General features: G+C 34.9%; 6 protein-coding genes across 7 annotated transcripts in view; 5 read left to right on the forward strand and 1 right to left on the reverse strand.

Moving 5' to 3' along the window:
• The first annotated feature begins 13,676 nt into the window (after positions 1–13,676).
• LOC131636147 (protein MAIN-LIKE 1-like) lies at positions 13,677–15,293 on the forward strand. The gene is made up of 4 exons (XM_058906805.1): positions 13,677–13,725; positions 13,835–14,031; positions 14,109–14,786; positions 14,898–15,293. The coding sequence occupies exons 1-4, from the start codon at positions 13,677–13,679 to the stop codon at positions 15,291–15,293; spliced, it is 1,320 nt and encodes a 439-aa protein (XP_058762788.1).
• Positions 15,294–15,306: 13 nt separating this feature from the next.
• On the reverse strand, positions 15,307–16,482 carry LOC131636148 (uncharacterized). Its single transcript, XM_058906806.1, has one exon. It carries the CDS (start codon positions 16,480–16,482, stop codon positions 15,307–15,309), a length of 1,176 nt encoding a protein of 391 aa, XP_058762789.1.
• A 16,884-nt stretch (positions 16,483–33,366) lies between these two features.
• Positions 33,367–38,836, forward strand: LOC131636140 (2-succinylbenzoate--CoA ligase, chloroplastic/peroxisomal-like). The gene is made up of 10 exons (XM_058906795.1): positions 33,367–33,675; positions 33,766–33,838; positions 33,924–34,092; positions 35,419–35,517; positions 35,748–35,845; positions 36,051–36,244; positions 36,456–36,583; positions 36,935–37,326; positions 37,553–37,755; positions 37,960–38,836. The coding sequence occupies exons 1-10, from the start codon at positions 33,491–33,493 to the stop codon at positions 38,087–38,089; spliced, it is 1,671 nt and encodes a 556-aa protein (XP_058762778.1). The 5' UTR covers positions 33,367–33,490; the 3' UTR covers positions 38,090–38,836.
• A 4,372-nt stretch (positions 38,837–43,208) lies between these two features.
• LOC131636143 (WPP domain-associated protein-like) lies at positions 43,209–49,011 on the forward strand. Of its 2 annotated transcripts, none has more exons than XM_058906799.1 (6): positions 43,209–43,497; positions 43,633–45,927; positions 46,518–46,644; positions 47,467–47,568; positions 48,534–48,613; positions 48,708–49,011. In XM_058906799.1, exons 2-5 carry the CDS (start codon positions 43,643–43,645, stop codon positions 48,594–48,596), a joined length of 2,577 nt encoding a protein of 858 aa, XP_058762782.1. In that variant the 5' UTR covers positions 43,209–43,497; positions 43,633–43,642; the 3' UTR covers positions 48,597–48,613; positions 48,708–49,011. The 2 variants fall into 2 exon arrangements, with proteins under 2 accessions (XP_058762782.1, XP_058762783.1); XM_058906800.1 differs by having other exon boundaries at positions 43,638–45,927.
• A 3,267-nt stretch (positions 49,012–52,278) lies between these two features.
• Positions 52,279–55,540, forward strand: LOC131636133 (probable receptor-like protein kinase At1g30570). Its single transcript, XM_058906786.1, has one exon. It carries the CDS (start codon positions 52,794–52,796, stop codon positions 55,287–55,289), a length of 2,496 nt encoding a protein of 831 aa, XP_058762769.1. The 5' UTR covers positions 52,279–52,793; the 3' UTR covers positions 55,290–55,540.
• Positions 55,541–69,268: 13,728 nt separating this feature from the next.
• The window catches only part of LOC131636137 (obg-like ATPase 1), a 6,234-nt gene continuing 3,413 nt past the window's right edge, over positions 69,269–72,089 (forward strand). The window contains exons 1-7 of the mRNA XM_058906792.1: positions 69,269–69,475; positions 69,710–69,877; positions 70,028–70,151; positions 70,263–70,354; positions 70,666–70,764; positions 71,308–71,421; positions 72,010–72,074. Coding sequence (XP_058762775.1) covers positions 69,389–69,475; positions 69,710–69,877; positions 70,028–70,151; positions 70,263–70,354; positions 70,666–70,764; positions 71,308–71,421; positions 72,010–72,074 — 749 coding nt within the window. The 5' untranslated portion in view covers positions 69,269–69,388. The remainder of the gene's footprint in view (positions 69,476–69,709; positions 69,878–70,027; positions 70,152–70,262; positions 70,355–70,665; positions 70,765–71,307; positions 71,422–72,009; positions 72,075–72,089) is intronic.

The raw sequence follows: 72,089 nt of genomic DNA on the forward strand, positions 1-72,089 counted from the left end.
AGATCCAATCATTTGCTTATTAGACTTGATTTTATGCATGGAAGGAGTAACAATATTGATAAAGTTAGCCATAAGAAATTGATCCTAAGATCAAAGAGAAGGTGCTATATTTCTGGACTAAAGCTAAAGCCAACATTACCAACAAGATTGAAGATACTCTTTAGAATCTTTGGGATTGGGACAAGACTACTGTAGGGTCCATAAAAAACAACATCAACAATTGTCACAAGGAGCTTATAAAGCTTAAAGCTAACAACAACCAGAATATCAACAAGAACCATGAGAATCATATAAAGGAAGACCTGAATGAGCTTATGAAAAGGGAGGAAAGTTGGTGGGTCCAAAGATCTAAGGATCAATGGCTCAAGAAGGGGGGTGGAAATAGTAAATACTTTCATCAAAAGGCCAATAAGAGGAAAAGCACCAACATGATAAAGGTCATAATAAAAAGGATGGGGAAAATATCTATAATTAGGTGGATATTTAACAGATCTTTATGGACCATTTTAAAAATTAGTTCACATCTAACTACAATAATACAAACAAAACAAACATGGGAATCATAAATAGGATAAATGATAACATTTTCTCTTATACACCCCCTTCAGCAAAGAGGAAATTTACATGGCTATTCAACAAATGACGCCTAATAGTGCTCCGTGTCCAGATGGGATCCCTGCAAACTTTTATAATACACTATGGGACATTATTGGTTTGGACATCTATATTTTTGTTCTCAACATCCTCAATCAGGAGAAGGACCCTGAAGAGATCAATAAGACACTCATATATGTCTTATTCCTAAGACTAAATGCCCCAAAACTCCTGTGGAATTTAGACATATACCTCTTTTAATATCATAATGAAATTTCTCACTTAAACTATTGCTAACAAGATAAAGAAATTCATCCCTCATATTATTAGTGACAACCAGAGTGTTTTTGAGGAAAAAAGACTCATTAAATACAATACTATGGTGGCCTATGAGATCTTCAATCATATCAAGACTAATAAGAATAAGGAGAAAAGTTATGTTGGCATTAAGATGGACATGGAGAAAGCCTATGATAGTTTTGAATGGAAATTTATCCAAAATACTATTCTTAATATGGGGTTCCCTAATAAGATGGTTAACACTATTATGAGATGTATCTCTACTTTTTCTCTATCCATGTTTATTAGTGGTCAACCCAATGAGTTTTTTAGCCCTACTTGGGGAATTAGATAGAGAATTCCCTTATCCTCTTATCTCTTTATTATTTGTGCTGATTTTTTTTCCAACCTCATTCAAGAGGCCATCACTAACAAAGGCTTAAGTGGCATTGTTATAGCAAAAAATGTCCCTATCATTTCTCATATGTTTTTTTTGCAGATGATGGCCTTATCTTTTGCAGAAATGAAGAGAAGGAAGCTAAGAAGCTGCTAACAGTTATAAATGACTACCAAGATGCATCAGGATAAAAAAATCAAATTTTCAAAATCTGAGATGATGTTTACTTAAAATACTATCATTTCTTAAAAGTAAGCTTTTACTAAATGGATATCCATTCCTATAACTGACGAGGGCGAGCGATGAAAGAAGGTGAATCTGAAGCTCCTCGGCTGAAGGATGTTGTCTAGAAAGAGATAATTTGGGACGAGAATTAATGGCTTGGCTTTCTTGTAATTATCTTGGCTCCTGGTGGCCTTTTGTTATATTTCATTGCCACTTTAGGGATTTTTTGTAATTGGAAAAATAGCGGCGCCCTTTAGGGTGCCTTTTACGTTAATCGCCTTTACTGTTATTCTCTTTCATAGTCATTTATGTATGATTATTCTTCTAGCTCTTGGTTAGGGTATTTGTTAATATCACCCCTTGCAATTATTTGACTATTTATAAGGACTGCAAGGGCTCCTATTGGGGACCCAATGTTTCATCCATCTTTGACTGTGACAAAAATCCTACTTAGAGATCCATCATTTTGATCGCCTCTGAGGGTATCAAGGATACTACTTAGAGGTCCATTATTTTCATCACCTCATGGGGCGACAAGGATCCTATTTAGGGATCAACGTTTTGATCACCTCATAGGGTGCCTAGGATCCAACTCAGGGATCCCACATTTTGATCACCTTACAGGGCATCAAGTATCTCATTTGGGGATCCAACATTTTGATCACCTCATTAGGCGTCAAGGATCCCACTATGAGATTTAGCGTTTTGATAATAAGAGGGGTCATCAACAACTAAATACTTGACCTTTATCTCTTTGGACCGGTCTTTCTCTCCAAAGGTGGTATTTAGCGTGATGTATCCATTTACTTGTACATACTCCTTATATAATCCAACTAGCGAGCCCTTGAAGGCCTTTAAGTCCTCTAGGTTGAGGCGAAGTATTTCAAACGACTCCTTATATAGAATGTCTGTAGAAATAAAAAATTTCAAAAATAAAAATTTTCATTTTCGGGGACCGTGCTGAGCACCAAAATACCGCACTAAGCACGCCCTCTAGTGGAAATTATTTTTCAAAGCGCGCTGAGCGGGCTCTAAAATTCTGTAGAAAATTTTTGCGCGACCTACATCATACCAGACCCAAATCTTTGCCCAAAAATGATTTTAATCAATAATTTTCTGCGATTTATGGTCTATTGACCTAGTTCTAACATGGTTCAATCGTTCTAATCACAAAAACACACATATTCATCATACCTCCATCATTCTTCATCAAACCCTAGACTTTCAAATCCTCAACAATGGCGGATTAGAGTTTAAATTATGTTATTAATCACAAATACAATAATCAATGATATCATACATCATATTAATCATGCAATCCAAACAATTCATCATGGTACTTCATTAATATCATCGAATTCATCATAAAATCCCAAAAACCCAAAAAACATACAATTATCAATCCTTAAGGAAAATATAATAATTAAGATAACCCATTTACCTTAGATTATCATCTTGGTCGATTATCTTCCCAAATTCTACGGTCGTTCTTCTTCTCCTCTCTTGCCATAACTCTCTCTTCTCTTCATGTTTTCTCCAATTCTATGACTAATGAATTTCTCTCCCTTTTCTCTTTTTACCTAGTTAGCCTTAGGACCCTTTTTATGAACTTCCTCATTTTCCCTTACTAACTTATCTCACAATATCTCTTATTTTATTTAATTAATTAATAATGCTAATTAGAAATTATATTATTCTAATATTCTAACTAACACCTTAATTCTACTATCCCACACACATCAACATAGAATCACACGTCACATAATCACATCAAAAACATCAAATAATTATTAAATAATTAAATCTAATTATCGGGATGTTACATGCAGCAGGGTAAAGCACCCGTCTAAAGGCAGAACAATTCATATTCTAAACTCACTAGAGACACATGTTATAATTGTAAATGAAAAGGTTACAGATCAAATGTTTGTCCAACAAGGAGAGTTGTTGCTGTTGCGGAAAAAATGAAGAGAAAAATGAAAGAGAAGGACAAGCAGTTGAGAATGGTGAATATGCAAGGGATGAGTTTGCAGAGGAAACATCTGATGATAGGGTATATTTTGTGTTGTAATGATTTTTAATAGCATCCAAAGATGAAGGGAAGCATAAGAATTTGTTTAAAATACATTGTTCTATCAAGAACAATGTGTGTAATCTGATTATGAATAGTGGCACCACGGAGAATATGGTGTCACAGAAATTGGTAGATTAATTGAAGTTGTCCATAGAACCCCGTGAGAATCCATAAACTATTGGTTAGGTAAGTAATGACTCCCAAGTTTGAGTAACACTAGCTTGTAGAGTTCATATCTCGATCGATTTTTTTATGTTTAAAAGTTTCTTTGTGAATGTTTGTCTTATTTTACTTGGTAGACCTTGGCAGTTCGACAATGATATCATTTATTGAGGACAGGATATCGTGATGATGTTTTCATGGGGCACACATAAAATTGTTATGGCTTCTGTTTTTCACTTTGATAATAATCCTAGAGGAAAGAAGTCAAGTTTCTTGGTGATGACGCAAAGTGAAAAGGAGTTTTATGAAACTGTTAAAAAAACTGCATTTTCCTTTCAAGTGGTGAGTAAAGGGGTGATGCGTGTTGTAAAGTAGGAAACAAAAATTCTAGAAGAAGTGATAGGGATCCTAGAGAATTTCAAGGATTTGACTACATATGAGCTACCAAACGATTGACCTCCTATGCGAGAGAAATGCCAAAAAGTTAAAAAAATTTAATTTTGGGAGACGATGTGATGGTGTTTCTATGTAAGGAGGGGTTATCGTACTTACAGCAAGCTGCAACCACGCAAGTATAAGCCGTTCACAGTGACCCGAAAGATCAATGATAATGCTTATGCAGTAGCTCTCCCGAATTTCATGAAAATATCAAATACTTTCAATGTTGCTGACATTCATGAATATCAAGCAGTTGAGGCTCTTTATCAAGAAGAGAGCTCGAGGTTGAGTTCTTTAGAGGTGGAAGAGACTGGTGTTAGAAGATTTTTTAAGCCATTCGAGTTTGTTTCAGACAAAAAAACATTTTAATATTTTCCCAATTTTCTATTTTATTTCTGTTTTGAATTAAAAGTCCATTAATGTATTTTTCCTATTTTATTCTTGTTTCGGATTAAAAGGCCATTATGGTTTATTTGCTTATGTATTTAAACACTTTTTGCGTGAGTCAAAGATCATATTTTGATATAATAAATTTTGGTATTTTCTTTCTTCGATAGTTTTCAAAATTTATCTGACAAGTTTGAAATTGCAATCTTATGTTCTCATTCTAAATTTAGCGTTTACTAATCTATAGTGTTTCCGACTACGTCAGTAATTCTAATTTTCATTAAAATATTAACTTTGCAATTATAATTTTCATTAAAATATCAAGTATATTTCTAACTATCATTTAATAATAGGTTAAATATGTTTAAAGTCTCTCTAAAACTAGGCATTTTTACTTTTTGTCCCTAAAAAAATTTTGTTAAAAAATCGTCTCTCTAAAGTTAGGAATTTTAGCTTTTGCTCCGTCCTGCAACTTTGCAATGATTTTTACAATTTAGCGACTGAATTAGCGACGATTTTAGCAGTAGGACAAAAAGTTAAAATTCTTAACTTTAGAGACAATTTTTTAACGAAATTTTTTAAAGAGACAAAAAAATAATAATATTTAACTTTAAAGAGACTGTAAATATATTTAACCCTTTAATAATTCAATTTGTTATTTAAAAAATGATGGTTGTATCACAAAATATTTTACATCCTATTATAATCTCGACATACTTGAGCAAAATTATTCCGTATTCATGTCCTTGTTCCAAAATAACATATCTTATCTTTAAATGACATTTGAATAAATCTAACAACAACACCATGACACCCAAGCCAAACATATATGCAACTATATTTTTTTCTTAAAAATGTTACTGACTTAAAACTAATGATCTATCTAGTAGGTGAACCACAAGAATACTTCCCTAATCTTCTCATTCCTCAAAAATTGTTATTCACTTAAAACTAATGCTAACTAATGATTCAGTAGGTGAATAACAATAAAATTACCCTAATTTTCTCATTCCTCAAAAAAAAAAAAAAAATTACTCACTTAAAACTAATGATTCAGTAGGTGAATCACAAAAAAAACTACCATAATTTTCTCATTACCACCCCAAAATTCAACTTACATATTTATGACTTTCTTTTCAAAGTTAAACAAACTCAGTGAATAGGTTCATCCTTACTAAAATTTCATAACTAGTGTCCAAAAATTGTAATAAAGACATCCTTATATTTCCATCCTCTATGTTACTCAACTATAGTTTTTTATAATAATAAATAGACAATGTATATTGTTATTGCCAAGTTAAAATTATATTATTTTTTCTTATTTCAGTTTATATCCGTCCGTCTGTCAAATTTTCATACACATACCCAGAAGTATAAGTATATGCCAAAGCTTGCACAACGATTTTGCTATAATTCCTGGATATGCAACTTTTATTTTACTTACATTAAAATTTCTAAATCCCCTTCAAAATTTAGAACAGAATTAGTATGATATATATAACCTACAATAGTTTCAATACTTGACAACAACGTTAATTTATAAATAATTAATTTATATTTATAAATAATCATTTAAAAAAACAATAATTTTTTATATTAACAATAATTAATGGATATTAGTATAAATAAATAATTTATATTAATAAATTAATATTTAAAACAAACAATAATTTTAATATCTTTACTTTATTAAAAAAACAATAATCTCAATACCCCTATTCGTAATTTCAGTACCTTTATCCTATTTAAAGTAATTTTAGCAAACTTCAAAATGCATTTGAGTCGACAATGATTATGTAAATAAAATTAAAAAATATCAAGAAAACTATCAAGGTTGAAGCCATGGTCATGTGTCAACTCATTCCTCTAAAATTCTTAAATATTCCTCATAATATTTAACTGAAACTATAATATTCATTTTTAGAATTTCATTATTAATTAGTGATGAATTTCAATTCTCTCACTAAATTAGAGATATTTGACATCCTTCCCTCATAAGTGACGATCAAATCTCCCACAATTTTTTATATATATATATATATATATATATATATATATATATATATATATATATATATATATATATATATATATATATATATATATATATATATATATTAAAAAAATATATTGATATTTTAAAACATAACTAACACATAAATTGATTTTTTTTTTAAAACTACATAAAAAAATATATATATTCACAAATTATAATTTCATTCATTTAAACAAAATGAGTTAATCGATACTAAAAATTTGACCATTATGAAAATTCTTCCATTAATCATTTGACCTAGAAATACAAAAATAAAGAAGATATCAAGCCTACTAAAATTATCCATCCCAAACAAAAATGAAAATGACATCCAAATGCTTATCTCATAATTGCACCACTAACATCACATGCAGCAAGGAACAGTAAACTAAGAGAAACAACTGTTACGACAGCTAGAAAAATAAATAATAATTCTCTAAAACCCCTTCGGAAAAATAAAAAACAATTCTCTAATAACCTAAGCTGACAAACATTTTGTTTTGCACAATCTGAGCATCATTAGCAAACCGAGTAACATTGCATAGTCCAGGAGGGAGTCAATGAGCCATAAATTTTTTACTATTTACTCTCTATGTAATCACACCATTTGTGGCTTTTTTAAAACTTGTTCATATATACTCTTTATGTAATATTAACGCCTTCTCTGAAGGATTTTTTGTATTTACTTATATTTTATTATTTTTATTATTATTATTATTACTATTATTATTATTATTATTATTATTATTATTATTATTATTATTATTATTATTATTATTATCTTTGTATGATTTGTTTGGGGATGATCTTTGACAATGTCTTGTCTTTGGTGTTATTGTGGGAAACAAGGATTCTTGCCTGAGGAGGTTAAATATTGCTCTAAGGAAGCAAATAATTCCTATGTTAGGATCTAACATGTGTGTCGAGGGATGACAAAGATTCCTTTGTAAGGATTTAACGTATGTGATCGCCTCGAGGGGAGGCAAAGATTTCTGCATGAGGATCCAACTTATATGATTGGTTCATGGGAGGTTTTGATGATATTTCTTTCGCTCCATAGTTTCCTTCCAATAACACAACATCAATCCCCATTCATATAATAATGTGAGGGGCCTCCTTAAAAACCCATGTGTGTCACGTTAGTCACGAATGGGAAAAGAGTGATCCCCACATCTAGTATCCATAGTGGTTTAAGGTCCAAATATTGTATACCCCATTATCACCATGAGAATAACTTATGACTCTTGCGTAACATTCTATGTAGTATTGTCATGGCAGATAAATCCTATATAAATATTACTTCTAATATTTATACATATGAAAAGACTTGATAACTCTTTATCCATGATTTGTATTATGTGGTCATCGGTCTATCCACTTAATATACTCAATTTCTAATGCTATCACTCTTCACAATAAATCTTGAGTACATATATTTTAAGAGTAATTTGCTTATTATTTTATTTTAAAACCAGAATTATGTGTTAACTGATGGTAAGGAATCATGAATAAGTTGTCTTGATCTCTGATACGGAGGCGTGGGGTGGATCTGCAAGGTTAGCGCTCCAACATCCAAGTCAGTTCAAGATTCAAGATGAGTGTAGTGAAAGTGGATATCAGGAAATGTATCTTGTATATCGGTTGAGATGACTTTTATACCTTGGGTCACTTGGAGAAGATTGGTATTAATTTGGCCCTTAGCTTTTTTAGGCCTTTGGCCAGTCCATAACAGTTGCCCCCAAGGCTTGTCGAGTGTTACAAAGCCTGAGAAGTCTCTTAGTGGTAGTGGTCGGCCTCTAAGAATGTTGTTTGCTTTAAACTAGAAGTGGAAACACTTAAAGTCTGTTGAAAAAGTAGTGGTAAACAAGCGCATTAAATTCATTTCCATCATTGAAATATTTTGTTGCTTCATGAATGGATTGAAGTGACTAGTTAGGGAAAGGCGGTGCTTATAGTGCACTCGAGTTTGTTAACGTTTTCAAGGGATAATCCAGTCGTTGTAACTTCTCTTTACCAGTGATCTGGTTCGTTTGCTCATATTAGCCTATATATGGGTTGTTAAGTGTAGAGGAAGCTATTCTTAATCCTTGAAATCAATTTTTCCTTCACAAGCGTTTCTTATTAGCAAGTTTCTTCCTTCTAAAAGTATTAGTTGCTGCTATTTGCTTAAAGCTTCTACATTTCTCCATTACATTTTCTAAACCAACCTCGCCTTACCAGGTACACTTCTTACCTCAAACTTTAACCTTTAGAATTTTTATTATTTGGTCAAGATGAGTAATACTCCTATTCGCCTAGCTAATGATTATGATATTGATGTAACTTCTATCGCGAGTATGTGAGTGTCTCCTAACTCACATTTATCTCCCATTTACCCATGATCACATGGATCATGAATTTATATCCTTAACCGATGATTCTGATTTGTAAAGGGTATCTAGGAACTCCCCTAATGAGAGATTTTTCCCTAGATATTATTTCCATGACTTCTTGTAGATGAGGACATTGAGAAGGGTCATGCGGTTGTTCTTATTTCCTCTTCTATTTTGTCTACTTTTGAAATGAAGATTGCTGAGTTGAAAAGAGAACGCATTGGATATTTCATACATATTTACCATAGAACTTACAATTATGACCCCAACGTGCTGAAATCAAGACCCTCATGGAACACAGAGGTAGACCAGACGTAGTTTCTTAGCTCAAACTTAGAGAGCATTTTAAAGTTTATGAGTTGTTTCTGAAAGGGGTGAAATTGGTGGAGCCGACCGACACAAGTAAGTATAGTCAGGTGGCTGCCAAAGTGGTGGGGACCCTATCTATTTTAAATATTGAAACAACCATAGCCACATACGACATCATGGTTGGTGAACCGTCGGATTGGTCGGTCCTTCTTGTGGACTTCGTAAAAAGGATATGCATCCTTTTGTATGATTGTTTAGTTCCCTTCTATGATTGCATGTTTAATAGGGTAGGTATGCGACTCCCTTTGTGTGAATTTGAGGTGGTCGCTCTGATACACTTGAAAGTTCCCCCTCTCAAATTCATTCTAGTTTCTAGGCATGCGTGAAGGTGTTCTAATTTAAGGATGAGCACCGGTATCAGAAGCCTTCTCTCCTATTATTCTTCGAATTATTCTACATCGTGTGTACTTCCTTGAATGACATTCATGACCAGGGACCTATCAGATAAGTTAAATTAAATGTAAAATATGAATGGTCCAGTAGATAATTGTGAAGATTTTGTATTAGAAAGCAAGAAATTGGGGGAAAAAATTGAGATTGATTTGTTCTTCATGTGTATGTTGCTCACCTGTTCAAATGTCAACAAGGTAAAGTTCATCATTATGTGAATCATAACTTGGAAGGCGAGTGAAAATCATCGTCTTTTTGTTAGCTGCAATTTCAACGCTCAATAAAGAATAAGATGTCAAGAGAAACAAAGGAAATTATTTTATGAAATAAATTGACTACGACGAAACAGCTGAATAATTTCGACTAAAACATGGGAAAAAGTTGGTTGTACTGGCGAGCATGCGTCATTCTGGGACTTGGAAAGTTTTTGAAGCAATTCGGACTTGGAGTTCAAGACGGATGAATTTGAAATTGGCAAGTAAATGTATTTTGGCCTTATCCGTTCCTCAAGAGGGACGCGTGGAGACTTGCGAAAGACAAAGTGCATGCAGACGAGAACGTGTCATTTTTTGGAGAAAGGACCGTTATAGTCGAATTAGTATAAATAGAGGTCTTAACCATTAGATTTGGGGTGCTCATTATTGTACCATACTCAAATTGCTCAAAGTATCTAAGCATATTGAAAAAAGAGTTTCTGAAAAATGTACGTATGAAACACCATTTTTATTCATTCAATCAATTTACTTGCATTCAGCGTCATTTTTATTTTCTTTACATTGCAGTCGAATCCTTTTACATTTCAGTTGAAACTTTCTTTTTTGCCCTTTTATCTTTATAAACAAGTGTTTACTTTATCCTTGTATTGTCTTTAAATTTACCATATCAAGCAACTTAATATCCAAAAACCTAAAACAACAACAACAATTATACACATATATCCTGGGATCAATCTAGTTGATCCAGCGAGTAACCAAAGTAAAGACTTTTTAGGACTAGCGGTTGTTTACCAAATCAAGGGTAAATAAATTGGCACGTACAATGGGACCCTTTTCTAGTTAGCTTTTATAGATTTTTGAAACATAGTTTTTAGTTCTGCATATATCTTCCTCTCAAACTTCATTGCATGAGATTGAGAAATGGTATGGTAGCCAGAAATAACGAACCTTTACCAAAAAGGAAGTACGTTAGAAGGATGATCAATCCACCAAATAACAATGTAGAACAAACTCCCTATTCGACATGGGAAAATACACCCGCAATGACTGTGAGTGAAGCAATCCCTTCTACAGCCCAATAGTTCGCACCCAATATGGTCAAAGTCAACCAGGGCCAACAGTTCGAATCTCGTAGGGTTGAACAAGAAATACCTAGGGAGAAAGAAGTCCCAAGGTTATTTATTGTCAATCGAAACCAAAATGATGATGAAGTCATCTAGCGACTTCGATAAGACAAAATGTAGGGGAGAATAACTTGGCAACCATGGTCGAAAGTATTATGGCTCAAAATGGAGTAAATATAGGCCTTCGTAGGCCAAACTATACATCTCTTTTTTCTGAATATATAGCCAAGTATTTGACTAAGGCTGGGGATATTGCGAGAAATGAGTATTTAATAATGAGGTATTTCCCTAGTACCCTTACTAAGAATGCCTTTACGTGGTTCACCATACTCCTAGAGAACTTCATCCATGATTGGGCTCATTTGGAGAGATTGTTCCATGAGAAGTTTTACATGGGGTAGTCGAAGATTAGTTTGAAAGAATTGGTTAGCATCAAACGCAAGTTTAGTGAGCCAGTAGATGATTATCTCAATAGGTTCTGTTTATTGAAAGCAAGGTGTTTCATACAAGTGCCTGAATATGAATTAGTCGAAATGGTTGCGGGTGGTTTAGATTATTCCATTAGGAAAAAACTAGACAATCAATACCTAAGAGATATAGTCGAACTAGCTGACAGAGTTCGACAGGTGGAATGTCTGAAAGCTGAAAATGCCAGGGCAAGTAAAAAACATAGAAGAGAAAGGGTAGCCTATGTCGAGATGGATGAGGATGATCAAGAAATATTTAGTGATCCTATAGGTTTTGAAGAAAGAGAAATTGATTTGGCTGAATTAAAACAAGGCCACCTTATTCTTACAAAGTTCTTGCACCTTCAACCGGGAAAAATCCTGTCGAATTCGAGAAAAATGATAAGTTCCCCAAGAGAACTTACACCATCGACGTGGCGAAGTGTGATGAGATCTTCGACTTACTAGTCAAAGATGGCCAAATGATAGTGCCACCTGGTGATAAAATACCACAGTTAGAACAACAGAAGAAAAGAGATTTTTGTGAATATCATAACTTTTTGGACCATAAAACCTCATAGTGTTTTCTTTTCAGGGATCTTGTGCAGAATGCCATCAAGGATGGAAGACTGGAGTACGGTGAGAAGGAGAAGTCACAGATGCGCATCGCCTCGGACCCTTTGCAGATAGCAGATGCTGTATATACATAGCCAACTGAAATCATCATGGTCGAGGCTAGTGAGGGCCTCAGGGTTAGATTACAGAAGATGAGGATCATTATTGGTCCTACTAAGGAGGTTAACATGGTTTCGTTAAGCGAGGAAGCTGAGGAATCCATTCAGCAAAATGAGGACCAGGTAAAATTTGCTTATCCTAAGAAGGATAAGAACTTGGTGGAGTTCCTACACCGCTGTTAGAAAAAGAAACCAAAGGTGATGTTGTGCCCCAGGTGCAACTCTGTCTTTGATAAGGAAGCTGCAGAAAATATTGAAAGAGTTCAAATTGTCTTTCGGAAGGGAAACTAGAGGGATGCAAGGAATCCTTATGTCTTCGACAAGATGGGAGTCCCTCGAAGGCAGCAGCAGGGAGTCCGGAGCCTCCGCCTAAACAAGCTAGCATCATTCAAACCTATTACTGAAGCCCCTAGGAATAAATGGGTGAGGCTGTAATACCCTATTTTGCCCCTTCATTAATAATATTTCATTCATTATTACTAATCTTTTGATTTAAACTTTAATTTCTAATTCAATTTAAATTTCAGATTGAATTTTCTATTAAAATTTAAAATCAAACTTGTTTTTATCATCTTTTATTTTTTATTTTTTATTTCTTATAAGGTGCAAATAACAAGTCAAGTGCAAGAGAGGTCCATTTGGTTCAATTCAATTGAAGGCCCATTTCATTTTTTATTCAAGGTCCAAGAACCATTTGGTCCAAGCCAAGATGAAGTCTTTAAGCCTTGATGATCCAATTTTCAAGCCATATTCAATTGTAAAAGTCCTATATAATAATAAATGATAACATCAACTAATAAAAATCATCATAAAATACTAGAAACAAATTAAAGTTGCATGACATAAAATTGTATTAGCATTAAAATAACCAAAAAGTGAAACATTTAAAATTAGTTAATGTCATGGTTCACTAAAATAGCAAATGTTTAGAGACTAAAATTACAACTTCTAAGTTAATATTCATCAAAATTATTAAAATTGTAATAATAACTATTTAATTAGTGTATCAATGGATCTTTTGGGTTTGGGTTGGGTTTTACCCAAAACCCAATTTTTTTAATGGATTTTTTAGTTCTAAAACACGAAAATTATACCCTGTACCCCTACGTTTATCCCAATACCCCTACAAAAAAACAATTCGGACAAATTTACCCCTGTATAAATAGTAAAAATTACAAAAATTTTCACTTTTTCACTCATTTTCACGGTTACACAGCGTTTGAGAAGAGGGAATTTTTTTGAGCCAAAACCGGATAACCCAGCCTCGTCAGTTCCGGTTCACATTTCATTTTAAAAAGTAAGTTTTTCAAAAAAAATTCTCAGCCGGATAACCCAGCTATGGGGTTTCCGGTTCTGTTCGTTTTCTTCCGTTACCAGCCGGATAACCCAATGATGGGGTTTCCGGTTCCTTTTTTCTCAGCCGGATAACCCAACAATGGGGTTTCCGGTTCTTCTTGCCCTCAGCCAGATAACCCACCATTGGGGTATCCGGTTCCTTTTTTTTTTTAGTTATTTTTTTTTGTTTTTAATATCATATATTATTTTTAATAACATTTTATTTAATTGTTAACTATTTTATTTTTTATTTTTTAGTGGTTCGAAGAAGAGGAGGTGCGATCGACGGAATGCGTCAAAGAGGAAGACAACGTCGAGAGGCTGATGGCGAGGGACAGCAGGGAGCTGCTCCTGAGGTTGGTCCGCAGCATCCGGCATTTCCCGGAGGACCTACTGATACATCTTTATTGGTTAGATATCAGAGGCACGTTGCCTGTCATTTATGGTTGGGCGAGGTACGTAAATATTTTCTTAAATATTTTTTTAAATTACATGTACTTATATATTAACATATATTACAAATTATTTTCAGGAGAGACGACCAAAGCCGACCTTAAAGGTTGCTGCACATGGAAGCAAATTAATAGGATGGGTTCTGGCAATGCTCCCAAGGCAGATGGAAAATTGGTTAGTTGCATCTGGCCTGTCATCTTTGCAGCATACTAGTTTGGCCAGGGTAGATACGCATCTATTATCTGCTTTTGTTGAGAGATGGCATCCTGAAACATCGTCATTTCATATGCCGTTCGGCGAGATGACCATCACGCTAAACGATGTTTCTTGTCTTCTTCATGTACCGATTAGGGGCCAGCTGGTTGACCCCGATGTTGTTGTCACCGATTATGATGCTATCCATCTAGCTGTTGAGTTGTTTGGTGTTTCGCTGAGTGATGCAACTACAGAGGCTTCTGCTGTAAGGGGTCCTTACTATAAATTGGATTGGTTGAAGCAAGTTTTTGAGCAACAAAGAGCTGCGAATAACTTTACAGGCGCTATGAGAGCATACATGATGTTGCTATTAGGTTGTACCATTCTTGCCGACAAGACTTTTACTCTTGTCGAGGCAAAATATCTTCCACTTTTGAGAGATTTGGATACTTGTGGAAGCTATTGCTGGGGGGCAGCTGCACTGGTTACTCTGTACAGATACTTAGGGGATGCCTCATTTTATTCATGCAAGCAGCTTGGCGGTTATGCCTCTCTTCTTCAGGTTTAAAATTTTACTTATTATTTAATTATACTTAATATCTAATATTTTAGTTTAATTTAGTTTATTATAATTTAGTTTAATTTATAATAGTAACTTTTACTTTTGTTTCAGTGTTGGATTCACGAGTACTTTCCAACTGTTGGAAAGAGAGGTACTTCTGGGTTATGTGGCATTGATAGTCCGATGGCTAGGGCGATGAAATGGGAATATAGGCAGGGGACGCAAAAAGTGGCTGACATCCGAGCTGTGTTAGATCAGTTGACTCCTCACGATATTGTCTGGCGCCCTTTTGAGGATCATCGGGTGCACCGTCCTTTTGATGATATCTGTTTGTATCGGGGTGGTTTGAAGTGGTTTGGTACTGTAGTTCTATATTTACCTGACAGATGCTTGCGTCAGTTTGGATACAGACAGTACATACCGACTGCTCCTCCTACTGTAGTTCCATTCATTTGTGACAGGTGGAAACGGGAATCCTTCATTCATGTTTACCTGCACATAAAATAAATATCAGAAAAAGTCAAATAGTGATTGAATGTACCAAAATTGTGTTACTAATTACCTGAACCCAATGATTTCCATTGACAAATCCGATGCAGTAAATGGATGCATTAGGTGAATGTGCACTCGTCATAGGAAAGTAACTCAAACTAGGGTGACCTAAAGAGACGAGAACAATGTTATACCGATTAGCTATTACATAGCCTAACTCAGGTAACGTCATCCATTTATTTGGTGGTTGTTGTCCTAAAGTTTCTATCACCAACGATGATCTCACTGTTGGAAGGCGTTCACCAAATAAATCCTCATACAACTTGCTTCTAGGACCTATAATTTCTTTCTCCAAATCCCGACGAACCATTAACCATCCATCTGTGCCATAACCATGCAAAGATGCAATGGCTCTAAACTCACAATTTCCATCATCTCTTACATCAACAATGTCATCAATAAATGGTCTGATGTAATCTGGAAATTGTACAATGTATTTATCAAATTCTCTATTTTTTGAGGTTTGGGATAGTTGTGAATATAACCTCTTTGAAGATTTTTGAGAACTCAAATGTGCTTGATCAACATACTCATATCCTGAAGGATCATGATAAACATCATATCCCACAGGTCTCTTCCCTTTTTTCTTAACCCCTCCTTTGGTTTTAATTTTTTCAGGCGGTGGACACATCTTTGTTGTAGTTGGATAAGCAATCTCACACACTCTGCTTTTTAATGCTCTTTTTCCGACAACATCTAATGACCTCCACATTTTCCAAATTTCATCGATTGCATTTGTCATGTCTATTTCTGATCCATCATCTGCATCTATATCTTGATTTCCTTCCATACTTAGTTTCCTCCAATGAATATGAATAGCCTCAATTGGTATCGCATCACCACTCAATGTATATCTCCCTAACTCACAAGCACATGGTAACCCATATACTTTTCTATGAGTACATCCGCACTTTTGCGTATCGGTACCCACCATGTCAATCCTCAACCACTCTTCAGCAATCTGCCTCAATGCAGCTCTTGATACTGAACCACGCAAATTTGAATAAAAAGGACTAGTATGTGCATGCTCAACTTCATAAAAACTCTTCTGAAATGAAGCTCTAATGTTGCCCACTTGTATCTTGATATTGTCATTCATAGCCTCCCAACATTTGCATAAATCACCTAAGCTATTCTCTAACATTTGCTTAAGTTTTCAATGCGCAGACTCCGCCCTTTAAATAAAACAAAACAACTAATTATCTGTAATATTAATATAAAGAAACAATGTCGATAAAATCACATAAACATACCTATTTGTTGTGGTGTTGCCCAAATGTAACACTTGATTGATCCATGCTTCGACAAATCGATGTCTGTGCGGTGTCAACCATGTGTCATTCACATAATCAATAAAACCTTTGGAGTCAACACATGCATCCTCAAGTTGTTTCAACCGTTGATGGTACTCCATATCATCACTAGCCTTTATCAGTTCAAACCACATTTTCTCCACTGTTTCTCGCATATCATCCACAACATGTTCCTTACACTTTAATTTCACGTTTTTGTTGATGTGAAATCGACAAAGCAAATTAGTTGTCTTTGGAAATACTGTTTCAATGGCTTTCATTAAGGCAAGATCTCTATCAGTCAAGATTACTTGAGGACAATTATCCTGCTTGATAAACAACTGTTTCAACTTATCCAATACCCAACAAAAAGTCCTTGTCTGCTCAGATTCCATATAGGCAAATGCAACAGCAAATGTTAATTTAGTTGATGTCATACCAACTATTTCAAACAACGGTTGCCTGTACTTGTTTGTCTTGTATGTGCAGTCCATAATCAATACAATAGGAAACATATTCAACAACTTCACTGATTCTGGATGTGCCCAAAAAATATCTCTCACAACTTCTGACTCATCCTTTTTCCTACTCCAGTAAACATAACCTGATTCTTCAACCAACTTGAGCAATTTGTGCATTTCTGTTCTAGGACCCCTTATGTCTTTTTGTATCTTACTCTTATGTTTGTATATTTGCGTGATCCGAGTGACATTCTCCGGGTCACGCTCTTGCAATGACAATAATATGTGTCTTGGTGGAACATGGCGTTTTGTCAAATCAACAATATGTTGCTTATCATCTGTATTTAGTCGACTTACGAAAGCATGACCTTCAAATCTATCAGGTAAGCCGTGGTTGTGTACTCTGCATTTTACATCGATCTTCCATCCAGAACCATCTTTCGACGGTGTTGACCTAATTTTGAAAGGACAACCACATCTCTTACTAGCACTTTGGGTTTCGCTATATGTTTTTTTGTATTTTCCACCTCTATCACAACCAAATACTAATTTATCACTTCTTCCTCGCTTGCCTGTTTTGATATCTGAACGAGCTATTATAACTGTCACTTTATTCCTGATTCCAACGTCCTTAATCCAACTTATCGCCTCTTCTCTTGTAGCAAATTTTTGACCAGTTACAAAAATATCAGTTGTATCCACACATGTTTGAGTTACATCGCATTTCTTCAAAGGAGGATCCACACCTAAATATATATAATTAATTTAGTTTAATATATAATTAAAAAAATTAAAAAATTAAAATTAAAGTAATTTAAAAAAAAAACGAATTTTTTTTTGAAAAACAAGAACCGGAATACCCACAAAGGGGATATCCGGTTGGGACACACAACAAACCGGAATACCCATCCCTGGGATATCCGGTTGATGAAAGTTGAAAAAAACAAACCGGATCACCCACCCTTGGGTTGTCCGCTTTTTTATTACACTAACCGGAATACTGCATGTTTGGTTATCCGGTTCAGGCAACGTAACAGTCTCCAAGTCTCTCCCCACCGTCGGTACAAACAGTAACAATGAAAAAATAAAAAGTTAAAAGTAAAAAAGGATAAAATTGGAATTTTTAAAAAATTGTAGGGGTATTGGGATAAACGTAGGGGTACGGGGTATAATTTTCCTAAAACGCATATCCACCTAATTACCCGACCTAATCCACTTTTGTGGATTTTTTTGGATTGATTTGATTGGGTTTTGTGGGTTGACCCAAACCATCTAATAATTCCATCAAATTCTGAATTACAAATTTCAAAATTTAAATTTAAACCAATTTCATAATTCCATCAAATTTACAACAAATTCCACATCACACTAAAGACAAAAACGGAAAAACATTCTCAAGGCTCATCCATTTGGTTTCAACAGTTTGCACCTGATTTCTTCATCAGGTCTCACGCGGTTTGCACGATTCTAATTTCAATAAACTTTTGCTCATGACTCACTCTCTATTTCACTCCCTATTCTACCCTCAATTCACACTATATAACACCCCATAACAGATCAAGATGGAGGAGGAAGAAATGAGTATTAAAACTCTGCTAAAATTTAACCGAAAAGGCTTCCTCCATGTAAATCGTTCATCACCAAACCGATCGATCACCTAAACAACTTAGTTCAGCTTCATAACTTCATCCAACCTTCATACACAATCCTCATCAACAATCCTTCCAAAACTTTATTACCGCATCCAATTTCCATCATCATTCAATACATCTCAACTTAACCAGAGTCTCTCAAATCTGTTGGTAATCCGTTCAATTTAACTCCATTGCCGTAAAAAAATTCTCCCAATTTCATTTGTTATCGTCTACATGTTGTTAATGTCTGATGTTTGTTGTGTCATTTTTTTTGCTTCGAAGTGATTACAGTGTTAATATGAGATATTATTTTAAAATTGTGTTTGATTGTTGGTTTATATGTTATCTTCTCATGTTATTGTGAAGAGTTTGTAAGATAAAGTGTAATTGAGATAGATGCAGAGATGGAGAAGAAGATGAAACATGGAGCGATGAAGTAAGGAAAGAGAGAGGGAGAAAGAGAAATTTCAGCGTGAAAAACAGAGTGGAGAAATCGTTGAAACAGGGGAGAGGAAGGAACGTAAATCGTGGAAACAAAAGGATAAAAACATAGGAGACCGAGTGAGAAAATATTTGAGGGAAGCAGACTCATTTTCTTTGAAAATTTCTTTAGCCACCTCCCTATGGGGGTCACCCCCAGCGAAAAACCCAAATTACCTCTGCTTCGGAAATGAATTTCCGAAGCATTTTTTTTTAAAAAATTTCCACAATTCGGAAGTGCATCTCCGAAAACACCTCATGGGGGGTGTTTTCAGAGATGAACTTCCAAAAACACCTTTGTTCAGATTTTGGGGGGTTTCGGAAATGAACTTCCGAATTATGCAGAAACTGTGTTTTTTTAATGATTTTGGAATTAAAGATAGACGGCAAATAAAATAATCGATATATAAACAGAAAATACTAATATACTAATATGATAAGAAAAGTGATATAAACAAACCGATCCGATCGAAATCCAAATAATAATAGTGTACGAAAGATACAATCCGAAAACAAAAAAAAATAAATTCGACCACTACTGGGTGTGCCTAAGCATCTCTATCCGCTGGCAGATCGGCAGGAGATCAATGGCGTGGTCATCCTCGGCCTGCTGTTTCTCTAGTATCTCCTCGTGTGCTGGCCTAGGAGCGCCGGGAGCGTCGGGTGTCAGCGGAGGATGTGACACCCGATAGAACCATGTGACGTACCCCTCCACACTGTGCCAGTCCTGGGTGACCCGCATGCGACGGTACTCCTCCGGTACCACATGATGCTCCCAATCGTCAAACATGGCAGTGAGCTGCACTCTGGTCACTGTGTCGGGAGCAGCCTCAAAGGGTGACCTGGGTCCAGGTGGTGCACGAAATAGCGGCTCAATATGGTGAACCGAATATGAGGCCCAAATGTCGTGGCGCACTCAAAGTCAGCAACTTCGGGCTCCATACCCAAATAGAGCACCATCCACTCAGTGGCTTCGACCCTCTGGATCCGGGAGTGGGTCAACAGTGGCCCCTGATCGGCAGATGGAGAAGACCCTGCACATCATGCAAGGTGATCGTCATCTCCCCAACCGGCAAGTGGAAAGAAGACGTCTCCTTGTGCCACCGCTTCACAAAAGCCCCCTGCATGCCGTGGCTGATGGTGGTGTACCCCGTCATGCAGAGCCCACTGAGCCCTGAACCTCTCACAGCGTCGTTAAACCACTCCACAGTCGGTTTAAACAGACTGAAAATCTTTCGGGCATGGTTCACCATTTTCAACGGATCTCTCTCCTGTTACAAAAAAACAAATAAAAAAGTATGTTACAAGTTAAATAGACGGTTAAATAGACGGTTAATAAAATATTGAATAAACGTCTAAATTATAAACGGGTAAATAATGTAGTCGGGCAAATTATAAAAAATACCACTCCCTCCTAGACCCGCCGAGCGACGTGGTCGCGGTAGGATATCAACACAGAAAGTCAATGGGCCATCCCGGGTAGCTGTCCTCCTGCTCATCCTCCTCCTCCCCGGGTGGAGGGTCAACATCCGGTACCCCCTCCGCCTCGTGGTATGGCACTGCCACCTCCTCCTCCTCTCGCTGGCGGGAAGAAGATACCCGAGCCAGCCTACTCCTAGATCCAGATGAGGAGGTACCCTCGCCCATCTCCACGGGAGCTCGCACACGTCGTCCCCGGCCCTGCCCCCGTCCCTGTGTCGACGCCAGCTGCGCCGCCGCCCGCTCGCGTCTAGCCGACGCAGTCTGGGTCTCTCTACCCTGTCTGATGCGTGCTGGTTGGTTGCCTGACATGTTCCTGAAAACAATTGAAATCGATTAATATGCGAGACAACAGAAAAACTAAAAAAAATTGAAATTCTGATACACTTCGGAAGTTCATTTCCGAAACTAGGAATGGAGGTGTTTTCGGAAATGAACTTCCGAAACACCCCTGCGCAGAAGTTCTCTGCAACCTCCAATGGCAGACCCCAAAATCCTAAATCAAAACTACTTTTATGCCTACTAAACAACCTAATATCAGTACCAACCTATCTTAATGTGATTTTTTCAATTTCTAAACACCCTAATAGAGTAATGAATAATGGATCTAAAAATTGAAATAAAATGATAAACTTACCAATTAGTGTTTGAGATTATTTAGGTTGAGATTGGAAGAAAACTTTGGCAATCTATTTGACTTCACACTTGCTTGTTGCAGAAATTTTGAAAGAGGATGAGTTTGGAAGAAGATTAGGGTATATGAATGGGGGAGGGGGGCTGTTTTGCTTAATCTGCAAAACGCCCAGTATTTCGGAAATGAACTTCCGAAATGCTATTTTCGAAAATGAACTTCCGAAATAAGACATTTTTTTCAGAAAAAAAGGCGCTTTCGGAGATGCATCTCTAAAAACACCTTTTTCTTGCATTTCGGAGATGCATTTCCGAAGTCAGGGGTAATTTGGGTTTTTCACCAGAGGTGGGCTAGAAGGTTGGGAGGTCTATAAAGAAATTTTCTTTTCTTTTAGCTTTAGGGTTTTTTAGTTTTAAGATGTCGTTGTGGGCTCAAGTAATGATCAGTCCCAATTCAAATTCTCCTTAAATTTCTTTATGGACCCCAACCTTCTTGGATACCCGCGGCGAAATTCTCAAAATTCCCCTATAATTCGGAAGTGCATCTCTGAAGTAAAAAAAAGTGATTTCGGAGATGCATCTCCAAAAACACCTTTTTTTTACTTAAAAAAATGATTTTGGAGATGCATCTTCGAAAACAACATTTCGGAGATGCATTTCTGAAAAACGCGCGTTTTACTGTTTAAACAAAACAGCCTCCCCCCATTTTCAGTTTACTCTAAACACCAAAATTTCTCAACCATTTGCGCCTACATACTCCAAAGGCTACTTCAAAACAACATCAAACTGCTCTCCAACCTTCAAAGAGTACTTCTAAAGCACCATCAACATCACTTCAAATTTGTAAGTTCTCACAACTTTAAATCTAGGATTGAAATCGATATTAGGGGTGTTAGAAATTAGTATAATGTAGTATGTTTAAGTTATTACATGCCACTGAGTATGTTTAGATAGGAAAAATTTGATTTTGAAGCACTTAGGGCAAGATGTGGAGGTTCTGCAAAAATGGAGTTCGCAGGGGGTTTTCGGAAGTGCATTTTTGAAAATACCCCCATTACCAATTTCGGAAATGCACTTCCGAAATGAACCTAGAATTGTTTTTTTCTTAATTATTTCGCCTTCTTACGGATTTCAATTTTTTCAGGAAAATAGCAGGCAACCCCGCACGACTTAGACAAGGCAGAGAAACCCAGACAGCGTCGGCTCAACACGAGCGGTCCTCATAGTTGGCATCGACACAGGGACGGGGTAGAGTAGGAGTATCCGTCCAGATGGATGAGGCTGGTTGCTCATCTGGATTGAGGAGTCGGCTGGCTCGGATGTCTTCTTCCCTCAGGAGGAGGTACGGGAGGATGAGGAGGAGGTGATATACGAGGAGGAGGAGATACCTGATACTAACCCTCCGCACGGGGAGGAGGAGGAAGAGGGTTACCGGGAGGGCCTCGGGACACTTCCTTGCTGATTTACTACCACGACCATGTCGCTCGACGTGTCTGGGAGGGAGAGGTATTTTTTAATTTAACCGACTTTATAATTGAACCGTTTTTTATTTAGTTTTTTATTCCACTCTGTCCTAACAGTCTAACTAACAATATTTTTTATTTTTGTTTTTGTTTTTGTTTTTGTTTTTGTTTTTGTTGTAACAGGAAAGCCCGACGATAAAATCCCTGAACCACACGCGGAAGATTTTTGATCTGTTTAAACCAGAGGCCCAGTGGTTCAATGATATGGTAGCAGGTTCCAAGCTCGGCGGGTTGTGCATTACCGAGTATACCACTATCAGCCACGGCATGCAGGGGGCTCTCGTGGAGCGGTGGCACAAGGAGAAGTCTTCTTTCCACTTTCCTGTTGGAGAGTTGACGATCACCTTGTACGATGTTCAGTGTCTGCTCCAACTGCCGATCAGAGGAAGGCTGCTGCATCATTTCCGGATACAGATGATTGAGGCGATTGAGTGGATGGTCGACTATCTGGGTATGGACCCAAACATGGCTGATTATGAGTGTCAGGCGACGAGTGGGGCCCATATCCAGTTCTCCAGCTTGATAGAGTTGTATGAGAACCACTTGGTGGCGGCGGAAGAGTCCGAGCAAGAGGGTGACAGGCTTTTTACAGAGTATCACTGTGCCTGCTCTCTACAGTGCTGGTTCATGTTCTTGGTAGACACTGCACTCTTTGTGGATAAGAGTGCAACCTACGTCGACATGACATATCTCCGCTACTTTATGGACCTGACTAGTGACTACCATTGACCAGTGGCACTAGGGGTCAGCTATTCCGGTATACCTATACCAGAAGCTTGATGAAGCCTCCAACTGGAGGACCAGGCAGTTGACTGGATATTCCACACTCCTGACGGTACGTTTCTTTTTAATTATTTCACATTTATTTATGGTTCATATTTATTTTTAACATATTATCGTATTTGTGTTTCAGGGTTGGATCATTTCGTACTTCCCCCGCATCCACGGCTTCACCATTGATCTTGCGTACACTAACGCCTTGCCCAGGGCCACCCGATCGTTCTCCAAAGGGGGAACAACACAGTGGCACCATATCGCGTGTACCTCGACCGCACAGCTCACGATGATATATGTTGGACGCCGTTCACCGACTACCGTGTTGTTGTCCCATTTGACCACATCGCGTTATACTCTGGATGGTTGGCATGTGGGGCTAACACCATGGTGAGGTATCTGCCTGAGTTTGCACGTGTGTAGATGATACCGAGGTCACCGTTTGAGGATGCTCCTGGAACAGTTACCCGAGTGGAGCTCACTGCTATATTTGAGGATTGGGTGCATCATTTGGTCCTGGAGGAGTATCGGCGTGTGCAAGCCACCTAGGAGAGGCATTGTGTATAGGGATACGTGACACGATTCTATCGGGTGTCACATCCTCTGATGACACCCGACGCTCTTGGAGATCCACCTAGGCCAACACACGAGGAGATCTTGGAAAACCAGCAGGCCGAGGATGACCATGCCACTGATCTCTTGTCAATATGCCAGCGGATAGAGATGCTTGGGCGGGACTCATTAGACCGAGGTATCATTGGGCACGGCGGTCCAGAGGCAATTGCCATCATGGAGAGGATTGTCGGTGACGCGGCCGGTGCGACGGCATATACCAGACAGAGAAGGTCCCAGAGAGTTAGGGTTAAGCATACTCAGTAGCTGGTTCCGGTTTATTTTTCATTGTTGACTTTATTGTATTTGATTTGTATTTTTTTGACATTTACGTATACTATTAGTTGTATATATAATATTAGTGTTTTATTCCAATTTGTGTGTTATGTTTAGTTTATATCAAACACTGTTTACTGCAAGCATTGTCGTTTAATTTAAAATACAGGAGTAACCATTGTTTAGAAAACAAAAAAATAACTTGCTGCATATTTCAGAGATGCATCTCCGAAACACCCAAAAATGTGAAAATGGTGTTTTCGGAGATGCATCTCCAGAAACCCCCCTAAATTGATGTTTTCGGAGATGCATCTCCGAATTCTGGAAAAATCTGGGGAAAAAATAATTCTGAGATGCATCTCCGAAGCAGTTTTTAGCTGGGGTTCTCCCCCTTGGGGGGTCTACAAAGAAATTGGCTTATACCATGAATCCAGATGAATCTACATGCCACCCCATAAATTATACTTGCTACCCCCCCATATTTTTTTAATCTCATTTTACTCTTATTGAAAAATGATGTATTACACACAATTTCTGGAAGAAACATCCGGTACAGCATATTGGAATTTTTCAGTTACATGGAATTTTTCGGTACACAATACCGGAAATTTACGTTGTTTTGAATTTTTCCGGTATACTGTAAATTTCACAAATTTCCGGTATACCGTAAATTTCACAATTTCCGGTGAGTATCGAAAATTTCAAATTAACTAAAATTTCCAGTACGTTTCAAATTTTGGTTTTTTCAACAGTTGAGATTTTGCCGACACTTTTGGAGGGTTCTGATTGCACCGACACATTTATGTGGTCTAGAATGCACCACCATTTGTATAAATACAATTGTTATGGTTATTGGTTATCTCAAGAAAATACCTCTTCCTCAGTATTTGATTAAAGTTTTTGTGTTTTTCAATGGCCGCAATCCTGCTGTTCAAACCAAGATTCTAGATGACACCGAATCCTTTGCCACATTGAAAGAAACGTTGATCAATTTGCTACCTAATTCTGATAACAAAAGGGTGACAAAGATCGAGTTCCGGGAGGACTGGATAGATACAAATGGAAGAGTGAAATACAACTTAATCGAGTTAAAGAATGATGAAGATGTGAAGGCCATGTGGAAATCATTTCGCCATAGACTAATTAAAGGTCTTATCGAATTGGATGCGCAGATCCAAAGATCTGTGGACGACATAATGAAATATATGGAACGTCCAGAGTCATCTGTTAGTGCCTAGGTTTTCATGTTTTGAAGTACTGTGAAGGATGATAGTTTTAGGATATGGATCAAAAAGAGGGGAAAAATGAACGACATGTTGAATTATAATTGATGAATAATAAGGTAAATATTGGTTGAAAAATGGGAATCCGTGTGAGTGTGGAATTGAGATTAGAGTGAGAAAGTGGCGAAGCTACGTTACCAATGAAAAGGAAGAAGATGAAGGAATCAGAATGGCAGAATTAGCGAGAGAGACAGGATTACGACGAGGGCGGGTGATGGTGATGATTTTGATGATAACCCACTTTTTGATGAATTATTACATTCGGTTTTTTTCAAACAAAACATTAAATGTAGTACGGTTTTTCCCTTTTTTAGACAAAATTAATAAATGTGTTCAACAACACAGCAAAACTTTTGTTTTGTTTTTTTTAAAAAAAAAAGTTATATTTTACATTTTTTTTAAATCGATGTAAATGTATCAAAATTTTATATAACCTTAAACAAATAAAATATATCAATCATTAGTTAGTTTAGTGTTGATTGGCGCTGGACTTATTAGGAAAGATTACATTTCGATCTTGCGCAATTGCTTATAACTAACGTATCTAGTTTATATATAAATCAAATACATCTATTAATCTATAAAGCAAAATTTGCTTATAATAATTAATGTATTTGGTCTATATATAAATCAAATACATCAATTAATATATAAAACAAAATTTGCTTATAATTTGTTACAAATGGATTAAGTATTAAACTTCCTACAATTTATATTTGAAATTGAGTACAATAAGTCTATATTTATAATTATGGGCACTTAAAATCATAGAGGTTCCTTATCTTTCTCTCTTTGATTCTGTCATACCCCAAAATTTTCCCTCCATATTTTAAGATATTTAAATCAAGTTAGTTTCCTCATATTCAAACATTTCACAAATTGCTCAAGATTACTTAAGGTTTCATCAAGCAAAAAAATTGTCCTGGGCGATAGGCCCATAACTAGGGTTTTGAACTACTCAAAGGAAACTGAACCTCCAAATACTCAAGTGGACTTTATGGTATCTCATATGCTTCAAAGTATCCTCATACTAAGTTCCAGGCCTTGAATCACAAGTTTGACTAGTTAATCAGTCAGTTGACCGACAGTCAACTTTGTCAGGCAAAGAGTCAGCTGTGGCCAACATACAGTCAAAACTCAAGATTTTTGGTCAACATCAACCATTTTAAGTAATATTAATCATTTGATCAAAGGTTGATCATGATTTCATCTCAAAACTCACCAAAATCAAAAGTTACTAAATTAGGGTTTTTGGTAATTTTTGAAGGAAAGTCAACCCAATTTTGACCAGGCATAACTTTCACATGTTTAATTAGAAATTGTCCAACCAAAGCTCATCTTAAAGGAAATTTCATTCTCTACAATTTTGTCTCACTAAGGACTTGGCCAAAAAATGCTTCATTTGAAATATAGGAGCCAAAACATTACAGGTCCTTCTAGAACATCTCCATAGGATAAAAATTGAGTGAGTTATGGTTGCTACAAGTTGGTCAAAATTGAGAAAATGCACAAAAGTCAAAGTAAGCAAATTTGAAAATTTGAACTTAGTGACCTATCTTTTAGGTTTCAAATATGTTCATGACACCATAAAGACCTCTAAGTCCATTCATGCCATGCCATAATTTTTATTTATATTTTATTTTGATTTTTTATTCAATTAAATTCAAAATAAATTAAATAAAATATAGGATAAATAAAATAAGGCATATGGCTTGGTGTGGATCTTCTAGAAGGCCCAAAGATATGCCTTGGAGCCAAAGAATTCGTGAAAGGCAAAGAGGAGGCAAATATTTCTGAAAAAGGAAGTTTTGAAAACATGTTTTGTTCAATATGGCAACATGTTAATCCACTTGATTTCTTTCCATTCTCTTACTCTAATTATCTCTCTTATAAGTACACAATAAGATCAGATCAAAAGGACACGAAATCCTAGCTCCCTAAACGCCTCTCAAATTTTCAAAAGTTCCAAGAACTAGGGCACGACACAATTTCTTTTTCAGTCACATTCAATCAACTCCAGCCATTCCAAATCGTTCCTGAGGTGATGTAGAGTAAGTGCGAACCAATGCATAAGCCCCATAACATGTGAACACCTATATCATATTGTTCATATTTATTCATGTTTCTTGAATTTCATAAATCATATTTTATCATGTTTTAACGCAAGATAACCATGTGTATGAGCTTCTGATGACATTTAGAAGAAGTTTGAACCCTTGGATCAAAGCTTTAATGCATGAATCGAACAACACCATGGTTAAGGCATATGAATTCTTGCTCTTCGTTTTGATATTTACAGGAGGTTTCATTGAAAACGGAGGCATATTCTTGATCAGGAGGAAATTTTAAGTGAATTTGGGTTATCTCTTTTTTTCGTTTGATCGTTTTTTTATGAGATTTGGATTTGCAGGTCTTTGCTACGAAAATGTCGTAGCTAATCGCCAAAATTCGTAGCTAAATTATGGCTACATGTTCAGGTCTTCTCTTTTTTGCAGGTTCGCTACGAATATTTCGTAGCTAAATCGCAGTTAACTCCTAGCTATTTTGTAGCTAATTACCAGCCCAGAAAAGCGTAGAAGACGATGACGTGGTGTTGCTTTGAATGCTTTTCATTTTTACTATATAGTTCTCTCTCTCTCTCTCCATTCCACTAACAACTAATACACATGGCGCAAGTGGTAGAGAGTGAAGGCTAGCATTCCCTTAAACCTGAGTTGCTGGAGTTGACTCATAGGCAGTTACACCATTGAGGTCTACAATTGCCTTAGCAACTTCAAAAATCACCATTTTTTACTTGTGGCCAAGGCAAATCTCAAGAAAATCATAGAAGGGGCATTTTCCTAATTATGTATTATTTCTTGACTAACTGATAACTTGCAGATAATTTATGCTACATAAAGATTATGCAAACAAATATCATCCCAGAGACTGTGTTCAAAGTAACTTCTATCATGATGACTATGTTTAAAGTAACTTCAAAAGACAATCACATACAACAAATGCAGACAGTTGTATATCCATAAAAAGTCAAAAACATATACAAAGTTTTCTAAAGTTGAGAACAGAACAATGTTCAAGATAACCGGTCTATAAAATGAGCGAAATTCATATTTATATATTTATTTTTTTAGGGAAAATGAAAAAAAATAACAAAAAGTTACCTCAAATGCACTGCAGGAGGTAGGTGGGTTTTTCTACAAGTCCTTGAGCTGCTTCAATAATGCGTTTTGAAGTCATGGATGAGACTTTGGATGCCTTTAAAGCCTTAATGTAAAAAAGACTTTAAATAAGTTTTTAGGTCAGATCAGATTTTTAAAAAGATAAAATAAAAAAATTAAATAAGCTTTTAGGTCCAATCAGTTTTTTTAAAAGGTCAAATCAGGAAAAAAAGAAAAAAAAAATTAATATCCAGGTTTAAGAAAAAATACAAAAAAACCAATTTTTCCGAAAATTTACCAAAGTGTCTAGATTTGGCAGCACACTCTGGGGTATGCGCCAAACCAAATGACGCATTGATTCACACTTTTGGTGAACTAGCCAAATCAAATGGCGTAAAGGTTGATGAAGATAGGGCAAGCCATATCAAATGGCACAAATATGTTGTTGTTTATACATAGGAGCCATCTGAAATGGTTCCTACGTGTTAGGGTTTTTTATTTAAAATACCCCATTTCGTTTAATTTCGCGCAAAGTTTTTGATTTCGGACTTTGATTTTCGTAAAATTGTTCGATATGCTGATTTCTTAAAATTATTATTAACCCTAATTAATGTTTGTGTTTTCGATTCCGCCGCTTAATAAAGTAGAGTTCATTGATTAAAAATATGTTACAAAGTCGATACATGAAGTTGATACATTATCGTAAAAATATGTTACAAAGTTGATTAAACATGCGATGAGGTTGTTCCACGACTAAGACATTTCTTTTTATTGTGCCCTAGTTGACGACAAATGCTACATTTTCTTTCCATTTTGTCATGCATATCCATTTTGGTTCGAATACGAGTACTGTTGGGGCGACCCTTTTTCATTCGTCGCATCGTGTCATTATGCCAAACTACCTCCCCATCATACCCAGGCCAGTAATCCTCCTTCGCTACCACTGGAAATGCCACACTGTGTATCTGGAGCAATGTCCCAGTCTTGTAAATTGGAGATAGTAGTGATAATGCGTCTCGGTGCGCAAATGCACGTGCTGCTATGACATGTGAGCAAGGCATACAAAATGCTTGAAACTTTCCACAGTCGCACCAATGATCATTTAGTAGAACCTGATATTGTTGTCTCGGCAATCCTTCATTATGGTCAATTGTTTCTCGAACACTGAAGGTGCGGTTGAATCGATCGAAAGCAGTTACATGATGACTATTGGCCTTCACTGATTGTTCTTTCATAAATTTCATGCAACTCTCGCTGAACAGTTGACCCGATTCTCTAACAGCACTCCACCTCTTAGCTCTTGTTGAGAATATCGAAGCCATCCTAAAGTAGGTTGCCTCCACCAGTGCAGTGATAGAAAGGTTTCGAATGCCCTTAAAAACACCATTCATATTCTACTAGATTTGTTGTCATGTGGTCCTATCGCACGCCATTTTCGTAAGCCCTGGTCAATTTCTCCCTGGAAAGGTTATCAATCCAACTTCCCGTATCCGGATTTGACAATACAATTTCACTCCGATAATGTTGGAATGTAGGTTGAGTTAATGCATATCCTGCATTGACCAGTGTTTTTCTGAGGTGCCTATCCTTAATCTCCCGCATGAAATTTTGGGCGATATGGCGAATACAGTATACATTTGTTGATGGTGGGTGTTGCCATCCGTTTGCTGGATTGTTGTAAGCACTTTCAATGGAAGCATGCCTATCAGAGATTAAACAAAGATCAGGTTGAGGAGCAACAAATTCTCAGATATTCCTTAGAAAAAAACTCCAACCTGCGGCAGTTTCACCTTCCACTATTGCGAATGCTACTAGAAATATATTGTTATTTCCATCTTGTGCAACAGCCATCAACATGGTTCCTTTGTATTTACCATATAACCAAGTTCCATCGATTTGCAGTATCGGTTTACAATATGCAAACCCTCGTATGCAAGGTTGGAAAGCCCAAAAAAGGCGATGGAAAATTCCATTTCCTTGGACACGGGTTCCATTCGGGGCATGCGCTGGCAATGTCTCTGGAATAGAAACGGTGTCAAGAGCATATGTTTGAAGCGCAGTTAGATTACATGGAAGAATTTTGTATGACTTCTCCCAATTGTTGTACACAATTTCAATGGCCTTTGTTTTCGCTATCCAAGCCTTTCTGTAGGATGGAGTGTAGTTGTATGATGTAGTGATATGCGAGATAATATTTTTCACCTTCAGAGACGGGTCACAGATGATAAGAGGCAAGATCTCCTGACAGATAAGATCATAACTAAGCTTCATATGATCTTGGGACATGTTGGAGTTGACACATGTGTGTTGTTGTGAAATCGACCCTATGACCCAGGCATCACTTCTCTTCATATACGAAGCACACAGTCTGAATGCACAATCAAGGTTTTTACAAATGATTATATACCTTTCTAGGTTCGAGCGGGCCACTTCAAAATCAACATTATTTGCCATGTGTCATTTTTTAATAGTTCTCAGACATGTCTCCTTATAAGGAAACTTATCTCCTTTCTTTAACACTTCATCACTTTGTATGTACGGGGTGAAGAAGATATCAGATGAAGGGATGGACTACACAAAGAATCTAAGGTCAAATATCACGATGTACCGCCAGCTTCTGGATCACTTACGACCGGAGGATGTATAATCTCTAATTCTTTCCTCTTTTCTCAATCCCTTTTTTTAACATATGACCGAAATAATTTATAAGTTTTATACATGGAGTTTATATGGCGACCATATTTGGAATGCGATCATGAACCTAGAGTTGAAGATGCCGCTGTTTGGACTGCAAAGACGATCATCATTCGGTACAACATCATCGAGATGCATCAAAGTGACCAGGTGAAACTCCATTTCGGGATGCATCAAGGTATCCCTGATCCTCCAACTGATTTGGGAGAATGGCACCTTAAACGAGTCAACCATCAATGGGATGTCCAAAATTGGAAGGATTTCGCTACCGAATGGCGCCAGATGTGGAAAGATCGTGCCCAACATACCCTCGACTTCCCTGTAAGTGATCATAAAATGAAACCATCACCACAATACATGAGTTGGTACATAACTGTTACCACCCCAGATTTATTTGTGGCTGACCCGTTCTACTTAATAGACCCCCGCCGTCAAAATTATATCATCCCACAACAACAACCTCAACAATAACAATACACACAACAACCACAATACACACAACAACATCAACAATACCCCTAATACCAATACCACTTCGAACAACAAAACTACCGACAATTAAACCCTTTCCAAACTCAGTCACAACCACTCTATCAACATGACAACCAACACCAACATGACAAATCATATCAGACCCATTTCCAACCACTTCTTCAACCTCGTTGTCAACCACCTCATCAAAGCCTTAGACACCCCTCCCTCTACCAAGAGGCAGGCTCCTCAAGGTCATTCAGCTAATACAACGAGGCTGGTTCATCAAGAATCTCACTAAGCCCCGACGATGGTCCAACTGATGAATATGACCCCCATGACCCATTAATATCACAATCATCTCACCACCGTACCCCATTTTGCTTTGCGACACCAACTAATCAATTTGGCTTTTTATCAAGGTAGTTCAAGTGCCGCTGAGTGCTACCAACCGGAATTCGTATCTCACCCTACTCCCCCACCACCATTTAGCACATTTGAGGGCTTGGGTAACTGACTTTACGACAATCGGCTTCCGGGACATTATGATGGCCTTGACGAATTCCTAGACAGTGACATCCGGGACAACACAATTCCAGGGCCATCTACACAAACGCAACATGAACCACAAAGGGGAATGGGAAGGGGTGGCCCTAGGGTTTGCGGCGGCAATACACGTCATTGACGTGTTACACAAGCACCTAGATGCGGAACGGAAGGGCGTTATGGTGATGACCGACACTAGAACTTTTTAAGTTTCTGTTTATCAGTTGTTGTTTCTGTTGTATTTTTGCGTTCAAATTAATAAAACTATTTATTTCCAGCTTTATTTATTTCAATCGTTGTTTCAATATTTGTTTCCGGTAGTCCAAATGGGTCTCTAATTATTATTTGTAATAAAAAAAAATACAAAACCCACATAGGCGTCATTTCAAATGGCTAACCTAATGTGGGTAACACTATTGCGCCATTTCATCTGGCGCATACACACTAGCATTACACTTTTGCGCCATTTAGTTTGGCGCATATTCCAGGGTGTACTGTCAAACATAGACAATTTGATAAATTTTCTGAAAAATTAATTTTTTTATTTTTTTTTTAAAATACGGTTATTTAAAAAAAAATCGAAAAAAAACAATAATAATTAGAGTGTCACGGATGTGTATTTATAAGGTTAATGATTGCTTGCTTATACTATGTCATCCTTTAGCATAACAGACACTTGAGAATCAAACACACGAATGCAAGAAAAAGATAGAGAAATTTCGAAACCACCAATAAAAACATGACACGTGTGATAACAACATGAGAAACTAAAGTCGTTGTGTTTCAGCAGATAGCGTTAGTTTGGAAACAGAATAGCAAAGCCCGCTTTCACTTTCCTCATGGCTCACATCTGCCAATGTCTGAGTCGACTGTTAACCTTCCGGCGAGACTCTCCGGTAACCATCTCCGGCAACCACCGTAAAACCGGTCAACAGTTTGTGGAGGAAGTTGTGTCACTAGCACACGGCCTTCTCCAGCTTGGCGTCTCACCCGGTGACGTTGTCGCCATCTCTGCTTACAACAGGTAGTATATAATCTACTCAATCTAGTTATTGATGCTAGTTCATTGTCAATGATTTTACGAATGGTGAATGAATTTGATTTTTTGTTTCAGTGATTGGTATTTGGAATGGTTATTAGCCATTGCGTTTGTTGGAGGAATTGCTGCTCCTTTGAACTATCGCTGGGTATGCAAATTTTCTGTACACATGAATGATTGCACTAATTTGTATTGTTTTTGTGGTTTGAAATGATTTTTTTTTTCTGTTGAAGAGTTTTGAAGAGGCGAGGTCTGCAATGGCTGTAGTGAAGCCAGTGATGTTAGTGATTGATGAGAGTTGCTATTCATGGTACTTCAAATTACAGCAATTTGATATTCAATCTTTGAAGTGGCGTGTTTTGTTGGATTCTCCTTCTTCAGATTTTGCAAAGAAATGGAATGGTAGGAATATTTGTGTGTATTTTTATTTACCGCCGCAACAAAACGGTATCAACATGTGCTGATGTCAATACCGTTATCACCGTATGAAGCATGGACTCCGACACAGACACTGCGACACGACACGACACGGACACTTCGACACTGATAATATCAAAAACTTAGGACACCGACACCGCTATATACTCCCTCCGTTCCTTTATAAGTGTCACTTTTGGCAAAAAAATTTGTTTCTATTTAATTGTCACTTTATAGGTATAAAGTCAATTATATCCCTACTTTTTTAATTGACACGTTAATTGAGGAGTGTTTATGAAAGAGAAATGATAAAGGTAAGGGTAAATTAGGAAAAGAGATGGAAATATTAGTTCTTTTTTGGTTGTCTTGGTAATCTAAATTTTGGCAAGTGTGACACTTAAAAAGGAACGGAGGGAACAAAAAAATAGTTTTAGCAAAAAGCTCTTCAACCAAGATAGTGGATTATTAGAGTTAGTTTTTCTATTATACCCTTATTTATTTTTCTCTTTATAAATAAATTCAATCATACACCCTCTTTTTCCAATGACTAATTGAAAAATTTAAGGTGGAGTTATTGAAAAAATAAGGGTATAAATGATAAATTATAACATTAAATTATAAAACGACACTTAAATAGGAAAAAAAAATTCTTCTAAAACGACACTTAAAAAGGAACAAAAAATTCTTCTAAAACAACACTTAAAAAGGAACGGAGGGAGTAGTATTTAAGCTTCAATTATCTATCTATTACTAAAAGTGTTAAGAATTCTCTTATAAAAATTAATATCTTTAATTTTTATTGATAATATTGTTTCAAACATGTCCGAAAGATATGCAAGGTATGTTGAAAACAAATATTTTTGAAAAACATTGTCCGAATTATTCGACACGTGTTGTATGAGTGTCATACGAATGTCCGACACTAATTTAAAGAGAATCGAACAATAAAAAATAATCTATTTTTTGAGAGACACTTGTCTGACTTTTCCGACACTTGTCTGACCTTTCCGACACGTGTCGTACAGGTGTCATACAAGTGTCGGACACCGACGCGTGTCGGACACCGCGACACGCTTACTCTTAGAGGTGTCCGTGCTTCATAGCGTTTTTATATTAAAGAAAAAATTATGGTTAATTCACATTGGGACGATTGTAATTAGCATCGCGACAACTGTACCGACCGAAATCACGAAAGCCTTTACGCGGCGACGCGAACATTTTTTTAAACCTTATACTAAAGTACGATTTATGTATAAAAGCTTTTATAAGCTTGAATAATAATTATAACTTATTGCTCTTGTTGTTTTGCAGTGTTGACTCCAGGAATACTTAAGAAGCATATAGTGAAACCTATAGAGTTTAATTACTCTTGGGCACCTGAAGGAGCTGTCATAATATGCTTTACTTCAGGTTCAACATTCTCACTTGATTGCCTCAAAAATAAAAACTTCTCACTTAGTTATTAAATCGAGATTCATATCCAGAAGAGGTGTGTATGGATTGAGTTCAGTTTTGTATTAAATCGAGATATGACTTGCATGTATTGTAAACTGATGCCATGTAGTAATGTACGATTTGTGTGAATTTTTGATAATAATGTACTTCCAAATTGCTGAAATTGTTATATGCTTGACTCTTAGGAACTACTGGAAAACCCAAGGGAGTGACAATAAGCCATGAAGCTTTAATCATACAGTCCCTAGCAAAGATTGCAATAGTTGGATATAGTGAAGATGATGTATGCCATTCCCCATTACATCCAGTTTATATTACTTATTGGTTTTCACCACTTACCATTATATCATAACATGATGAGGTTGTCAATATTAACTACTTACTTAGATTCTACTTACTTGCATGTTAAATTATAAACCAAGCTGAAACATTCAATCATCTAATTGATGTTTGAGTTCTCCATTTCTTTTCCATTTGTTCTCTAACAGGTTTATCTTCATACTGCTCCATTATGTCACATTGGTGGCTTGTCATCAGCAATGACCATGCTCATGGTTGGAGGTTGCCATATATTCATGCCAAAGTTTGATGCAGAATTAACTGTTGATGCCATAGAACAACATGCTGTCACATCTTTTATCACGGTTCCTGCCATGATGGCCAGTTTGATTTCTATTGTTAGGTATATTCTAGTTTCAAATGGGAAGAAAACTTTGTTTCTTTCTGAAACAAAAGTGGTCATATGATACAACATCTAAAATAATTTAATTTATAAAATAACCTACACTCTATCAAAAGGTTTCCTGATTTAGACTAAACAGTAAATAAAATATCCTAAAGTAGTGTTTACCATCATATATCAAGTCTTTATTTGATGTTTTGATATTTTTTAGGCACAAAGAAACATGGAAAGGGGGAGAATCTGTCAAGAAAATACTCAATGGGGGTGGAAGCCTCTCACTTGAGCTTATCAAAGACAGTAACATATTCTTCCAGAAAGCTAAGCTTATTTCAGCTTATGGTAAGTCTTTCTTAACCCAATCTTGCCTAGAAGAAATTTTTTTTACTAAAGTATGTTTGGATTAGTTTATTTGACCTTACTAGTGTTATTAGCACTTGTGGAACTGTTTGGAAGAGCTTGCGGATATAACTTATGACATGTCCCTGTGCTGTTTTCAGCTTATTTTCTTAAGCTATGTGGATTAGTTTATAAAAACAGCTTATAACTTTTATAAAAACAGTTCAACTTTATTTCATTTGTCTATAGAAATAGCGTGTATATAAGTACTTTAGCACATTTAAATTGCCATACTTTTACATGTAGCAAAGTGCTTCTGATCTCATTATCTGTGACGATTTTCATTTATTAAAGGGATGACAGAGGCATGCTCTTCAATGACATTCTTGACACTATACGATCCAATGCAAAAAACCACAAGCAATACTTTTCAAACATATGGTGAGGTAGAATCCAAACATCTTATTCACCAGCCACAAGGTGTTTGTGTTGGCAAGGCTGCACCTCATGTAGAGCTGAAGATATGTACAGATTCTTCGGGTGACACTGGAAGAATTTTAACTAGAGGACCACATTTAATGGTCAGGTATTGGGATCAAACTCTCACAAACTCATCTAATCGGAGGAATGAAGTATGGCTTGATACAGGTGACATTGGATCAATGGACTGTCATGGTAATTTGTGGCTCCTTGGACGTACAAATGGTCGCATCAAGAGTGGCGGGGAGAATATTTACCCTGAAGAGGTAGTAAACATGCACAACTGCAAAGATTAATAATTTATACCTTTGATTTGAGACCAAATGACTAAGACTAATTAGTGTGTAACACATTTAATGTATGATATCGGAACCACATTTCTTCTAAGCATGTTTTGGAGTTCATAATTTCTTCTTTTTTTATACTTAGTAAGTGCTTATCTTGTCTTGGTTTAAGGTTTTAGTTAAGTGTGGACATGTTATGTGTTTGTAGGTTGAGGCAATTCTACTAGGACATCCGGGGATTGCAAGTGTTGTTATTGTGGGAATTCCAGATGCTCGTTTCACAGAGTTGGTGACAGCATGTATCAAACCTAGTGAAAATTGGCAATGGTTAGAGCATTCTACTTCAAATGAAGAGTATCACTTATCTAAAAAGAATCTCCAACAATACTGTTTGGAAAATAGTTTAAGCAGGTTTGTATCCAAAAATTTACTCATGTTTGTTAAGCTAGATTTTAATTGAATTAACTTCTAGTTTGCTAAAACTTTTCAACTAAAATAAATTTGTACTTTCTCCATTCCAACATTTTAATAGTATAAGATTTTTACACACAGACTAAAAAACATCTAGGCATGCAATGGTGGTTTCAGGATACACATCTTGTTTTCTCCTTTCAGGTTTAAGATACCAAAGATATTTATTGAATGGAAGAAGCCTTTTCCAGTCACTACCACAGGAAAAATAAGAAGAGACCAAGTTAGAAAGGAGGTTGTGTCTGAGCTACAATCTTTGCATAGTAATCTTTGAAGGAAGTTTCTTTTCTCATCATGTTAAGGCCTTAGCACCCCAATTTGCTCTTGGTTGATAATTCAATTGAGGACATGCATTTTTGTGTAAAAATTTGTAATTGCATATTATTATTTTAATATATATTTTTAATTAAATATAGTATACTAAAATATTAAAACAAAAGAATAGTAATATAAAAACAAAATCCTCACAAGAAAGTTTTTAGCCTTGGCTTTTAAGAACTGGTGCATATTAGAAGGGATATGTAATGTATTAGTTAGGGGTTCTCCATACCAGGAGTCATTTGATAAATTAATTAACTCTCCACTTCCAAACACCAAGTGCTGTGATCCAGAATTTCCTGGTGTTTCTTCATCGATACCAATCCAAGTGATAGAGTAAATATGGTGGTTATTTGATTGGTTTATGATGCCTAATCACTCCACTTCTAAGAAATTCACATTTATTGTTTGATGTCGAATTCAGTGGCTGTTGTGACATCAACAAATCCTCAGTTCAAGCTAAGTATAAATCAGTGTCCCAGTATTGAAGTCGAAAGAACTTATATGAATAACATCTCATATGCTAATATAGTAGGTTCTTTGATGTATACTATGGTCTGAATTAAACCCGACATAGCATATGCAGTAGGTTTTGTAAGCAGGTACATGGCGAGTTCTGAAAAGGCTCATTGACAATCATTGAAGTGGATTCTAAGGTACATAAATGGGTCTCTCAACAGAGTCTTAATTTAGAGTCTGTGGTGAAAATAGTAAAGTAGTAATCCAAGGGTATGTCGATTCTGATTATGCAAGTTATATGGATTCTAGAAAATCTATTTCTGGATATGTGTTCACTATGTTTGGCACAACAATCAATTGGAAAGCAACACTTCAAAAGGTCGTTGCCTTATCAACTACTGAAGTAGAATATATCGCCCTCCCTGAAGTTGTGAAAGAAGCATTGTAGCTTGAAGGTTTTGCTAAAGAGTTGAAATTCCAAGGTCGAGTTATCACTGTTAAATGTGATAATCAAAGTGCAATACACATGTCGAATAATTCAGCCTATCATGAACGAACTAAGCACATCGATGTGAGGTTGCATTTCATCAGAGGGGTAATCGAGCGTGCAGAAGTCCAAGTGCTGATGGTTTCGACATATCAGAATGTTGCTGATATGATCACTAAGACCTTGCCAAGTTGCAAGTTTTTCCACTGTATGCAGTTGATAAAGTTGCAGGAAGAAAGCTAGTTTGTTCCCTTGATTTTATAGAATTTGTTCCAAAGTGGAGATTTGTGAGATATTGGATCGAACTCTAGTATGGTCGAAGGGTAGCTTCTTGGTTCGACAATTCGACAAGATCTTAGCATGTCGTCGAAGTCTGTTCACATGTTGTAGTCGAAGTTGAAGTATGCTATGATTGTTAGCATGTCGAATTGGGTCTGTTTGTTATGCCGAATTGTTTAAGTTGGCTTGTTCCCTAAGTTAGCTTGTGTAATGAGTTTGTGTGAAAAAAGTCCATTAGTTTAGTGTGTTAGTTTAATTATAAATAGCATACTAAATCCTAATTAGAATGAAAGAGGTTATTTGTTATTCTGTAACACTTGTAATTTTGTTTCAAAGCGAAAGTAAAGAATATCAGTTTACAACCAATTCATTGTGTTCTTCTTGTTTCCCTTTTTTCTACCCTTGTGGGTTTGTTGCCAAGAAAAAAAAAACATATTATACTTTATTTACGACATCATTTTCACAACAGAGATGATAATTGACCACTCACCTTCGTCCCCAACGGAAAACGAGTTTCCCCGTCCCGCCATGCATGCACCCGCATAAAATACAACTTTTTTAAAATGCATATTTTTTTTAACAAAAGTCAATAATTAAACTAAATACTTTGTATTTTAAGAATAATCATACTATTTAGTCATTTTCAATTAATTTACATTTAAAAATAATAATAATGATAATAAACCAAAAAGTATAAATGAGTAATAAAATTATTAAAAATAAAGATAATAAATTAAATTTATTAGGCGGAGGCGACACATAGAGTGGATGCGAGGTGGGTACTAACATCCCCACACCCGCCTTGGTAATTAAAAAAGGGTTTTCTCCATACCCGCCCACCCTCGCTCTCAATTAAACCGGTTTTTCTTCATTAAATTTAGGATAGGGTGGCCGTATTCGAATTTCTTTGTCATGCCTAGATATGACATTAGATCTTGTGTTATGCTCCCATGACATATGTGCGTTTCATATTCCCTGAACGAGCACAACTTATCCTTGACTACAACTACATATTCTTGTATAACGGGTCCTACGCTTGAGTCTCTTTGTTGACTTGGAAAACTACAAGTTGAGAGTTGGTTCATATTTTGATTTTTTCCGCTCTCATTTCTTACGTTTGTGTGAGACCGATAATAAAAGCTTCATATTTCGTTTGATTATTGGTGTTAGAACGTTCAAATCGTATAGACACCTATACATCAAGCCCTTAGTCATTCTCAACAATGAGGTTGACTCTACTTCCTCTACTACTATTTGGGGCTGAAGTGATTCCTCCAACCGTAAGAGTTAGTATTAGCACAATAGTATCTTGAAACATTTAGATTGTTTATCGGATCTTAAGGACATGAATGAAGTCGCAGTGAATGATACCATAAAAGTAAATCTAAAAATATTGACACGAAATGATAAGAATTTTTTTAACTTAATGAGATGTAGATTTGAATCTCTTAACATTCTTGAATAATTAATCTTACTGTCGCGAATAGAACATATTCAGTTTATACAAAAAATAATTGGCACTACTACCACAAAGTTCGTGGTTACCCCACTGTTATTAGCTAGTCCAATTATAAAAGACAAAGTTCCCAATAGTTTGGTAAATGTTATCATTAACAACTCACAGAACTTTAATCCAAACTGAAAGAAAAGTCAACAGGCTAAAGAAGAAACAAAACATACCGACCATGACTCATTATGGCTGTAAATGCTTTAATCAACATATTGAAGGCATATTGATATTTAATTTATTCAATATTTTTAGATTAAACCAGTTTTTCCAAATTATTACTAGGAGTATACTACAAGTCACTACACTAGTCATTTTCAAAATAAACTAAAGACAATTTTTTTTGTAGGTAGCTGTTTTTTTCTATTTATTTAGATATGCAGTACTTGATATTTTAAAACAAAAATATATAGTACTGTACTTAATTAAGGAAAAAAAGGATGATAATGGAGAAATAGTTGGCATTTGTTCCAAATTCTTTGGCCAACTATCACTTTTGTTTCCTTCATAGAATCTAATCCCAACAAGATAACGATGAAATAAATATAATCATAAAGTTAGTCAATAGCCATATAAAAACAAAGTAGACTACATATGCCACTTTCACTTTCACTTTTATTATACTAATAATAACCTTTTTTTTTTTACGGATATTATCTTTAATATATTAAAACAGAATACATGTTTAGGCGCTAACTTTAGACCAAAATCTCGCCTAAACACGTGCATCGCACGGGATAGAGTACTAGTTATAATAATTAGTGTTATATATGATTGTGCGAAAAAATAAAATAACTATTCAGTTATAATTCGATTTTTCTTTCATCTCTAACCTAACAACCAAATCTGACTCCATGCAACTTTAAATATGAAATTTACAAATAAAATTGAAAATTTGCAAATGACTTTTTGAAAGTGATAAAGAAAATAAATCAAGTTGATTTAGAAAATTTCTCACCCAACTCCATAGACATTAGGCGCACCACCGAATTAACAAAAATGTCCTTATGCTTTCGTAGATGCATTTCCGAAAAAGAATTTAAAAAAAAAATCGTTTTTTTTCGTAGATACATCTACAGAACCCCTTAAAACATAGTGAAACGTGAGATTTTTCTAATTAATTGAAAAAATATCTAATTAAATTATAAGTTAATTGAGAAAATCCCAAATTTTCAATTAATTGGGAAAAATCTTCCGTAGCTACATCTACGAAAAGTTTTGATGGAGCTTGATTAATTGAGAAAATCCCAAATTCTCAATTAATTGGAAAAAATCTTCCGTAGCTGCATCTACGGAAAAGTTTGAAAGGGTTTGACAATAGAGTGTTTCGTAGATGCATCTACGGAACTTAGAATTTTTCCAATTAATTGGGAAAATCCCAAGATTCACTGTGTTTTATACGCATCTACTGAAGGAATCAAACTTTTTCAAAATATGAAGTGCTTTCGGATGTGCACCTACGGAAGTTGGGGGCAAAAATGAAATATTGTATGGTAGGTTGATAAATTTTCTTGATTTATTATAGAATCAATACAATCAAATAAAGAAGTCAAAAAAGATATCTTCAAATAGAATCATGTTTATTAAATTGAATCGCTTTTTAAAATAGGGTTTATTTTGTGATTTAGGGTTGTAGAATCAATTACATCGAATAAAGAAGCTAAAAAAGATAGCTTCAAGCAAAATCAAGTTTAATAAAACAAATAGCTTTTCGAAATAAAACCTTAGCATATTTACAAATTTTTTAATCACGTTTTTATTGATTGTGTATGAAATTGTTAAGCATGAAAGCAAACAAATATTAAGATCCATGAATGTTTAATGACTTTATAGTATTTACGCATGCATTTATATATTTATACTAAGCCTATATTTAGAATTACTTAAAAATCACGATAAAATGACTCTCAAACGTAAGATAGCAGTGACTCATCAAATCACCAAACATATACTAAAAATAACATTCTCACATTTACAATAAAATTTAAACTCAAATATAAGTAAAATATCATTCACATCCTTATCAACTCGAAAAAATTCAAAAACAAATAACTTTAATGTTGAACCTATTAATAAATCAATATAACCAATATTGAAGATTACTAACATGTCTCTTAAAAAAAACCTAGCATATTCATATATTATTATTACATAGAAACTTAGTAGTCTTTGAGTGGTCAAAGATTAACCTTAACTTTTCCAAACCTCACTTATGTGTCTAATAATTAGTGTTAAACCACATTGGATACCACTAATTTGTAAAGCTATTTCATGCTTCCAAAAAATAGAAATAATTTTGTCTCACATTCACAAAATTTGTATATTTAAAAGTCAATTCTTTATACATGGATGCGTGATTTTCGTTTACCTTTCTTTCTCACTCCCGCTCTAACCAAACTTCTCACAGATGCAAATGTTTTTTCATCTTCATTTATTACCACTAAACCCTAAAAAACTCACCACCCTTCCACCGCCGTAATCACTAATTTCACACTCCTTTTCCCAATTCTCCAACTCTTCATTCTTCTCACCCTTCATTTCTCCATTTATTTACCTTTTCTGTTTTCAAGTCTGAATCTGTATTGAAGCTTCATTTTCTATTATCTCCCTCAAATTTCAGCTCAAGAAACGGGTAAAGGTTTCTATTATGCAACTATTTGCAGTGTTTATTTTTATAATGCAATTTTCAAAAAAATTGTTTTTTTTTTAATAGTGGGTTTTGTTTGGATTGTTTTGAATTATCTAAAAACTGTTGAATCTTGTTTAGGGAAGTGGAAATGATGGATGGTTTTACTGCTATGAATGGTGGTGGTGAAAGGGTTTCTGAAAATGGTGTTTTGGAGGAAGATGAGAGTCTTGGTGATCATATACTTGAGGAAATGGAGTCATTTTTTCTTGATATTGATGAAAGGTTGATTATTTCTAGGATGGTCAGTGACTCTGTTATTAAGGGTGTGGTTAATGCTGTTGAGGAACAGGCAGCTGAGAGAATTGCTCAGAAAGAATCTGAGGTGGTTGGATTGAAGAAAAAGCTAAGTAGGTTAGGTGTTGGTTTGGATGAAGCTAAAAGGCTGTGGTCTTCGGTGCGGTGCAGTGAACCTCGTGATGATGTTACGCACCATTGTTTAGATGGTGTTATGGAGAAGAATGGAACTGTGAAGCTTGTGGATAGACTTAGATTTGAGTTACATGAGCAGTTGAATCAGCTGAAGAAAGAAATAAATAAAATTAGAGGACCTAGTTCCATAAGAAGATTTAGTTCGGGTTCTGATTTGATGGGTTTAGGAGGTATTTTGCAGGAGAGTGTGCCGGGAAGATGGATTTATGTCGATAAAGCTTTTGATAGTCTTAAAGTTACTATGGACTCTTTCTGTACAAGGATAGAAACTATGGATCGATTATCAAAGGCGGCAAATACACATTCTGAGTGGCTGGAGGAGCAAGAGTTTCAGTTGGAAATTGAGCGGATGGTGATTCGCAATTGTATCCAGAGTTTGCAGCAGGAGTTTGAACAAAAACTATGTGGAATTTGTGAATCTGAAAGTATAAATAGTTTGAACCAATTTAAAGAGATCTCAAGTTTGCGTGAGGATTTGGATTCAATTTTTAGAACACTAGCTGTTTACGAAACTGGGACGCTTATTTCTCATGGATCCTTGGAGCATACCGAGGATTGGTGTCATAATAAGAGGGCTGAGCATATCCACTTGAAGCTTTCAACAGATCATTCGCCGCCTTCAGCTGTTGAAGAAAATGGGAAGCACGAGGATTCAAAGAGTGCTAAGCCTGACAGTTTGGATTCTGCCTCACTTAAGAGCATGTCTAAAGATGATTTGATTACTTATATAACTAAGATGAGAAGAAACCATGAATCTCAGGTGCAAGAGAAGACTGAAGAAAACTTTTGTCTAAGGCGGGAACTATTGAATTTGAAAGAAAGAGGTTCTTCCTTTTCATTGAAGAAGGACAAGGACTTTGATTTGTTGAAGAAAAAAATCCCCGATGTCGTCACAAAATTGAATGAAATCCTTGATGGAAATGAGAAATTGCGTCAATTCAGTGAAAACATTGAATCTCTTAGCAGTTTCAAAGATAGATTGGATTTCTTACAAACTGAGAATAGTCAACTGAAGGACATGCTAACCGAGAAGAAGAAGGAAGTTAAGAGTCTCTCTTCTCAGCTTTCTGTCGCCATGGAAAAGTCATCACAACAACAACTGACTGAGGAAAGTTTGTTACGAACTGTTCAAAAGCTGGAGGATGATGTTGGGGATGCACATGCTGAAGTTTCAATTATTAATGATCTATATAAATGTCTCTTTGAAGATACGGAAAGTAAATGTAGGTTCATTACTGAAGAATTGCATCTCAAGAATGGTTTCATGCAAGAAACATATGAAGTAATATTGAAAGATACTGTTGATAGTGTTCAAGCTTCTTATGGATTGAAAATAGAAGAAGCAAATATTGAGGCAGTTAAGATGCAAGGGCTACTGGATATTAATCAAATTATATTCAAAGAAGCTTTGGTAGATGCGGATGAAGCATTAAAACTCAAAGCTGCTGAGAACAAAAAACTAATATCTGAAATACATGTGTTGAAATCAGAAGTGGAAGGAAAGGAAAATTTAGTAAAAGAGGCAACAGATGCTTTGGAACAAGAAAAAAGAAAGATGGAATCTGCCTCTGAACAGCTTGACAATTTAAGAGCTAAGGCAGATAATCAATGTAAATTGATTGGGGAGAACAGCAAAGAGTTGGATGTTACTAAGGGTAATCTGGTTGCAGCAGAAAAGGAAATTGAAAAATACAAAAAGCAAATCTACGAGTTAGATCAAAATCTTGAACAAAAAATGAATGAACTTGGAGAAATTGATAAAGAAAAAAGAGAACTTTGTACTGTTGCAGAAAAGCTACAAGATGCATTGAAATGTTATGAGGCAAAAGAAAGGGAAACCACTAAGCAAATGGAATTAACCGTTAATCTCGTCCATAAATTATTGAAAATGGTTACTGATCTAGAAGCTAGTGTAAATGAAGATATTTCAAGAAATTGTTCGAGGTATGCTATATTTGTGTCAAGAATACCTTATAAGTTTATGATAAACTGCCTTTTCCATGATTTCTTTTTGTTTTATGCCATCTTCTATTAATAAGGGAGTGTTTACTGTTTAGGCTTATTTGAACCTGCAAATACATAACATGTGCAATTTCATTACCTTTGGATTATTCTGAATGTGACGAGCTTCTAATTTGGGGAATTAAGTGATTTTTTCCTCTCCAACATTGAGAAGCCAAATATAAAAATATATTATCATTTGCTGCATATTTTTGTTGTTATTTATTGTGACGAATGCCTTTAGATTGTTCTGCCAGCTTAAGTATATTTATGAATGAGAAATAGCTATAACTATAATGTACTAACGCGAGCAAATAAATTATCTGCAAATTTATATGAGTTCAGCTTGATCATGTTAAACTAACAACCTGGAAATTTTGTAGAGATAAACCAATTTATTTCAAATTAAAATCCTTATATAGAACAAATGGTTGTAAATCAGATTTTATTATTTTAAACTCAATTTCAAGTTCTTGTGATGATTATGGTCAATGGTCAGACGAACCAAGTCATATATTGAATCATCTTTTCAGGCTTGAAAGCATGAATTCTGAGTTCTGTTTCCTCAAGAACAAAGCCAATGCACTTAAAACCATGGGATTGGTGTACAAGCAAAAGTTGGAAACAAAAAGTTCTAATCTTGCAAATGCTGAAGCAGAGGTACGTCATTTAACCAGAAAAATATTTTATTTTACTTTTTTTGCATTTGTTATAGTATTGGAAAAAACTTGTTATATGTTTCTCAATTTTGTGGAGAAGCTGCACAACACGATAGAGTAAATTTTTTTCACAAATTTTTATTTGTCCCCTTTCAATAAAAGTACAGGTGCTGCTCCTATAAGATAATTTTCTTAAATAACTGTAAATGTTGTAAGTGACAAAAAGGAGGATAATTTGTCAATAATTTTAGTCCTTTAATCTTCTAATTTGTACGGCTAATCTTTATCTAACACTAAACATGAACATAGACGAAGAAAGTTATTTTTGATAGTATTACTATTGACAATGAAAAAAAGATCATACAACAATTGGAAAATATGAAAATGCTTCGAGTACAATTATAATTTTTAAAAAGTAAGGTATTTGAGTTTTTACAATATTATATATTTTATAAAAACAATATTTTTCTATTCTGCAAATATTTTTTTTACTATTAACTTGACCCTTCTAAAGATAATTTTTGGATCCGCCACTACTAGTGGCCAGAGAATTATTCTCATGGTTGGTTCAAATGGGTCAAATTGTGAGGATTTGTCATGGTTTCAAATAAATAGTGCCTGTAGAAGAAAAAAAATCTAATCAATGACCTATGTATTATCATATCAAGTTTATGCTGTAAAATTTGTGTTAACCAGCCTTGAAAAGATATCCAATCTTTCAATAGGAGAATGGTATTTTCATTTTACCTTCTTTTCTTTATCTATGATTGTACCTAAGTGTAGTAATTGAACCTATATATGTTCGACTTATCTGGAATTTCAGGTTGATCTTTTGGGAGACGAGGTAGATACTCTTCTTAGACTCCTGGAAAGGATTTATGTCGCACTTGACCATTATTCACACATATTGCAGCATTACCCTGGGGTGAGAATATTTCCCTTTCTACTTATCTTTTTCATGTTTGTGCATATCAGAATGGGTATAGCTAATGTAACCAACTGTGGCATGGAGGAAATTAAGTTATGGCTTGAAATTATATTAATGGAAATTAAGTCATGACAATCGTGGCTAATGTTATTTCTGCATTTCCTGTTGTAGTGCCAGCTTATGATTATTACCAATATCAATGTTTTCATTAGTTTCTACCACATTACTTAGTCTTAGGTTTTTATATTGGGCCTAATTCATCTTTACAAAGCTGATTTGCAAGGGTAGGCCTACGCACAACTTATAAACATATTTCTGGGCCATATCTCATCCAATGTGGCCTTAGTACTAAGATATGTAGAATTGGACCGAAAATGGAAGGTTTTATGTTGTTGAAAACATGGATGGCAGTCCTTCATGGCATGGAGGGAACATGGCACGAAATCACAATCATGTGTATCCAATATTATTATGATAGTACATTATATTTGGCTCTCTGCAACCTGTTAGTGTGATGTTATCATAGTTGTATTAGTATGAATGAGTATAACTCTAGAGCTAGCCTAACACTCCACTCTTCAGCTAAGAATTGTGTCTCATTAGATAGCTACCGATGAAGTTATGCATGGAAGTTCAATCTGTTTTTAGCGTCGAATTGATTTGTTAAGTATAACTTAAAAGATGGTTAATGCCATGATGGCATATTTTCCGTTACAGCTTGCGTGTATCCAAAATTAGCAACAGTAACTATAACATAGGTTTGGAGAGTGCCCCGAGTTCATAAAATTAAGAAAGGGATGACATATAGCAGAACAAATCACAGTTCTCTTGTAATAGTAATTAGTTGTCTTTGTGAAGAAGGTTAAGAGATGGTTTTATTTTCATGAATCAAATATTGTGAACTGCTTTATATCCAAGAGTCAATAAGAAACTGTTCTGACGATTAGTCACTTGTTTTGCAGATTATGGAGATTCTGAAGCTTGTAAGAAAAGAATTGACAGGAGACTCTAGAAAACTTGTTTAATCGTCTCTTCTTGCCAGGTAAATTGACAGACCCCCTTTTGGCGCAATCTGTACCTTTCACGCTCCGGATTCGTAAACCTTTAAGCATGTTTAAATCTTGTAATGGATACAGGTGACGAGTTGTACAGCTATTCACAGGAGTTACATATGCAGCTGGGATGTGTTGCTGCCGGTATTTTCGTTCCCCCTAAAATACATTATGAAGAAAACAACAACAGAAAAGAATCAAGAGCTTATGCAGTTGCTAATGCACCTTCCTTTTCACCATACACATGCTTTTATACACCTACTAGAAGACATGCCTTGTTTGTTTGGCTCTAGCATATACCATAAATTTGGTTTCACAGTTTGGTTTTTAAACTAGCAATAGCATCTGTATATGATATTTTTGTGTAGTGAGTTTTTTTTTTTTAATATGGATATTTATTTCTTGTTTTATGCTATTATCATTGTGTTCTGTAGTGTGCACAAATAATAAAGAAAAAAAAAGGCAAATATAAAAATAAAAACAATGACACTAGTTCCCTAAATTTCTATGTGCCTTAAATAATAAAACACCCCTACTACTAGCATAAATAGTAGTAATGATATAATAAATTAAAAAAAAAAAAACACCCCACATTAACACCGGCATGTTGATTGATGACCTAACTTGCTTAATGTCAACCAAACCTTATCAGTTCTCAAACTTTGGCTTTTGACCATAGCTTTCCACGCTGTCTTTTTATTTTTAGTACATGGTTTCCACTCTGCCTAATATGAACACTAAGAGCACTTACATTATTGAAAAAAATATTTAATACTAAATATGCTACTATTTGAACAACAAGAAATGACACTGTTTAACAAACATCATTCGAAATATACTATATTAAACCTTTATAATCCTAATAATTTTTCTGTTTGTAGTAAGTGCGATGAATGCATACATTATTATTATTATAGGAAGAAACAAAAACTAAAAATGAGGATTTGTACATTGAACCTATTCACCTAATGCTAACGACAATTTTTAATCTCAATCTTTTCGTGATTTATTTAAGTACATGTGATAACATAAAAATAATAATACAAATTTGTAGGAGCACCGAACACTGATTCTGGTCAAGGTTGAAATAAAATAATTGAAATCCCTCAACTTTTGAGGGATGGCACTGTCCCAATTGTGAAGCAAAAATACAAGGACACTAAAGTACGGAATGGCATAGGATAAGGTACGTAGTACATGTTTTTTGTTTTATTCATTTAAAGAGGTTGAAAATTGAAAATGTATTTTTACCAATAAAATAATTATGCTGCTAATCATGTGTTGGGACAATGCCATGTGAATGAAAGGGAAGTGTGAAGAGATTAAAATTGCCTCTTTGTTTTTGGTGCATTTAAGTTTAACCATCAAGCTTAACATAATTATCAAATTTAACTCAAATTAATGATGCAATACTAATACGTGGAATCAATCTTTCTGTAAATGAATTTTGGGATTAAGGCTTGTTTATTTAAAATTCTTATAAAAAGCACTTTAGAAAATACAAATTTGAACAAAACAAATATTTTAAAACAAATTTATTACTTTTTAAATAATTCATACACAAATATATTAAAACATAAAAGTAAAAAAAATAATCACACTTAAATCAAAAAACATAAACGCTAGCAAAAGAACCTTAACCCCTTATAATAGAATAAACTACATTTCAATTGAAAAAACCATCATCAACAGAAAAAGCTCCCTCAGACGACTCATTAAAAACTCACACTCACAAGGCAAAAAACATTCACTCCTTTATTTACTCAGACAAAAGTAGGAGACAAAAGTAGGATTCTCGAACCAAGCATAGAAAGCAGAAGAGTTAGAAGCATGTCTACCAAGATACCATTTACACACTTAGGAATATAATCATATTTTTCACATACTTCACATTGATAAAGGATGTAGAAAACACACTATTGTTCTGCGATTTCTAAATCGACCAAATCATAAAGTGTCAAATCATAATCAAACCATTTATCACCCTAGCTCTACCACCTAGCGATCTAATGAACATGAAAATAAAACTAATATTTCTAGGAAGAATAAAACATTGCCCAAGCCACCTAATAATCTCATACCAAACAGACATTGTGAGGTCACAAGTCACAAGCAAATGATCAACTGACTCAGCACACCGACCGCACACCAGAAACATGACACTCTCATAAGCTACCACAACCCTATGCCTAAAGAGATTAACTTTGGTATAAATCTTCTTTTTGAGGAGTTGCCAAGAAAAAACAACTACTTTTGAGGAATCCAACTAACTCAAGTAAAAGGGTGGACCTGATTCTCCATTACAATTAGAGAAGACCTAAACAAATTACTTTGGAGGAGACAAGAGTAAGTCGAAGCAACAAAGAAAATTCCATCATCTGAATGACTCATACCCAACTATCAAAAATAAGGGATAGGGTCACATCTTGAAAGACTAGAAGAAAATTATGGGTCATCACCTCCCGATAATTAAAGAGAGATCTTTTTCACCTCTGATCTCAAGTCAAATTACCATCCACAAAAATTCCAACCTGTCCAATCCTGTTGGTCAGAGATACTGAACAACCTATGAAAACTAAGAGTTAAAGAGGTATTGCCTACCTACAGATCCTTCCAAAAGGATGTTTTGAGACCCGAATTCACTATCACACTAAAGATCACAGAACCCATAAATAAGTCTTCATCTCCGCTTAACTAAAAAGGTTAAAGTGGAGATCCTGGATCCCCAAATTCCATAACCTTAGGTTTATAGATATTATACCACCTAACCCAAACAACCTTAAATTTTTTAATATAATCTCGCCCAAAAAAACTTCTTCTGAATACTATCTTTTGCCAAACTTTGATAGACGTCTTCAAAAGAGAAAAAAATAAATATAACCCAAATAACTAAATTAATTAAAATCACTTTACTTATGTTTTCAAATGTACTCTAACTCATCTTTTATACTTATTAAAATCACTAAAATAAAATAAATCAAATAAATTAGATGAGTTTCATATTAGTTTGACTGATCCATATAAGTTTTGACAAATTAAAAAGTGTAGTATAGAATCTACTATTGGCCTTTACTATTCTTTTCATATATAACATGATATTATGATACATGTGAATTTTATTTTATCCTTATAGAAAGGGACAAAGCCATGTGACCAACCTCACTAATAATGGAACACCCCATCCTTGTTTCCCTCCTCCTGTTGTTTCCATAATAATAATATTATTATTATTATTATTATTATTATTATTATTATTATTATTATTATTATTATTATTATTATTTTCAATAACAACTGCACCTACTAATCATCAAAATTAGACATAGAAGATAATGACAACTGGCATAATAAAATATGTTTCAAACTTCATTTAATGTGTGCCTATAACTTGTCCTCAAAGGTCTATGTATGTGTTATATTATATGAGAAAATCATATTATTAATATTAAATATAAGATTGTGTAGTATATAATAAGATTATCATTTTATTTTTATTATTCTCTTAATTATAAAATTTTCATTTTCAAAAAAAAAAAAGGTTCTTATTTTGAGACTAATTTTGCAACTGTTACCATTACTAAGATACTAGTACAATGCACAGTTAAACTAAAAGGAATGGAAAAAGCAATAAAGTACAAATTTAGCAGTGTCAGATTCTTAGCTTGTTGTAAAAGATACAAAAACAAAACCAAACATAGATGAAATTAAACTTTTCCTATCTGTTTCCAACCACACCCCATGTTGTCATTTCCTCTTTTATTTATTCACAAAAAAATCCATACTTTGTGACATCTCTGATTTCCTTGTTTTTTTGTCAACAACTACATTGCCATTAATTCTTCAACTTCAGATCTGTGGATTATTTTCTGTGTGTGTTTTTGTTGATGATTCATTGACTTCACCAAAAACTGGAGGTGGGTTTTCTTTTTCAACTCTTTTTTAGTATCCTAGTGTTGAAAATGAACTTTCACATTCACATTCACATAACCCAGATGATTTTTTTACCTAGTTTGTTATAAAGGTTTCATCTTTCACAAACCCTTTTCTTTTGGGTTGTTGAATTTCATTTTCCTTGTATAGAAATATTGAAAAATATGTTTTTTATGTGATTGGATTTTGTTTGCTTTCTGGGGTTTCTTGCTTGCAATTTTTGCTTCTTTTGGTAAAATCATGATGAGGAAGGTGATTGGGGAGGGAGTATTGATTGTGCTGATTTTGATGATAGTGAGTGAAAATGTTGAGGCTCAACCAAAGTCAATTCTTATCAATTGTGGTTCAAATTCTTCTGTGAATGTTGATGGTAGGAGATGGATTGGGGATATGGCTTCTAATAACAATGTTACCCTTAATTCTCCTGGTGTTGTTGCTTCCACTGATGCATTGAGTGGGAATTCAATCTATGAGCCGCTTTATCGAACTGCGAGAGTATTTACGGCTTCTATGAATTACACAATCAGAGGAGTTCAGGGGAAGTATTTTGTTAGGTTCCATTTATGTCCCTTTGAGATTGTGGACCACAATGTGAATGAGTCCTCTTTTGGTGTTGTTGTCAATGGTATGAAGCTTTTGTCGGAGTTTAACGTTGCGGGTAAGATATCCGAAAAGAATGTGAACTTGCAGAATTCTGGAAGGAATTCAAGTTTGTTCTTTTTGGTTAAGGAGTATATTCTTGATGTCGATGATGGTTTGCTTCTGATTGAGTTTGTTCCGAGTAAAGACTCGTTTGGCTTCATCAATGCCATTGAGATTGTTCCGGTTGTTAGTGAGTTGTTTGATGGTTCGGTCGGTAAAGTTGGTGGTGGAAACTTGAATTTGGCTGGACACGGGATGGAGACTATGTATAGGTTAAATGTTGGTGGGCCCGAGATTCGATCGAATGAGGATCCCGATCTTCGGAGAATTTGGGAAGTTGATTCTAGCTATATGATCACGGAAAATGCCGGAGTAGGAATGAAGAACAGCTCTAATATTACATATGCTTCTGTGAATGATACTTCAGTAGCTCCTCTCCTTGTGTATGAAACTGCAAGGGCAATGTCCAACACTGAAGTCTTGGACAAAAGGTTTAACATGTCGTGGAAATTCGAAGTAGATCCTGATTTCGATTACGTCGTCAGGTTACATTTCTGCGAGCTGATGTATGATAAGTCAAACGAGAGAGTATTCAGGATCTACATAAACAACAGGACAGCTGCGGATAATCTCGATGTTTTTGTTCGAGCAGGAGGGAAGAATAAAGCGTATCACCTAGATCATTATGATTCCGCGTCGATGTGGATGGGCACGCTTTGGATTCAACTAGGTCCTGATACCGCTGCTGGTGCTGCGGGAACTGACGCTCTCTTGAATGGTCTAGAGATTTTTAAGCTTAGTCGGAACGGGAATCTTGCCTATGCCGAGAAATACAACTCGGCTGGGAATTCGGGAAGCAAATCAAAATCAAAAGTTCTTTGGATTGGAGTCGGAGCAGGTATAGCTTCTGTGGCTATAATTGCATGTATAGGTGTCTTTGTTTTCTGTTTCTGCAAAAGAAGGAGAAAGGAATCAAGTGATGCCAAAAACAACTCTCTCGGTTGGCTACCGATATTCCTTTACGGAGGGGCTACTGTAAACAGCACTGTAGGTGTCAAGGGATCAAACGGAAATCAGAAGTTATATGGATCCGTGGCCTCAACTGGAGCTGGGAAACGGTTTACTTTGGCTGAAATCAACGCTGCAACGAAGAGTTTCGATGAGAGTTTGGTAATTGGAGTTGGAGGCTTTGGTAAGGTATATAAGGGAGAAGTTGATGATGGTGTGCCCGCTGCAATTAAGCGCGCCAATCCGCAGTCTGAACAAGGTCTGGCTGAATTCGAGACCGAAATAGAGATGCTCTCGAAACTAAGACACAGGCATCTAGTGTCTTTGATTGGTTTCTGCGAAGAGAAAAGTGAAATGATTTTGGTTTATGAGTACATGGCGAACGGAACTCTAAGAAGTCATCTATTTGGAAGTAATCTCCCTCCACTAACATGGAAGCAGCGTCTCGAAGCTTGTATAGGTGCTGCAAGGGGACTTCACTACCTTCACACAGGAGCCGACCGAGGAATAATTCACCGAGATGTCAAAACAACCAACATACTGTTAGACGAGAATTTCGTAGCCAAAATGGCTGATTTTGGTTTGTCAAAAGACGGCCCTGCTTTCGAACACACTCATGTTAGCACTGCTGTGAAAGGAAGTTTCGGCTATCTCGATCCAGAGTATTTCAGAAGACAGCAGTTAACCGAGAAATCAGATATTTACTCTTTCGGAGTTGTTCTGTTTGAAGCTGTTTGTGCTAGAGCCGTGATAAACCCTACATTGCCTAAAGACCAAATCAATCTCGCAGAATGGGCGTTGAGATGGCAGAGAGAAAGATCGCTCGAAAAAATCATCGATCCACATCTTAAAGGAAACTATTGTCCCGAATCATTGTCTAAGTTTGGGGAGATAGCCGAAAAATGTCTCGCTGATGATGGTAAAAGTCGGCCTACCATGGGAGAGGTGTTATGGCACTTGGAATATGTGTTACAGCTACATGAAGCTTGGCTCAACATGGACAACAACAATAGCACAGAAAATTCCTTGTCTAGAGTTGAAGTTGGGCAAGAGCATTCAAATCAAGAAGAAGAAGATGAAGCATGACCTTATATTATATAGTTAATATCCTCTACAGATTCTTTTTATTTGTTTTATTGAATTCAAGTTATTTACTATTATTACTATTTTTAGCATCTGATTTGTGGATGTATTATGTATACATGGTAATGGATTTTCAAACATCTGTCCAACAAAAAAAATGTTGATATTTGTGATATGCACTATTTTTTGGATTGAATTGTAACTAAATGTATTGTTACTGGGATCTTTCTTCTCAAAAGTTCATATCAATAGCTTCATCAGCTTCTTCTGTAAAGTATATGAATTTCCATTTGTCTTTGCCTATCATCTAAGGATCATGCTAACCATCTCAGTTTTATAAACAGCTCAAAGTCAATATCTGAGTGGACAAAAGTATCCCTAATGTATTTTAATGTTGTGTTAAATGTACAAGTGTGAGCACTAATCTAGAATAATTAAAATATATATATATATATATATATATATATATATATATATATATATATATATATATATATATATATATATATATATATATATATAGGTTCGTTTGTTTTGACTTTTTTTTTAAATGATTTTTATAGTGTTATATAATTGTGTAAAAAACTTTACAAAGAAATTTTCCATAAAAAATTTCGAATGAAAATTTAGTTTGAATAGTTATTCTTAAAATATTAGTTTAGGTATTTCATTTTTTTATTGAAATTTTTTTGATATTAAAATTTCAAAAAATCACTTAATTTCAAATAGATTTTCATAAAAATCATTTTTGAAATATCACTTTTTGAAAAAATTGCAATTTTGACTATGTTTTTGTCTCGAATAATATTTGTTTATGTTATAGGATGTCAAAAGTAATGTTTCAATTAGGAAAAAACAAATATATAAAAGTTTGTAATATTTTGAAATACGGTTTTGTAAAATATATTTTTAAAAATACAAAGAAAAATTCAAATTTTATAAAGCTAAAACAAACAAAGCCAATTTTTTAAACTTAATTTAAGGTTTCGCTTTGGTCTCTTAACTAGAAAACATTACACTTTTGTCTCTTAAAAATTGTTCCATTAGCATTGTTGGTCCCTTTTATTAATTTTTCTAAAAAATCGTTAACTTTTGCCAACGTGGCATGATAACTAGGATAATGAGTCAACAAATTTGACTCAAATTTATTTTAAAAATTGATATTTTATTTCAACTTGAGGGTTTTGTTTTGGGGGGTTAAACCCCCCCCCCCCCCCCCCCCCCCCCCCCCCCCCCCCCGCAAATTGTTAATAATGTGTAAAACAAATATGACAATCAAAAGTGGCAATGCAAGTTTATTGTTCCCTATGAGCCCTAGAGCCAACATCATCAAACAATGAACCATAACCATGCACAAAATTCCCTAAAGTTTGAATCTTTAAATCCACAACATTAGATAAACCTTTAGTAACAACATCAGGAAGTGTAAACCTCAAAGATATCATTGAAGAAGAAAACACATCATCAATCGCCTTACATGAATTTGATCAACAGAACAAACCAAGACTCAAGAACAACAACATGAACCGATAACGGGTTTGCGCTAACATCATTAGACGCATCCACCATTTATAGGGTTTGCGCTTGCACAGGCTTTTTCTGCGACGAGTTTGTGGGGGGAGGTTTGAGGGGAGAAGGCGTGAGGGAGAAGGTCGCCAACGATGTCGATTGAGTGAAGGGAATTAGTGGGAGAGGGAGGGTTGATTTTGTCTTTATGTCGAGGGAAAGAAGAAGAGGATGAGATAAAGGAGAAAAGAGGAAGGTCACATAATAGATTTTACAACCTCCCTTAAAGTAATGATGTGATGATGGAAAGGGAGAAGAGAAGAGAGGAGAGATCTGAACGAGGAAGAAAAAGAGATGAAGAGAACAAAAGGTGTTGGCTAGGATTGAGGAAGAGAAGAGAGAGAGATATATCTAAATACTTAATTAATAAAATAATTTTTAAATAAATAAAAAATTCACGTAAATAAACAAAAAAGTCATGTCAGCAAATAAAATTGTATCAATAATGTCATGTAAACAAATTTAACGTTTTTTTTCAAAATATTTAACGGAAAAGACCATTTTGTGTAATAGAACATTTTTAAGGAACTACTATGTAACATTTTTTAGTTGAGGGACCAAAGCAAAACAATAAATTAAGTTAAGGGACCAAAAGATGCATTAAATATTTTTTAAACTCAAATAATCTAAGTCCGCATTTTGTATGTAGAAAAACTTATTTAGGCCAAGTACCTGAAAAGACAAGAAAAAAAAAGATTTATTATCATTGGTGACTTAGGGCTATATAATGAAAAAGGAATTAAAATAACACTTACATCATTTATCTACATGAAACTTCTATTTTGTATGCATTATCATCAATCCTTCAGAGCATTTGAAAAATGTCCATTTCTTTTATGAAAAATGCTTATTCCACCCTTAAAGGCTCTCACACCATCGAGGAAAGTCTATTTTGTCCTTAACATTTGGAGATGCATCTCTGGACACACCTATTTTTACCATTCCTCAGTCCAAATTGAAGAGGCGCCCTTGTTATGCTAAAAATGAATCCATATATGCATCTTCGTATGTGTAAAAAGTACTTTCGAATATGCATTTCCGTAAACACCGTTTATTCAAAAGTAAGTGGGTAGTCCGAAGATGCATCTCTGGATGCTATTTTTTTCATATTCCGCGTCAACACCCTTCCCTCTTCCACCTTCTTCATTTAGTAGATATTTTGTATAATTTTGTTTGTGTTTATAATGCAAGTGCGATGGAGAATGAATGTCGGATTAGGGCTAAGTGTGTGTCCCAAATCGCGTTAATACGACGTGAAAGAGTCGCTACCAGGACCACAAGGCCACAAATTACTAATGAATCGTTTGATGCTCCGTCTTCTTCATAGCTCCGGCTGTCTGGTTCTTGTAGCCATAGTCGACCCTCTCAGGCATCTCTGGCAGCAGAAGCCCCGAAATTCGAGGAAGAAGCTATGGAGGAAATCCCTGTCGACATTTATTAAGAGTGGTTAAATTTTTTAGGTTTGCATAAAAGATTGAGTTGGAGAACATGAAAGATATGAAAAGGATATAATGATGAATTAAAAAAAATTATTTAATATAAATTTATATTATGTGGCAAATATTTCTAACTTGGAGTCATAGTAACAGTGTTATGTATAGTTAAATGTGCAAAAGTGGTGAGGGACAAAAAAAATTTAAAAGATGGTGAATTAGAGGATAAGCAAAATTGAGTTTTAAAATAGGAAGGTTAAAAAGTTAAAATTAGAGGTGGCAAAATGGGTCAGGCCCGACGGGCGGGCCCATTTGACCCACCATTTTTGGCGGGCTGAGGTTTTCGGCTTGGTAGCTTAAGTTGGCTTGCCCCGCTAACGCGCTTAAAAAAGCGGGCAGAGGCAGGGCGGGTTTTCCTGCGGGCTTTTTGTTAAAACTTTAATTTTTTTACTTAGAATTAAAATAACTTTAACTATAAAAACAACACTCTTCTCTTAGGATTATATTGATTGAATTGCATTATAAATTATTATACAAATAAATTGAAGGCTTAAATGCAGTTTTGGCCTCCCAAATTTCTCAATTGTTTGATTTTGGTCCCCCATGTTCCAATTGCATAATTTTGGTCCTCAAATTTTGTAATTGCTTGATTTTGGCACCCCAAGTTCCAATTGCTTGATTTTGACCCCTTAAATTTGTCTCATTTTGTATTTGATAGGCCCCTGATGATGTGTGGACTAAATTCTATTTTTTGTTGTTTTTTATCTTTTCTTTTTTTTTTTTTAAATTTTCTTCTCTACAATTTTATTTTTCTTCTCTTTTTAATAGTTAAACTTTGAATGTAATATTTAAAAAAATTTAAATATTTCATTCAACTTATGTGTAATGGTAAATTATTTTGACAAAATAAAATAGACCACTACTTAATTAAAATAACAAATTTTTTGGCCAATAACTCCATTATAGTTAAACATAAAGTCCTAAAGTCTAGCAATTCTATTAGTCACATAGAATTTTAATTTTTTATAAGGGATATTGCATGCTTGTTCATATATTCTAAGTTGAATGAAATATTTAAGATTTTCAAAATATTATATTCAAAGCTTAACTATTAAAAAGAGAAGAAAAATAAAATTGTAAAAAAGAAAATTAAAAATAAAAATAAAAACAATAAAAAAAGAGAGAAATTTAGTTTACAAATCTTTAGGGGACTATCAAATGCAAAAGGGGACAAACTTGAGGAGCAAAAATTAAGCAATTAAAATTTAGGGGGCCGAAATTAAGCAATTAGAAAATTCAGGGGACCAAAATCAAGCAATTGAAAAATTTGGGGGGCCAAAAATGCATTTAAGCTTAAATTGAATTATAGCTATAAGATTCTTTTTATAACTTTCTAATATGTGTTGGTTGAAAAAGTTTGAAATAAAAGAACAATTATATGGAATGAAAAAGATTTAAGTTGTCAATATATTAGCTCACATGTTTTCTTTAGAAACATATGTTGATTTTAAGAAAATGAAGGATTTGATTCGTGTATACGTGTGGCAAATTTATGATTTAGCTATTAAAGAATCAATCAATATAAGAGTCCATATGATGTGAACAGTGAGAAAGTCAAGTGTTGATATTTTATGCACTGTAATTGTTATCATTGTTTGTCTTGTGTAAATTATTAATTGGGTTCTATTTGTAGTTGGTTTTAAAATAGAATTAGGATAATATGTGTTGCTTATTTATTTATTTATTTATTTTGATACATTTTTTATCGTGCTTGAGTTGTTTTTATTGTAATTGGTCTTTACTTATTTTATTTTTTGAACTCTTTGGACTTAAAATATGTTGAAGTTCTATTATGCGTTGTTAAAAAATATCTTTTGTCGGTCTTTTTGAAAATGATTAAAAAATTGTAAATTATGTAATAAATTAAATTGTAAAATAAAAAAATAAAAATATTGACGGGTCGGTCCGCCGACCCGCCAACTCGTTAGTAAATGGGACGGCCTTGACTTTTGAACTCAGACTCCTAAGTTAGTCCGCCTCGTCCCGCCCTACTTTTGGACGGGCTTAAACAGAACAAGCCTAAATGAGGCGGACCGACCACTTTGTCACCCCTAGTTAAAACCATCCAAATAGAGGACCAAATATAATAATTATTATTATTATTATTATTATTATTTTTAATTTGTCATTGATTTCTATAAACAATTTTTTAAATGTTTATAAATTGAATTTAGATTAGAGATTTTTTTTTCTTCCAATTTAAATATGAGACATTGAAATCTTTTTTTATTCAAATTTGGACTATAAAAACCCCTTTTCATTCAGAATTAGACTATATAAACACTTTATTCTATTTAAATTTAGGTTATTGGGACCTTTTTTTTCATTTAAAAATGTTAATACAATTAAGTTAATATTGTATCTAAATAATACATTCTTCCACACATCTACAATAGAGAATTGTCTTAAATGAAGGCTATAATACAAACAATAAAGTATTAACTCAGATGGAAATCATAATAGTTTGATGAACTTCTACCTCAAATTGTTACCTAAAACATTAATAAATAATCTATAAATAAAAAGCATATAAGTATTATAAATTTGTAAATCTACAAAATACAAAATTGTAAAATAACATAACATTATAAAAATAATATGTTGACAAAATTGTAGATTAAAAAACCATTAAGAAATTAAAGAGATAAATATAACTCAAGTGTTTTTTGATTTATTCAAATAAAGAGATATAATTTATAAGTTTAAATAATGACAAAGATGAAGATACGAAATACAAAATAAACACTTTTATTTTAAAATAGAAGATTTTAACAATATATGACAGATATAAAAATAGTTAAAAAAAAAAGAGATGGGTTGAATAACAATGGGCTTGAAAGATTAGAAGATAAATAATACAAAGATGAACATACAACAAAATAAACACTTATTAGTTTAAAACAAAAGATTATAACAATATTACGCTTAAAAAGTTACAGATCTATAAATGACATATCTAAAAACGAAAGCTAGCATAAATGCTCTGGATAGAGAGTATCAAAAACGAGAAGACAGACTTGTGTACTTTGATTTTGTTTGTTCGAATTTTGAAAATGGCCGAGGTTTTAATTTTGAGAGAAAACACAAAAAGATGACAGACATAGAAATGAAACAGTTAGGTTGGTGATTTTGAGAGAAAACAAAGAGATAAAAGAAGAAGTGAAGTGGATAGGGTTTATTGTTAATGTGTTAGTATTGAGATATATATTGGGCTTCAACAAATAACCCAGTCGAGAAGATTAATAAGTCGACCGAGCTCGATTTTTTTTTGGATTGAATTAGACCAATCTAACCAAACCAATATTATCCACTTTAAACAAGATGACCAAACTGTTTGACCCATAGACCCGAGTTTGACCCGACCGAAAGCGTTCGGGTAGAATGAGCCAGTAAGGTATCATTGAACGATAGATTTTTGTCCACCCTTACTTACATCCACTATATAAAAAAGAGACAACATTGCTACATATGTATGACTAAATCAAGCAGTAACAATAAGGGAAAACTTTATCAACCCCATAGAGTGAGAGCGAACACATTGAAAACCTGATTTTACACTTCCTATATTGTAGAGATGCATCTCTAGACGCACCAATACACACGAAAAGATGCACTTTTGTAACCTTCCCTTAAACATTTCCACCCACCAACACGAAATTTAGCATATGCTTCCCAAATCCAAAAAGTCTTAGTCATTAATCTAGAAGCAGATATGTAAAAAGGAAGCATAATCAAATTCAAGAAACACTTGCAAAAGTTGTTGTATTGTCATCTCAAAAATACTATATATAAGACTATAGATTCATAAAATCCCTTCAAAGTTGTTTTATCCTTTAAAAATTTGTTGAATTTGCATATTTGCAAGTTGAATTTTCGTATAGTCCCAAAATCTAAACCATTAATATGCAATTGTTAATAAATGACTTAGAAGTTATGATGAGGCCTTCAAATAAAATCCAAGTGAAGGTTACAAAGGTGCATCTTTGGAATATTTCGGAGATGCATTTCCGGACTAATTTTGAGTAAAATGGGGGTGACTTACTTATGAAGTACTGAGATGTGTGTATTATGAGTATGTCCGGTGATGCATTTCAAAATTAAGGGGCATTTTTTGGTTTTTCATTGTGGTGAACTAGAACCCCATAGTGTGGGTAAAGTAACCCCCTGACAATAAAACAAAAATCGATATTATGCACCCAAACAATTAGAAGGATGTAATCACAATGGTTTAAATCATAAGCAAAACATTTTCTTCTAGATTTGACCAAATATTGAGATAACACTTCAATGTTCTCTAGCAAGTGGCTTACACTGAACTCTTGTTGACAAAAAATGATATTATTTCTCATCTTCCAAATACTAAACACTAATTAACCAAATAAATTATTTTTTTCTCCCACTCCTTGCATGCATGCACAAACAACATTTTTCTACAAATTTTAAATCAATCCAAGATAGAACTCCAAAAACTGTCCCAAAATAATGACAATAAAAAACAAGTGATAAATATTTGTTTCCTTACCATAAATTACAATTTGGTACATAAATATATATTTTCACAAAGTTGATAAGTTGAAAGTCGAACTAAATATTGCGAAGGAGGCACTATCTCAAGAGCATGAGTCGTTGAAGACTGTTGTTGAGAAGTGTAATGAACAAAAGCGTTCAAAAGCAAAGATGAAAGAGGAAATGGAGAAGGCGGAGGAAGACATCAAATACGCCAATGAGAATTTCGTTCAAACAGAAAACAAGGTGAAAGATTATGAGGAATCCCCCAAGGCGACATTCTTCTCCTAGAAGAACCGGAAGGACAAATTGTTAGAGTGTAAAGATAAAATGATCGAGACCTCTTACAAGTACTTTAAATGTGCTAAGGAGCAAGTGGTATTTTAGCTTGAACCTCTTTTGTATCTTTAGTGGGTATTTATGTGGCTTTCATTCCCAAGTTTTATTTTGGGGTTCAGATCCACAAAGTTTACTCCCTGTACATCTGGTGCCGGGTCGTTGATTACAACCATCGTCTCCTTCCTTACCCTTCGTCTATCTTGATAACATATTGAGGTGGTTTCCCGGTCTCCTAAGACTTCCAAAGCGCCAGTGAAGTTACAAGTATTTATGCATATATACAAGGTTGATAGTGCGACACTAAATAGGTTGAAAGCACACCTGCATATGATTATATTGTGCGAGGGCATAGCGTTTACCAATAGGTACCTGACGTTTATCATTTTTCGCATTTTCATTATGCCTAACCACTATCTTGAGGGTGATGTTGTCTTTCATCAGCACATGTTCCCCATAGAAGCTAAGCAATTAGCGTTGGAATGCTCGTAGATCATCAGGATCTAATTCAAGCCTTTCAAATATGTCATAGTATACTATATATGTGGATCCCCAAAGTCAATTAATGCACGCTTGATCTCCAAATTGTCACGTTATGTTTTTATGACCATGGGATCATTATCACGAGGATGAATTCTGGTGGCGTCCTTGTCGAAGAATGTTATTTAAGGTTTTATAGCATTCCTAGAGCTCGATTTGGAGATGACAGAAGAATCTTCCACATTCATAACTTGATGGGCATATCTTATGCGGGAAGAGTTGGATTGTCCTTCCCTTGCAAACTCTCCAACTATGGTATCGAGAGTGCGATGGATTGGCCGATCATCCCCCATCCTCGTCGTTATTTTGTCATTTATTGATATGGGGCTTCCTGGTGTGTCTCACCTTTAATATATAATTCAACTCGTGCCATTATTACTGCAATGGAAGTCACTGATTTTTAGGTAGGGACTCATTACAGTGCCCGACCCTCAAGCCATTATGAAATGGCCTTACAAACATTTCTTGGTTCAGGTGTACAAATTTGATGGTTGCCTCATTAAACGAGAAATATTCTCCCTCTACGATTCAGAGAAACCTTGGCGGATATTGGATAAGCTTGTGGTTGATACCTTTTTGGCTTTCTTGCCAAAAACTAGTGGATTAATTTTTTCATTAGGTTCTGGTAGCTAGTAATTGACAAACATGGTAAATTCATGTACAACCTTAACGTGGCGTCCGTGAAGGTGGTCCTTGAAAGGTGCTAAAGATTAACTTACTTTCAAGGAGTCAATGGCACTGATGGTAGTTATTTGATTGTTGATGGATGCGACGTGCTCTTGAAGGTTATTCCTTCCGTCAAAATTCGTTAATGAGGGGGTGGAAATTTTGGAATCGGGCCCCCAATGTTTGTCAAAAGGAGATTAGAGATCCTTGATTTCAATTTCTTCAAGAGGTCGACCTGCTGCTATTAATGCTAAATGTTGACGATATTATCTTCCAAGGCTTGGTTGTGGAGGTGTAACTCTTCCATAACAACTTGTATTTCTAATATGGCCCGATGATTATAGTTGGAACTACTACCAATTGATGTGATGCCTCATGTTTGTACTAACTTGAGGACGACGATTGAGGCGGTCTCTAATGGGGATGTAGGTGTGGCCTATATTAGTTGTACTAGAGCCCTACAATGGACACCAGTTATACTTGTAAAAGTGCAATAATTGTGAGGAAGAGATTGCTCAAGTGGTGATTGTGAGAGACTTTGTATGTTTCTCTTTGTAATTTGTGGATGATCCCTTTTCCAATTCCAAGATTGAGTTATATAGAGGATCAATAAGCTAGGAAAAACAATTTCTCCCACTTTCAAGAACGTGGGAGTAAAGGAATACAAGTTCTTCCCCCAAACTGTGGGGCAGCCAATTTTCCCTTTTGAGTGATACTTCTAAATTATTGCTACTCGAACACCTCACGAACCACATGTATTAAGCGAAATAGACCCTGAATACTATTTCGGGAAACTAAGTCTATTTCGAACGACTAACACCATTGTGAGTGATAAGCTCATTTCAGACGCTCGTCCAACCTTCAAACGTTTAGTTCCCCCTTACAACTGTTTTATCATAGATTATGTTGACAATTTATTTATAGACCCCTCTGTTTTCTTAGGGACCGCGGTGAAAACCCCAAAATATACTTATATTTCGGAAGTGCATCTCCGGATGCACCTTTTCCTGGAAAAAAAAGCGATTTCGGATGTGCACTTCCGAAAAATGCATTTTTTTTAAAAAAAGGTGCATCCGGAGATGCACTTCCGAAATAACCCCTTAGGATATTTCGGAAATGCACTTCCGAAATATCATCACAAAGTATATTTTGTGGTTGAATTATAGTTTCCTTTTGAGATTCACATAGCAAAGATTCTTCAAGCATGGTTTTCTTTCGATAACGCCCAAATTGAAGTAATTATAGTTTCTGAAAGTGTAACACCCCTTTTCTAACCTCAAATTATAACATACAATTCACAGAGTAATCATGCATAAAGGAAAAAGGGCGTCACATGTTATTTTTATTAACATGAAAACCTAAAACAAACATCCAACATTCATAATATGCATTGATCATATTGTAACACAATCCAAAATTCTCATGCTTTCATAAAAATATGCATAACGCTCGCGGAATAATAGAATTGCTATCAACAAGTTCAATGAATATATCCCATACTATCTTCATCTACCAATTCAAATAACATCACAAAACATACTATTTTGAAATTCAAGATCTAGGCCACATAGCCTTTAAACAACATATCCGGATATCCAACCAATACATATAAAATAACAATATCCAAACATAAGCACAAGTCAAAAGAAACCCCCCAAGTGTTACATGATCAGAGCATATGACTCGCTACCTAATCAAACAACAAACTCAGGAACTCTTCGGCTAATCCTCAATCAAGCTACTACTCGTCTGAGCCTGCACGTTACCAACAAAGGGTAACATTCAAACAAAAGGGTGAGAATTCAAATTATTATAGAAAAGATAATAATGGGAAATACAAAAACAAAACCAAGCAATATATTCCACAATTCATCACTCTTCACAAAACATGCTTTCAGATCCATACATCAAAGTTAGCATGTTTAGAATCGACCAACCAAATTCCATCATACAAGTAATCATATCCAATTACCCATTCAACAATTGTAATCCAATAATGAAATATCATCAAGTATACAATTATCAATTCATAAATTCCATATATATGCATCACTCATCAAATAATCAATCCACACAAATCATACCACATAATCACACAAAACACAATTCACACTGACATGTGCGACTCGAGTGTGACTCTATGCAATATGCATGTGGATCCCTCTGTTATCATTTTCGGCAAGCCAATTGTCATTCTCTACAGACTAGATAACCACCTCAAATCCCCATTCGGCGTTAATCTTTCAAACCCCATTCCTGATAGGTTTGGGACAAGCAAATAATCTTCGCGAGATTACCCTACATTGCCACTTTCAAAGACTCATGCTTGTGTAAGTATGCAACAAAACAAGACTCATGCATTTAAGACGATCTCTATCTCTTAAACTACACAATCACATCTTTCCAACATTGCACAATATACACAACATGATTTCACTTCCAAACAATGCATCACTTAACATACATCAATCAATCACATGTATTCAAGTCTAGCATTATCATTATTCAATCCACATCTCGATACATACACATTTAAATGATCATTACCAACAAGACACATTCAAATAGTGTATATATATATATATATATATATATATATATATATATATATATATATATATATATATATATATATATATATGAGGAGGGATCAAATTACACCCGAAGAGTTACACCACGAGTTACACTCGTTCAATAACTACATCTCGAAATAATATTTTTTAAATTCAACCGTTGGATTGAAACATAATATCATATAGATCATACCTATAAAGTTTGAGCTTAATCTATAATGATTTACTATATCATCAAGATATCCAAAGATTAACGTCAAAATGAGCTTTCATATAACGTTAATTTTGATGTTATTCAATGACATAGTAAATCATTATAGATTAAGCTCAAACTTTATAGGAATGATCTATATGATATTATGTTTCAATCCAACGGTTGAATTTAAAAAATATTATTTCGAGATGTAGTTATTGAACGAGTGTAACTCGTGGTGTAACTCTTCGGGTGTAATTTGATCCCTCCTTTATATGTATATATATATATATATATATATATATATATATATATATATATATATATATATATATATATATATATATATATATATATATATTCATCCCAACATATCATGGATATCACATCACTTAACACATCTATGAGTATTAGCCACAAGTCATTAATTCATAATGAACACATAAGTAATCACATGTTATCCATATATTAACATCAAAATTAAACCATTAAACATCAACCAACTCTATCCTATCATATGGTCTTTACAAAATCAGCCTGAAAAATTGGATAAGCTGCGGGTTTGCTCAGGTCGACCCATGAGTCGACTTATGCTGGGTTTTTGGGCTTCTTCAGGTCGACGCAAACTTTCTTCAGGTTGACGCATGCTGTTAAAAACTGAATTTTTGCCTTTGCGGGTTAGCTCAGGTCGACCCATACTTCTGTATAGGTCGACTCATGTTGCGTAAAAACCCAAAAATCACCATTTTCCTTCCCCATTCACCTCATACAACAACCACTAACCCTCATACAATTTATACATCAATTGAGAGCAGTTTAGCACACATATAAGGTTCTTAACACATGTTTCTAACCATAGGTTCACATACAAACATCATCAAACATGCTTTAATTCACAAAATCTTATGAAGTCTACCAAACCCTAACATTTTCCACATCCATGAAATTGAAAGATGAAGAGATTACACAAACAACACATTACCCAATCATGTAACCTATATTAACTTGGATTCTAACCCTTACCTCTTGATGAAATCTACAATCCTCTCCTCTTTGTTCTTCTCTTAGCCTCTTTTCTATTCTTTCTATCTTTTCTTTTATTCCTCTCTCTTTCTCCTCTTCTCCCAAATGAAAGTTATGTCTCTAAAACTCTAACTCTCTTACTATTCTTCTTTTCTTAATTGAGCTTAACTCACAATCTTTCTAGCTTCATAATTATAACACTTAGGCCCAATTAGTTATATCTCTCGAATAACTCAATTAACCTAAATAGCACAATTACACACATAATCAAATATTTAAATAATTATTATATCACATAATAACTAAATAAATAAATAATTATTAAAAACACAAAATAGCACTAATTAAATAAAATAGCTAATAAAATTGGGATGTTACAGAAAGCACAGTGGAGAAGAAGAAAATTTACGAGCCATGAAATCAAATCAAAGAGAGGAATATTATAATTTATTATAAGAGCTTCAATGTTGAGAATAGAAAGTAGCACACATAAACAAATCCACCAAACAGAAGTTAGACACAAGATCCATTTACTATTTTGAGTAAGAAGTGAAACAACAAAAGAGGTCCAAGTAAGTCCTCTAATAATCCAACTCAAATGATCAACTTCTCCGTCTCGATCGATCAAATCACACAAAACAGTTCCTAAATACATGATGCAAGTAAGAAAACAACAGATTGATGCAATCACCATAATAGAAGAGAGAAGATAACAGAAAAAGAAAAAATGAGTTTTTGTTTCGGAGAAGAATAAGCCTGAAGGGTTTTTGTTTTCGGAGATACATTTCGAAAACACCCAAAAATGAATTATTTCGGAGATGCATCTCCGAATTCTAAAAAAATAGGAAAAAAATGACTTCAGAGATGCATCTCTGAAGTCAGGGGTATTATGAAATTTTTAGCAGGGTTCTCACCCCAGGGGTGATAAAGAAATTGTCATGATGTTTGGGTGTATTTTCTAAGGCCCAACTCAATGTTTTTTATTTTTTTTTAAAGTAAAAAGTCGCACAAGTTAAAAAATATTTTAACCGTGCAGTCACATTTTTTTGTACTAATGAATGAACAGTGTAGAAGTAACCTAGTGCTTCCTTTACCTTTCTCTTCTTAATCTTACAAAGTACAAAACCCTACGAGGAGCGAGTTTCAGATTTCCTAGTCACTCTCCGTTCTTCATCTCATTCCAAACTAACCTCTCTCCGCCGCAAAATGCCTCCTAAATCCGCCAAATCGAAGGAAGTTCCAGCTGAACGACCCATCCTTGGTCGATTCTCTTCTCACCTCAAGATTGGAATCGTATACTTTTCTCCCTCTCTCTCTCTCTGCAATCGCATAAATTTTCAATTTTTATACTATTCTCAGTACCCCCTTTTTCAATTGCAAAATTGGGCACTCCATTAATCAACTTCGTTACATGCATGATTGATTATATAGAATAGTGATTTTTGTGTACTTAAACTGAGCTAGAAGCATTGGGCTGTTTGTTTGTTTGTTTCAATTCATGTTAGTTATTGTTACTCTCCTTTTCAGGTTGGTTTGCCAAATGTTGGAAAGTCTACTCTTTTCAATACACTCACCAAGATGGCTATTCCTGCTGAGAATTTCCCCTTTTGCACTATTGAGCCTAATGAGGCAAGGGTTAATGTTCCCGATGAGCGGTTCGAGTGGCTTTGTCAGTTGTTCAAGCCTAAAAGTGAGGTTTGTAATGTCTCTCATACCATTGTTGGTGAATCTCTCTTGTTAATCTATTATTATGCACTCACAGGGTTTCTAACTTTTGGTTGTTTGTTATTTGACGAGTAAGCGTGTTATGTATCTTGACGTGTTTTGTTGGATTTGTAAATACAGGTCTCCGCTTTCTTAGAAATCCATGACATAGCCGGATTGGTTCGAGGTGCTCATCAGGGACAAGGGTTGGGAAATAGTTTTTTATCTCACATCCGAGCTGTTGATGGCATTTTCCATGTTTTACGTAAGACAATGACTGCTCTTATTTTCACATCACTTTTACATTATTATTTTATAATGTTATTGTTGTATTGATTTGGGGGGTTATTAACCTATAGTCATTGCCGTTCGTTAGGTGCATTTGAGGATCCGGATATTATCCATGTAGATGACACTGTTGATCCCGTGAGGGATTTAGATGTTATTACTGAAGAGCTACGGCTGAAGGTATGCTTAATAAATACCTTTTTTTAATCATAGAAATGACTTATGGGCCAACCATCATTCTTGCGTGATGAAATATCAATTTTTATTCACATTGATCTTTGCTCCATTGATTATATTTTCTTTAATATCCAACTGTTTATCTGTGTATTTTAACGCTAAGGAGGATCTTACCGCCAAATTCGTTGTAATTTCTTCTTTTAGTTTTGATGAATTTATTATTTTAGCATAATTTAAAGGTTGTACCTTTTCAATAGAACTTCTTATACACTGTAATATAACTGCTAATACTTTCCCTCTGGATAACATCATAGGATATTGAATTCATGCAAAACAAGTTAGAAGATCTTGAAAAGAGCATGAAGAGGAGCAATGACAAGCAGTTAAAAATCGAGCTTGAATGTTGTCAAAAGGTTTGACTTTTTCTGAGCATTATTTGCACTCAGCTAACTTTTGTATGATACTATGCCATTATTAGCCACCTTTTGCCTCATTACTTTATACTATGATTTACAGTTTACTGCCATTGTAATTTGAATCTATTACGTGTTTGTCTTGTCTTACTTTTTTTGTGGTATTTTTTACTGGTGCTTTCTGTCACGAGTCTCTTTTAGATTCCACAATACATTGCTGCAACAGCAGTAGTTGCTTGCAGAAAATATCTCAAATTTGGAAGGAATAAATATTTGAAGTTGTATTATTATGTAAATCGTCAAATTCAATTGCTGTCAATGGATTGGATATAACCTCTATTTGCTCTTAAAAGACATGGAAATTATGTTTGTGTCTGTTTGTTTATGTTATGCATTGCATTCTCTTGTAAGGATGATTCTATCACTTAAATGTACCGTCACATTCCTTTTATCTTGTGTGTTTAAGTTTTGTAAATATACACACAAAGTAGTTGCGGGTAAATATTAGATGAAAACTGTGGTGGTAATTTTTCACATCTTTAGGTCAAGGCATTCATCGAGGAGGGAAAAGATGTACGCCTAGGGGATTGGAAAGCTGCCGAGGTCGAGATCTTAAATTCCTTCCAGTTGCTTACTGCCAAGCCTGTTGTCTACTTGGTAACATATCTCACTTTACTTTCTTTGACTTTTTGTCTGTCTTTGTTTTAGTACTAGATTTGACGCTTGTCGGATATTATGTTGGACAAAATGTTTAGTATACGCTTTAGCGTAACAATGTTTTTCTTAAACCTTATAATGACTTTGAGCCGAGCTTGATATTACTTGGCATGAAAATAGAATCATGGTAGCATGTTAGTAACTGATACCTATCTTTTTTTCTTTAACAACGTTCCTTGCTTGCTTTTTACCTTTGTATTTCAATATAGCAGCATTTCACACACATTTTTCTTGTGAAGACCATATTTCATATATACTTGCATTGCATGAAAGCATATAAGCGTATCATATTTACTTTTAATTCTTTAATTTGGATATCCTTGTCATTTCATGTTCTGGAATATTTGGAATTTGCCTTATCACTTTATGTATTTTTTGTGTGTATCACATATCTTTTTCAGTACTTTGTGTAAGTATATATTGATAATGACTAATGAGTTACGTAAAAACTCATATTGTTCCGTTTTCGGTATTTCTGATCTGCTTATGTGGATTTTCCATCTCTTAATACTTACATTTTATTCACAGGTTAATATGACCGAAAGAGATTACCAAAGAAAAAAGAACAAGTTTCTTCCCAAAATTCATGCATGGTACGTAGTTATGTT

This window comes from Vicia villosa, unplaced genomic scaffold, assembly GCF_029867415.1.
Source record: "Vicia villosa cultivar HV-30 ecotype Madison, WI unplaced genomic scaffold, Vvil1.0 ctg.001648F_1_1_3, whole genome shotgun sequence".
NCBI lineage: Eukaryota > Viridiplantae > Streptophyta > Magnoliopsida > Fabales > Fabaceae > Vicia > Vicia villosa.

Coding starts and splice junctions, on each gene's coding strand:
- LOC131636147 (XM_058906805.1), top strand. CDS start 13,677: ATGGGGTTTCCGGTTCTTCTTGCCCTCAGCCAGATAACCCACCATTGG. Junction 14,032..14,108: donor GTCATTTATGGTTGGGCGAG/GTACGTAAATAT, acceptor AATTATTTTCAG/GAGAGACGACCAAAGCCGAC. Junction 14,787..14,897: donor GTTATGCCTCTCTTCTTCAG/GTTTAAAATTTT, acceptor CTTTTGTTTCAG/TGTTGGATTCACGAGTACTT.
- LOC131636133 (XM_058906786.1), top strand. CDS start 52,794: ATGATGAGGAAGGTGATTGGGGAGGGAGTATTGATTGTGCTGATTTTG.
- LOC131636143 (XM_058906799.1), top strand. CDS start 43,643: ATGATGGATGGTTTTACTGCTATGAATGGTGGTGGTGAAAGGGTTTCT. Junction 46,645..47,466: donor TTGCAAATGCTGAAGCAGAG/GTACGTCATTTA, acceptor CTGGAATTTCAG/GTTGATCTTTTGGGAGACGA. Junction 47,569..48,533: donor TATTGCAGCATTACCCTGGG/GTGAGAATATTT, acceptor CTTGTTTTGCAG/ATTATGGAGATTCTGAAGCT.
- LOC131636148 (XM_058906806.1), bottom strand. CDS start 16,482: ATGTTAGAGAATAGCTTAGGTGATTTATGCAAATGTTGGGAGGCTATG.
- LOC131636140 (XM_058906795.1), top strand. CDS start 33,491: ATGGCTCACATCTGCCAATGTCTGAGTCGACTGTTAACCTTCCGGCGA. Junction 35,846..36,050: donor TTGGATATAGTGAAGATGAT/GTATGCCATTCC, acceptor GTTCTCTAACAG/GTTTATCTTCATACTGCTCC. Junction 37,756..37,959: donor TTGGAAAATAGTTTAAGCAG/GTTTGTATCCAA, acceptor TTCTCCTTTCAG/GTTTAAGATACCAAAGATAT.